We start from the raw sequence: 72089 nt of genomic DNA, 5'->3' as shown, positions 1-72089 counted from the left end.
TTATTTGAAACCTGAGTTTGTGTGGTCAGATAATTTCTAAATTTTCTAAACCACCCACAAAACCACTCACTTCTAACTCTCCTGTGGAAAATAAGTGCTGAAACAAAATGAATTAAGAAAGTGAACTTGACAGTGTCATATTTTATGCCTTTATGTTTTCAAGGGTGCATTTTTCTGTTGACCACAAACTATTCAGTAATAAATCACACATTGTGATCTTAGTTGTCTTTTCCTGTAAGTTAACCTCTTTCAAGAAAGAGGCCCATTGGGCCTGCCTATTTGTTTTATTTTGGTGTTGTTGGGTGGGGTTTTTTTTGTTGTAGTTTTTGTTTGCCAGCTTTTTTATAAATCTGTAGTGTAATTTACAGTGTGATTGTACACTATAACATCACATCTGTCCATGTTAGGAGCCTACCTTTCCCCAAATGGAGGAAATAGAGGCCTGTCGTGAAAGCTTTTAGCTGTCTTTCCATATAAAAATCAAGTGCAGTTAACCACAGCAGAGAATCTAAGGCTGTGTGGATGTTAACGTGCTTAAACAATTTTCTGTCATCCAAAGCTACTTACTATGTCTTTCCTCCTATGGTTGCCCATGAAAACTGGATGCAGCTTACATGTCTTCCCATAATCCCTGCAATTTAGAGATATTTATTATATGTTTTATTATCTCAACTTTTATGGCCAGCAACAATCCAGACAAAATGATTCATTCAAACACCCAATCCTGTGATAAAATGCTGGATTCCACTGAAGATTGTGTCCCTCAAGGCTATAAGGTTTCCCAAGATTGCAAAACAGAGGTGCTGTCTCTGCTCCAGTTCCCTTGTGACTTTGGATGTACTCATAAGAATTCCCAACCCTTTTTTGCTCATTTTCCTATAGAACAAAAAACTAAGATTAATATATTTAAGGCGGTTGCAAGTGGCATTTTGATGGTAGAAAAGCTTTTACCTTTTTATCAGTCTAGCAGGCCTTGCCTCTTCTCTTATCACAACTGTAAATAGAAGCAAAATAATGCCAGTGTTAATAATACCTGTCTTTATTAAACTCAGCTTGAAATGGCATGGTTTCCTATTAATGTTATATAAACACCTGAGTTAATGGAATACCAGCGAGCAGTGCAAAGTGAAACACTTGGAAGCTTGGAGCAGTTTCAGGGAAGTTCTAACATGGACCTGAGATGTGGAAGATGAAAAGCAGATTTTGCATTCTCCTACTCAGCTGCCTGAACTCTGCCTAAACTCTGGATGCCCAAACACCACTGACTGCTGATATTTTTACTGCAAGGTTCCCCAGGGGCTTTCTGTGCAAATGCAAAACATCTTGGCATCTGTCTCAGGACTGAGTAATTAGTAATTATGTATAGAGAAACACTAATGGTATTTCTCTGCTGAGTACTCCCAGGGGCCATCTTTACAGCCAATCCAGGTTATGTGGGATGGGAGAAGGCAGGGTGCATTTTACCTTTCTTCTTTAAACTGTGTTACTGCACAGAGGGGTGGGGGTGAGGAAGCACTAGGGATCTGTGCAACACAGCGTGTGAGAAGCCATAAGGACCAGAAATGAGGTTTTCCCTATTTCCTGCGCTCTGGATGAGTCATCTTGCTGACAGCTCATTTCCCTCTTTCCTCCTTTCTTTTCCCATGCCTGCTGCACTACAGCTCTCCTTCTCACATAATTATTTATTACTGCTCTTTCATTATCAGCTCTCTATCATCAGCTCACTGCTTCTACCCTGCCTTCAGATCCAAGCATTTGAGCAGTGGGATTGTAACACGCACACAGCTTCCACATCCAGACCTATGAGGGCAGATCCTTTTGGCTACACTTGCACTGAGCACCTTGAAAGGGTGAAGAGCCAATGAAGAAACTGCAGAGTAAGTCCCAGTGAAACTCTATGGACTCATGGGAAATGGAATTTGTAACACAGTGTGCTAGTGATTTTCTAAGGGACTTCAAAAAGTACATCCTACCTCTTACCTTTCTGTTAAATTCAAGTTCCTCCTTCCTACTGAGCAAGCAGAAGAATTTCTCAATACAAATACCTTAAAAAATTCTTTGACATAGGGAGAACATGTATTTTCCCTTGACCTTATCCTGGACAACAGCCACAGCTGGGATTTTGAAGATTGCATGTGGAAAATTAAAAAGGAATCAAATTCCCTATTGACTTTAAAGTGCACAGTAACTGCATCTGCTGAAGCTATTGGCAAAACTGGCCTCTCATATCTTCCTCAAAAACATTTCGAAATGATAACACTTTTTAATATAATTCTCAGTATGGTTAATGAAAATGACTTCTTGAATCTCGTTGATTTAAGAAGTGCTTGTCACATAGCACTGACTGTTACGAGTTTTCTGTAATGGTGTGTAGCAACCTAAACAAAGCACTTTAGCACAAAATATGTTCCAGGCTCTCCCTATTGCTCACTTCTGAGTTTCAATCCCTTGAATCATCTCACACGGTATCAGGATGCATTTTTTGCGATCTTCATAACTTTGCCTGCTGCTTTAACAGTACAATACAGTAGAGTTCAAGCTGTATGGAATTCAGGAATAGGTGGTAGGACAAGATAACCCATCAGAGATTTGTGCTGAGATTAGAAAACCTGAGATTGTGCAATGAATTTCTGTACAAAACTGTAAATACACAATTATAATTCAGCTGAAAATGCTGAAGTTTTAAAAAAGTAGTTAAAAGGACAAATGATGAAGTCTTAAAAAAGTAGTTAAAAGGACATCTTAAAATCTCATGTGTATTTTTAATTAGTAACACTTTAAAAAATCAGCAAAGAATAGTTGATTTTGAGAGAGGCTAAGGTGAACAGGGAGTGTATTGCTGTTCTCTCAGGCAGTGTGAAGGTCTTTGATGAATAGGTTTTGTTCCTTGCATGCCTCACTCAGCTGCTTTCCTGGTCTGGCATAAGTTAGCAGAAGTGGAGCTGCGTGCTTTGCTTCCTTTCCAAACATCTGCCCTCGAGGATGTTTTTGTTTGCGCCTGCCCCAGGAACGCGGGAGCTTCCAGCGCCGTCCCGTCCCCGATCCGAGCTGCTGCGGAGCAGCCATCTCCTCCCTGCCTCCCCTCCTGCTCTCAGCGTTGGGGACCTGACAGCCCCAGTGGTGGCCCTGGCTGGGAGCATCTCAGGGCTGTGTTTTCCTGCCCCCTCTGGCCAGGCAGCAGGATCTGGCTTTGACTCAGACGGGAGGAGGCTGAATGGCAGAGCCTGTCCCTGCATGGCATGGAGGTGCTGGCCCTGGCACAGTCAGCACAGCAGAGGTGTGCTGGCACTTGCATGAGATGTTTCTTGCTTCTGGTGAGGGCTTGCACCAGCACGGCCTGTGAAGCAAGGTGTCCCAGCCCTGCAGGGAGTCACAGAATAAATTCATTCCTCCGGGGTACTGGCACAGCCTGGCCCAGTGTGCCAGCCCTGTGCTGTACCAGGGAGCCAACAGACATTTTGCAATATCTGCTCTCAGTCCCAAACATGGCAACACATCTTGGATACTGCAATCCAACAGCACTCAGCAAGCTGTGTCCTTGTCTGGCCAAGCCTTTCCCTAAACAAGCTGGCTTTATGAAAATATTTGGGTAAACTTCTGCTATGGAGTTGGGCTTCAATGGTGTCAGCTTTGTTTAAATGTAATAATGTTATAAAGAGACCATTGAAGAGCAATGCAGGGCAGAGCTCTGGTGGCCAAGGGGTGTGAGGTCCATACCAGGCACACTGATGGGAGGGAAACACAGTGGTGCTGCTGCTCTCTGCCTGTCCCCGCACAACTGCCGATACTTTGCTGTGTTTCCTTTCTGTTTGTTTTTCTGCTTCCCCTCCGAACTTTTTGCATCATCCTGGCTGCTTTCCTGAGCTGAGGCTCAGCACCTCGTTTGCTCTCTGGAGTTTCCCTGTGCCCTGGTGCACAGGCACTGAGCTGTGTTGCCATGGGAAGGGGCTGTTTGTTACCTGTTGCACCAGGCTCCCAAGCTGGGGCGGACAGGTCCCGGTTAAGTCAACACGCTGCTGGAAAAGTGCATGAACTTTTGTGATATACACACTGGGGGGGGAAAAAAAAAGAAGGCGGATTTTGGCAGCTTTGAATGCACTTGAACTGGGCAGTGCCCATACCACAGCTCTGACTAATCCATTTGGCATGGCCAGGATCCCCAGGGCTGGGTTCTCCTTGGAGGTAAGGCACAGCACTCTTGAAACAAAAGTACCTTGGAGGTACTGGAGAGGGTGGTTCCAAATGGCAAAGGGCAAGCACCTGAGCACAGCCTTTGTTCACCCCGTGGTTTTCAGGGTGTTGAGGAAAGCCCAGGTGGAGCCTGGCAATGCTCCCTGCCTCAGCCACTGCAGCTGAGGGGGGAGCGCAGGAGGAGAGAGATGTTGGGTGCAAAAGTTCTGATCATGCTGAAATTTTACCATGGAAATTGACTTTGTGCAACTAATAAGAACAGGAAATACTTCTTGTTTTCTCTCAGGAGGGGAACATTAAGTAATGGCTTTATCTTAATTTGTCAGGCTTTGCCCTAGGGACCAAAATTAAATGGCTGGAAGCCAGCGGAGACTTGAGAACTGAAGCATTAACACTCCGATAAATAAGAAAGAATTCATTTTAATTAGTTTTCCAGCTGAAAAATAATGAAGCTCTACATGCCAAAAAGCTGTAATGGAGTAATGGAAAGGCCTGTGCTTATACAATGGAGCCTGATTGCAATCTCAGGGCTCCATTTGTATTCATTTGTAGCCTGAAACAAAGGAAGGTGTTTGGATTCTCTCTCTTTATATAAAGCCTCTGCTCCGGCACTCTGGGCTGGTCTTCAACCAGGCTTCCCACAGTCCTATTGCCAAATCTACAAAATTTTCCTGGCTGACATTCAGGAAAGTACTGCTCGGGCTGTAGGATGGAAAGTTAAAAGACTTTGCCTGGTTACTCTGAAACACACAAACAGTGCTTGACGTATGGCGCTGATTCATCCTGCACAGGCTGTCCCTGCTCTGTCCCAGGGGATGCAGCATTGTAAAGCTGTATCTCACTCACTGGTATCAGAATCTAGTGAGAGGAATCATCCTAAATACTTGTAGGGGTGCTTTCCCTTGGAGGATTAGCAGCATGTAGCTGGACTGCAGCACTCCTCAGATCCAGGGTGGGATTAGCCTGGGATAAACAGCCCAGATGCATTTATAAAAAGCAGGGCTATGGTCAAAAATAGCATTAGTTACTGTGACTAAGAGGCTGTCCTCCTGACTGTTGGAGGAGTGATAGACACTTCAGTGCTCAGAGCTCCTATTTGCCGTTGCAGAGGGTTAGTAGACCTTGAGTCACAAGCTCATGTTTATTTACTGAACTGCTATCCAATTAGTAACAACAACAACAATCTCTGCTCAGGGGAGCAAATAGAAAAAAGAATAGGAAATGTCTCACTGCCCTGAACAGTCTAACAGATATGCACCTTGTTTGTAAAATCGCAATATCTCTGTGACGACGATGATCAGCTGGGCAAACACATCCCTGCCTTTGCCCAGGGATCCCCTCTCAGGGAGCAGGGCTTGGAGGCTGATTCTGTGCCTGCCCAGCTGTGCTGGTGTCCAGCAGGAGCAGGGACAGCATGCCTACAGCCGCCTGCTTCTGGAGGATTTGTCTGGAAGGATGGCATGGGCTGTTCCATGTCCCCCAGGGTGCAGCCACCTCCACAGAGGAAGCAGAGTGCCCTGTGCTCTTTGCAGCCCTCCTCCCAGCAGGACAGCCTTGGCTCCTGCATATGCCTCAGTGTTTCTGTTTGCTTCTCCATAAATGGCCTGGATTCATAAAGACAAGAATTTATCCTTTGCTCATCATTGCTTCAATCTACCTCCTGCCCACAGAGCTATGTTTTTCACACTCAAAAAGTGCTTGTGTAGTCTATAGTCAAAATGACACTGAGGAGAAGAACCCAGTGCAAAATCAGATAATGTTCTTAACCAGGACTGCATGAGAAATCACAATGTAAGGTATTATCTATACTTGGAGATAGAAAAATGTGAGTTACGCAGCAAAAAGCAGCAGACTGGCTTGGAACTGAAGCAGTGCTGGTTTGTTGTTTTGTTTTGGATTTTTTTTTCAGCTGGCATTTTCAGGCTTTGGGTCAAGTTGTCAGACCTCTCTGGTCCTAAACCTCCTCTTAAAATTTAATTCAGTGTCTTATGGACAAACTATGTAGTTCTGGAAGCTAGGATTCTCCAGATAAATGAAAAAAAAAAAGAAAAAGCTGACATTGAAGCACTGATGTCAGGTGCAATCACCCATTTTGAGTTTGTCAGGAGTCAGTTTGGATTGATTTTCCCAACTGCAAGCTATGAGGGAGAACAAATAGGACTTGTATACTGCCATCCCATGGCAAGGGAATAGAATCCTTTCTATATGAAGCTGCCATGTGCAGAAATGAAGCAGCAAGAGATAATCACCACTTACTACAGCAAGCAAAAGTCAGTCAATAAAGAAGAAACCCCATGAATGTCAGGAAAATAGAAAAAAATATTTATCATAGAATCATGGAACGGTTTGAGTTGGAAGGGACCTTAAGCACCATCTAGTTCCAACCCACCTGCCATGAGCAGGGATGCCACTCACTGGGCAAGATGGTTCAAAGTCCCATCCAGCCTGGCCTTGAACTCTTCCTGGAGTGGGGAATCCACAACTTCTCCTGGAAACCTGTTCCAGTGCCTAACCACCCTCATGGTAAAGAATTTCCTCACAATATGGAATCTAAACCTCCCCTCTTTCAGTCCAAAGCCATTCTCCCTGTCCAATTGCTGCATGCCCTTGTGAAAAGTCCCTCTCCATTGCTCCTGAAGGCTCTCTTTACACACTGGAAAGTGCTCTAAGTTCTCTCTGGAGCTTTCTCTTCCTCAGGCTAAACAGTCCCAACCCTCTTGCCCTCTTTTCATTTTCCAGCCCTCTGATTATCTTTGTGGCCTCCTCTGGACTTGCTCTGACAGGTCCATGTCATTTTTAAGTTGGGGGCCCAGAGGTGGATACAGCACTCCAGGTGGGGTCACACCAGAGGGAGCAGTGGGACAGAATCCCAGAATCCCCAGCCTTGCTTCTGATGCAGACCAGGATATGGTTGGCATTCTGAACTGCTGCACGTTGCTGAGTCCTGCTGAGCTGCTCATCCATCAACCCCCCCCAAGTCCTTCTCCTCAGGGCTGCTCCCACCTCCTTCTCTGCTCAGCCTGTGCTTGTGCTTGGGATTGCACCAACCCAGCTGCAACACCTTACACTTGGCCTTGTTCTTCATGGTCTGCACATGGGAGCACCTCTGAAGCCTATCCAGGTGTCCCTGCACAGCATCCTTTCCCTCCAGCGTGTTCAATAACACCACACAGCTTGGTGTCATCAGCCAATTCACTGAACATCACTGAACAGGACTCAATCCCACTGTCATGTCACCAGCCAGGTGTTGAACAGTGCTGTATTACCAACCCAAGAGACATGAGCACAAGGCAAATAAACAACTGTATTCATAAAGTCAAAAAAGGATGAGACAGTTCATAGCTTTACTTGGTTGCATTTAAGTTGGGTGGTTTATTTATTTATTGTGCAATATTGTTTATGAGTGATGGCTGGTACCCAAAGTTTTGAACAAGAACTTTTCTGTTTAAAATTAGAAAATATGAAAATAAAAGACTGAGAAGGTTTTTAAGGAATAATGAGTATTCAGGGACAGAAGAAAGCCCTGGAAAAACTGTCTTCCTTAATACAGGCTGAAGTGTTTTGTCTCATTGTTTTGCAACTGATCCTACAGCTTGTCTTTGGTTGAAGCATGTACTGAAAGGGGTACAGTCTTGATTACAGATGTGAACAGACAGATAATTTATCACTTGATGTGATGACTTCTTTAAATAATTATGTGTCCTGGTTTTAGACTATTTTTTTCAAAAGCTACATTTTTCTTTTGACATGTCTGACCTTCTTCTGTTGGCTTTTGTTGTGTTTGGCCTCTTAGTACCAGGAATGTCTTTCAGTAGGATGTTTATGCCCATGTGTGGCAAAAACATGCTGTTTCTTAAAGGCTAGTCTTTATCTCAGGGAAAAAAGTAGAAAATAAGTAATTTTTGTAGTGAATTGAACTAACCTGCTGTGAGGAGCCTTCTGTGTCATGTGTATGAATAATCATCTTTCTGCCATTTTCAGCTCTAGAAAATTTAAACCCTAAACCAACACAGAAGATGTGTGTGGTTATTATCCACTCAGTGGCTGTATCATTCAGAACCTGTGTCTTCATGGACTTAAAACCGATTAAATGCCTTCTACAAGATAGAGATCTGTTGACCAAATTGCCTGCTTTTCAGATATCATAGAACCACAGAAGATGCTGAGTTGAGTGGACTCACAAGAATCATCAGAGTTGAACTCCTGGCCCTGCACAGAACAACCCCAAGGGTCACACCATGTGTCTGAGAGCATTGTCCAAATACTTCTTGAGCTCTGTCAGGCTGGGGCTGTGACCACTTCCCTGGGGACCCTGTTCCAGCACTCAACCACCTTCTGTGTGAAAACCTTTTGTGGATATCCAATTTAAGTCTCTCCTGACTCAGCTTCATGCCTTTTCCTTGAGTCCTGTCACTGGTCATGAGAGTGAAGAGATTGGTACCTGCCCCTCCACTTCACCTTGTGAAGGTGCTGAAGACAGTAATGAGGCCTTCTCTTCTTGAGGCTGAACAAACAAACAAAATTGTTGTTCTTAAGTAGACTGGTTTTCTATACTTTTTCTGCTATTCAACCAATGTTCTCAAATCAAATGTTGCATGGAGCCTCATTATTTTATATGTAGGTGTTTAACAACCCAGTGTCCAGCACTCCTACAGATCTAAAAACACATTAAAAGTCAACTGAAAAGAGTGGAACAATTTTGAATAGTATTTCTTTGTACAAGAAATTGCAATGAGTATGTGATGTAGCCTTAAATAGAAACAGTCCATGGCACAGCATAGAGAAGCATCATCAAGCTTTGAGCCAGTGCTGCTATTTAGTGCTCTAAGTTGCAGCAGTAGAAGTAAAAATCTTAAGGATGGTATAAGTCTAGGTATCATAAAAGAAAGACTAAGAAAATGGTGTTTTTATTATAGGCTGTCACTATTGTACTTACAAAAATCAGGACAAGTGTAATACTGATTTGGATATTAGAGAAAAAATGTCAAACAGTTATCTCCTAAATAATTGTGATAAACTGGTAAGATATGTAAGTCAGATGGTTAGTTTTGATTTGTAATTGTCATCTTTGTGACCAAAGCAGTGATTTCTATGGACAACGCATTTCAACAGCACCCTTACCTCCTCCCTTCAAATTCTTGAATTACATTAGAAAGCCAGGTTTGTAGGAAGTGATGTAAAAAGTTCCCAAAATCAAACTGAATAAATGAGAGCAGACTTTGCCGCAATATCCCTAGTCTGTCTGTCACAGCATAAGTTGCAGTCCAGACAGGCACAAAACACAGAGTATCATCATACAATTTCAGAAAGCTTTAAGCATTCACCCACACAGAGTAAGACCAAAACACATCAGAAGACTTCAGATGTCTGCCCATACAGAGCAACATCACACCACTTCAGAAGGCTGCAAGCATCTGCCCTTCTTATTCTTTAGCCCAACGTTTTATACCCCTCATGTTCATGCATTGGCCTGTGTGCCCCCTGTTCCCTTTGGTGGTTGGTCAGTGCCCCTGGGCACTCCATGGCTCATGGCTGTCAGTGCTGCTCACCTGCTCCTCACAGCTGTGCCCACTGGGGATGAGGCTGGGCAGCAGCCCCACTCCCAACTACCACAAACTGTGTGCCTACAGCTGTGCCCAGCAGGCCTGTGCCAGGGCTGCCCTGACATTATTTGTGCAAAACACCATGTGTCAGTAAGGTGAAATATTCAGAGAAGGTTCTGGAATCTTATTGCCATGTGAAGCCCATTATTAGACCTCCTCCAAGACTTGTGCCAAGGCACTGTAATTCAAAGTTGTGTTTCTGGAGTGAAGCAGCCTTCCCTCTGGTACTTTGAGAATCAAAAGGAACATTTTTCTGGTTCTGCCAAACACTGCCTTCTCAATAAACTGATGGCAGCTACATAGGCATTTGCTCTTCCAACAGAATGTTATGGATTCCAGATCCCACAGCACACATACATGAACGACAAGTTTTTAGAATGGGCCATGAAGTCTAAGCATTTACTGTCTTCAAAAAGGATGCTAAAACGTTGAGACAATAAGCACCATAAAAATAACCACAGAACTCATTAACAAAAGGAAAAAACTGAACTGCCAAAAAACAGGAAGTTCTTGAAAATGCTTGTGTTTGTAACTACTATTGAAAATTAACAATGGACTGTGAGAATGTGCCCAGTATAATAGCTCTGAGGAGTATCAGACACAGAAAGAAAAAATCTGCTGCTGAATGGGAGGTCTATCCTAGCAATTTTCAGCATGTCAGAGAAATAATTTCAGTGTTCAGTTTTGCTCACCATTTGGTCACCATTGCTTGACATCTGCAAGGATCACCTCCTATCTTCCAATCTAAGAAACAGTGAACATAGTTTCCTTGCTGTTGACACCTCTGGCATAAAGGAACATTCCCATTTAAAGTCATCTGAGGAGCCAATGTAACTGAAAGGCTAAACAAGTTGTGTGTGTTTGTGGTTATAACCAAAATGTGTTTACTGGCTCATCAGACCTCACTCTTGTGGTCTTGCTGTCATCATGTGTAATCTGCTTTTGCTCTATGGGATTGAGCTGTGAACACTTTTGGCACGGTATTTTTATTTATCATGTTTTCACAGCACTCCACAAAACCTTTGGTATCCCATGTTTTATTACCAGAGAAAGAAGAAAAAGACATATTGCATAAAGTGCCAAAATGAAGCATTGCTTAAAACTGGTATTTTTAAATGTGGATTTTCTAATTTTGTGCCTGTGTTCCTGAACTCACAGGTTCTGTGTCTCATTCTGCTGATGCTTCCTGTGTTACCATGGGCACTTGGACCTGGGCTCATTCTCTCTCTGCTAAGCCAGTGAGCAGAGGTGACAAGATGAGGAGAACATCTTCCCTGAGATCCTTGTACAAGGGGGGGAGGTGGGGAGTGTTCTTGAGTTCTCATGTCTGTCCAAAGGTCTCTGAGCAAGAATTTGAGGCTTCCATTGTCCTCCACCACACTGATATAGTTTGTGAGACTTATGTTGTCTGGATTTCTACTGCCAATACGTAAATATAGTCATAATGAGGTCAGAAATTGTGATTGTAATATTTGGAACTTTGGCATTGCTGCATAAACTAGAAATTTTTAAAAAATTTCAATAAAATAATGTTTTAGTGCAAAGCCGCTTGGTATATTTCTTTGAAAAAGTATTTTGTATTGTTGAATATGTATAAATATTTGTTTATAAATTTTAAAATCTTAAAAATACACAAACAAATTATGCTATTTTAAAAGAGGAAATTATGCTAATTTTATTGAAAATTATTTGATGCAAAATGTATATTTTTATTTGACTCTTCAGCTTATAGAATGTAAATTATCTGTTGGAAAAAAGTTTCCTTTGAGACTTTCAGCTTCTTATATCTAGAAGCTTATGGTTTATATTACAGAGAGGAAACAAATTAGTTAGAAAACCATGTCAGAGTGCTCTTATAAGTTCCTGTTACTGAATTTTAGTCCATGGGAAAGGGAATCTGTTGGGAAAGGATGTAAAGTAATCCAAACCTGTGACAGTACTATCATCACTTCGGTGTCTGTGTGTTCCACTGTTTTGCAGGTCAGACTAATCTGTGTAGCTCAGGCTGTGCATCACCAGAGGCTCTCAGGCTTTGCCATCCATCTGTCAACAGGCTGAGCCCAAACCCTTCTCCAGAAAGTGAATGGATTGCCCTGCGAGCCTGTAACCACATTAATTGACTTTGTGTGGTTTATTTGAAAGCAATGGATGAGTTTCCCGAGGCCAGAGCCACAGGAGGCGCAAGTGGGATTTATGGCTCTTTTAAGTAGGATCACAGGACTGATAGAAATTGTAGGGTTTTGCTGGTGTTTGGGAACAGGCATGTGATGAGGATGGGGTTGGGTTTCCAGCTCAGTGTGTCCAAGAACATCTGGTCTGGCTGAGACATCACAAGAAGCATTACCACTGCCCAGCCCTGCACAGGTAACATGAGTAGCCTGGTTCCCCAGGTGTCCTGATACAATGGAATAAAGAACATCCAGAAAGCAAATCAGAACAAACAGTCCGAAGTGTTGAGGAATATGACACATTCTGTTTATTGTTTTATTTCTTTTGTGGAATTAAAATGGTGAGATAAAGCTCAAGGACTACACTCCTTTGATAGTACCCAAATTTCTCCAGTGTAAAATATTTCATTGAAAAAATCTTAAAAAGCTCTAGAAAAAATTTTCAGGTCAGGCTAAATAAACCATGAAACAAATTTATGGAGCAGGCTTCTCATAATTTGCAGCCTTTAAATCAAGAAAATATTTCTTACTAAAAGATGTATGGTGCTTTATCTCCAATTAATGGGATTTGGTGCAAGAATTACTGGGTAAAATTTGATAGCCTATGCTATGCAGGTCAGACTAAATGTTCACACTGACCCTTGACCTTTGCAGCTATTAATCTTTCATGAGAGCAAAGCCATAAAAGACAGATGAATGCAATAAAAGGGAACTGATGTCTCTGGAGGACTATTTAGAAGGTTCTCTTGAATTAGCTAATGCGAGGAAAAGACGTTTTCTGATAGAAAGGCCTCCAAATCCCCAAAGTTACACAGATTATCTTTCATTTTGACATGAGAGGAAATTGCATTTTGGTTAAAGATATTGTTTACTGATACCTTCTTGTTTCTGATAATTTGGAATGTGATTGGAAAGTGGAGGAGATTTAATGAAAAATAGGAAAATGAAAATGTTGCAGGGTTTGCCCTTTCAGAGCTTTAAAAAAATTTTATCTCTCAAAATACCAAGACTTTTTGGTGATGAAGTAGAAATGTTCTCTCTCCTCTGGTGTGACCAGGATTTATAGATGTGCTTGGGGCACACTGGCTGTCTCTTGTCCTCTCCATCTCCACCCAGTGTCCTTGAGGTGGGGTTTGGGTGGGAGTAGAGCACAAGTGCTTTGCTCACACAAATCCCCAGCCAGGAAGGCACTGCCCTGCGCTCAGGGAAGGCTTGGTCAGTCGGGGCTCAGGTCCTTTGTGCTGACCATGATAAATGGAGGGGCTGAAGGGCACCTGAGGTGTTGCCACAGCCCTGAAAGCCACATCCTGAGGAAGAAGGGGGCCTCAGGGACTGCTAGGATGTTTCTTCCGTTAAAAATTTTTCTGATGCCCATAATGAGGCCTTTATTAATTCATCTGTCTCTGTTACTACTTGTCCCTTTTTTTTTATTTCTCTGCCATGAATTACACTATCATTTGAATATATATGTTGCAATCTAGAGGACAGTCTGGTTTTATGGCACCTGGCAAGAAACAATGCATCTCTCCATAAGAGACATACATCAACACCTGGCTCTTGAGATCATGGAATTTTTATACTTCAATTGAAGCTCCTTCTGGGGTGATTATTAAAATTTCTGAAAGTAGTGGTACTTTGTAAATAAGTGCTTTATCCCAAGCTGGAGCAAGTGGCAGCAATGAAGCTGCAACAGCTGGTTCTCATGGAGGATATGGTCTGACTAAGACACAGTTTACCAAATAACCATGGTCAGAGACGAGTGCAGGGGATGCAGGTTGCCAGCTGAGCTCTCTGTCTGACAGCTGAGATAGAGCTGAAAGAAGTTTTCCTTATGACTGTCCCATCAATAGCTAGAGACCACAGGAGACAGCTCAGGATTTAGTCCCACCACCAGCAGCTTGGGCCCTCCCTGATCCCAAGGCTGGCTTTGCTGGCTGCAGGCTTATAACCCTGTCAGTTAGGAGAACAAAACCATTCTTCTCCACTCATCTTGTGTCCCTAAACACAGAATTTCCACCATCACTCTTATATACATTATTTTCTAATACATTTCAGTTGTTACTTAAATAGGGCTTCTCCAGTGAACTGTGCTTAAGGCATTTTGCTGACTCACAGGTAGAGCATTTCCCACAGGGATGTTTAAATGTGCTGAAAGGAGAAGACCATGTTGGGTGAGCAGCTTTTCTGTTCTGGCTGGTTCCAGCTCAGTTCTGGCGGCGAGTGCCCTTGGTGCGCGCTCAGCTCCTCGCTCGCGCTCCCGCTCTCTGGGTCGCTGACTCACCCGCGCTGGCTGAGCCAACGTGCAGGAACTGTTACTGAAGGTTGACACATGGACTAAGAGGAAAAATACTTTTAGGCCAGAGTTTTACAACAAACACCAAAGCAGTTGAGCCTGTTCTATTTCTTGTCCTAGAATAAAAGTTTTCATTGTTGTCTAAGCTCGTGTACTATCCTTGTGCTTCTTCACCCAGTTTTGAACCTCTCTTATTCTGAAACAGAACAGAAAGCACATGGTGAGACTGGGGGAAAAATTTCCTCCAATAAAAAACAAATAATAACTTGAAGATGAAGGTAAAGAATAAAAACTGTTGCTGGGATTCCCACACTGCAATCCTTTCTTTTCAGAATATTTACTTCCACTCTCCATGTTGCCTTTTTTGATCAGGACCTAATTTTGCTCTTCTCCACACAATATGTGGTTGAATGCATGCCTCAGACTGACTGTCTATGGCTTTATTCACATTTAGAGGTTATTGAAATAAAACACATAAAGAACAAAATTCTTCAAAGAGTGGCAAAAGGCTGGCAGTGTCATTTTTCAGCAGGGTGAGATTTCTGTGAAGTGCTTGTGACAAGGCTCATTCCTCAGAACACTTTTCATAATGGGTTGAAGGCTCTGGCTTTTCATGTTATAATCCATCTCCAGTGATTTGTTGTTCTCCTCTGCAAAGAACACTAGATTTCCGACAGGGCTGATGAATCTTACCTTGGTTAACGTCAGTAAATAAGCCCTTGTCTTTTTCAACTAAAGACAGAAATCTTTATTCCTTATACTGAAGAACTGGTAAATTAATAATTTTTCCAGGCTCTCATCCTCTGTTATTTTGGAGCAGTTACACACACATGTACCAGTGGCTTACACAAATGGAAAAAAAATATTGAAATATGATTCCCATTAATCAGGAACTCCAGATTATTACCCTGATTTTGGTATAGGTCCATGGTTTATAGTGGGCAGAGGCTGAGCACTCACAAGTGAATTTATAAACTGTGCATAAGTCTTCAAAACTGGCATGATACTGTTAAAACTGTAAAACACACATAGCTGAAAGACGTTCCTTGCAGAGAATAAATTCCATCTAGATGGTCTCCTAATGTGTTTACACAATGTTTTGCAGCATTACATGCAGCATTTGGGCCAATAAATTACATTGGTCCAGACTTTATGTATTTAGACACCTCTATAGTTACTGCCTTTGGAAAGTTAGGTACCTATTAATGGAAATCTGGTTTGGTTGCAAAGAATGTATGAAAAATCCTGTTATCCTGAAATCAGTGAGGAACAAGAGGGGACCGTTTTCTCTCTTTAAAGTGCAACTTCTCTAAAAGAAGCCTCTTCTGGCCTTTCCCCCTATGTCACACTCTACTCACTTGCTCACCTCTCTCATCCTGGCTATTTCTGCATGGTTTCTGAACAGATATGGCTCCAGTAACCAATGGCTGTGTTTGCCCTGCAGAAACCTGTCACCTGGTTTCTTTCCTCAGCAGTAGCTTGCCCTTGTTCATAACTTGGTTTCATTCTAAAAAGTGCTTATCAGAGTGAAAAGCAGAAATATGCTCAGGATCTGATCTCCCTTCTGCTCTTTTTCCCCTGCCACTATTATCTGGACTTGAAAATTATATTATGGATCAAATCTGCAAAAATCCAATATCAAATAGGAAAACACACTTGGTAGGAGTCAGCCCAATTAAAAATAACAATAAAAACAGAAATATATAAGCTTATTTTGTTCTATTAGTAATTGGCTTTGTCATCATATTATTCAAATTTGACTTTAATTATTTTAATTTTTTTCTCTTGAGTATTGCTCAAGGAAAATTGTTAGTACTTCAACACTGCCATTACTGCTCCTTCTGTTTGCTTTATAATTTCCTTTTTCTTCCCTTGCCACTGCCCTCTCCTTGTGCCAGGGCCTAATCTGAACCTTATTAATCAGTCCTTTTTCAGTGTTATGTCTCTGGTAGTGTCCATTCAAATAAGCCCTTGCAATGTTTCCAGTTCTCATGTTTTCTCACATGAAGACCGTGATTTGAATACTCCATATTCTTTTCCACTCTCTTTGCCTTCAGCTACAGCTCAATTTTTCCTCCAAATGTTCTTTAACTTTCATCCCACTACTGTTACGCTACAAAAAAAAAAAAAAAGAATCACATGTAATGGTTGCTTATAGAAATAGTTTGATACAGTTTGGTGTCATGCTGATCTCTGTGCTCTTCCCTACATGTGTAGGAACCTTCTTTTCTCATGAAGGAGCTTGCATTTAATTTTTTTAAGAACACATTAAGGACTTATGGGTTTTTCTCCTGCTACTCCCTTCAGTGAAGGTGTGACAATTCTTCATTTTGTTGCCTATCTTTTCATTTCCATGCAGTTTCACAAATTTGTGGTACAGAACAATTCAGAAAGCTAATGTCCCCCTTTCTATTTCATTTGCTTAAGCCAGGAATATGATAGGCCACACTGTGTTTCCCCCTTTTTGTCCCTATTTCATTTTCTAAGCATCCCAAAAGGATCCTCTTGTCTCAACATACTGTTCAAAGGGAAGGGAGAAACAAAGGCAAAAAAAAAAGAGAAAGGAACTTCAAGGCTTTGTCCTGGTTTATCCTTTTCCTAAGTGAGACCAGACTGTAGGGAGAGCTGGTAACTTTGTGGGAGATATTCACAGAATGCTAAGACAGCACTTTTCTCATCAGCTTTGGCTGTTATATGCACAACAACAGTTCTTTTGCTGCCTCTCTGCACCTTGCCCTCTGTCTTGGAGGCAGCTCTCAAACTCTCTATTCCACACCTGCATAAAACTGGAAGAACATAAAAGCTTGTCACCTTTACAATCTCTCTTGGCCTGGACAAAACCAGTGCTGGCTGTACATTTTATACTGTTACCACTGTGAATGCTACTCCAAGCTCTCCTTTCTGATTATTGGCTTTATTAAGGTTTCTGGGACCTTGCTGCGTCACACATACAGAGGTTCAATTTACAGTTCTGCAGACAGAAGGCTAATCTAGCTAAATTTTGTTTGGCAGAGTTTCAGTGAGGACTTCATGTTCTTCTTTTTTTTTTTTTTTTCCGTTTTGTTTGTGTGTGTCCCCATTTGTTTCTTTTTTCTTTATATATTCTGCAGTAACCATCATTCTGCTTATATTTCCCTTTAGGCTGCTTCTGTGGTCATTGAATGCAGACATCACTCCTCAGCTTCCCTTGATCCACACTGCTCTCCTGCTCTTCTCATTTAGACATTGGTTGCATGTTCTACTGTCCGGTTTTCGGCTGTTTGGATGGCCTGGAAAGGCCCGGGGTGGCCTTGGGGCAGCCCGCGTTTCAAAGGACGAGAAGAGGCTTCAGTTCTTTTCTCGGTCTCGGTGTTTATTAATTGTTTATCTAAAAGATTTTCTCTTGGCCCGACAGAGGTCTGCTCAGCAGCCAGCCATGAGCACACTCCCCTCCCCTCCGGGCGGTCACCTATCTTTATACCCAAAGTTACGTGTACAATATTTATCATTTTTCCCCAATACCTTTCACCCTTATTGCCCAGTGCACTTTTAGTAATGACCAATCCCAAAGTGCCACCATCACCACAGAAGATGGAGGAGAAGAAGAAGAAGAAGAAGAAGAAGAAGAAGAAGAAGAAGAAGAAGAAGAAGGACAGGACACGCCCCAATTCCTCCATCTTACTTCTCTAAACCCCCCTGTACAGAAATCCTAAACCCTGTGTTTCACTCTCTAATTAACTTATCCCTTCACCATTCACTCCGGTGAAATCCTCCTATCCTCATACAAGTGTCGTCTCCTGTGTAGGATCAAAGTCCAGCCACCAGACACTTCTGGCAACATTCCAGGACTCCCGAGCCCCCCAAGGGTGGTCTCGGTGACTCGGCACCTCAGTCCTGAGGTGCTGAGATCCCACATTCTACCTTCTGTTTGCTTCTTCTTGGTGGAAGCTGGGGGCTTCTGAGCCTCAGAAATTCAGTGTTATTCAGCTGCCAAGTTCAGCATAGACCTTGAAGGCCTCCAGCTTTGTGCATTATCTGGATTTACAGTGCAGCTGTTTTGAGGCTTCTGATATCTGAAACAAGTAGTAGCCAAAAAAGTTCTAAGCCCTATAATTTATTCCTCACTGCAAATAACATAGAAGTGTAGGCACACAGTTTGTGGTGATTGGGAGTGGGGCTGCTGCCCAGCCTCATCCCCAGTGGGCACAGCTGTGAGGAGCAGGTGAGCAGCACTGACAGCCATGAGCCATGGAGTGCCCAGGGGCACTGACCAACCACCAAAGGGAACAGGGGGCACACAGGGCCAATGTATGAACATGAGGGTATAAAAGGTTGGGCTAAAGAACAAGAAGGGCAGATGCTTGCAGCCTTCTGAAGTGGTGTGGTGTTGCTCTGTATGGGTGAGTGCTTAAAGCTTTCTGAAATTATGTGGTGACACTCTCTGTATTGTGCCTGTCTCAGCTGTGACATAGAATCGTGTCACCATTCATATGAAGCTGTAAGACTGGGCACATCTTTCTCTGTTACTGGCATTTTGGGCTTTATTTCTCCCCATTCCCAGGCCTCTTCTGAGTTCAACTCAGGTTCCTCTCAGCATCTGTGATCTTGCCTCTGCAAACACTCTGAGCCCTGCTCCTTTCAAGACTCACAGCCTTGTCATGCTCCATCCTGCTCTGTCACCCAGCTCTCTGAGCAGTGTGTGCCCACACATCTGTCCAGATACTTAGTTTGGGAGGAGAGGATGGGGAGGAAACAACCTTGAAATTTCCAAAGAGATGTGGAAAAATTAAATCAAGTGATTGAGATCAGGAAAGATGAACACAATAATGGAAACCAGAAAAAGATTGCTTTTCAGGTTAACTCCTCAGCAGTAAACCCATGGTTTATTTCCCATGCCATAGGTCTCTATACACAGACAAGAAAATGAAATTTTAAATTAATTTAACAAGCATCATTTTATTTCAGCCAGTGAATCACTTTTATCAGTCTACTTATTTTTATGGCTGCCTTCATCATTGTGTATATAAACCTCTCAGATAAACATGGCTTTCCATCACAACACTTCTCCAAGGCAGACAATGATTATGAGCTTATTGTGTCAGGAAAACTGAGATACAGCAAAATTAGCCAACTTGCACAAGGTTAGGGAAGGATTTTCAGACTCTCTCCCACTTCCATTTAACTGGCTTTCTTTCCTTCCCCATTTTTATATATATATATAAAATAACATTTTGTTCATTTATAAAAAAAATAGAACTCTTAGTACTGCTGATAGATGCATTGAATTGGGATTCTTGGCATATGAGTCACAAATTACATGTATTATTCAGAAGTTTCATAGACAGGAATATGACTGCAGCTTATAACCCTCCTCTCCCAAGGGATTTATGCTAATTTGTTCTGATGGAACAACCAGGAAAAAAAGTAGATATTTATATCTAAACTGATGCTGGCAAGACAGGTGGATTTGGTATCTGAACTTCACCTACCTTTTTGTGGCTGCATAGGCCAAATATGTTTCTGTGCTTTTTTGCATATTTCTTTATATTTAATTACATATCTAATTGTCACTGTTACAATAACTCTGAAAGATTGAAATTGTAGAAGAAACATGGAATGATCTTTTTAACTCCATCCCCCTCAGTCTAAAGATCAAAGTACTAAAAAAAAAAATGTAGCTTTACTATTAAGTTTCTGGATTCCCAAGAAAAGTGTCTCAAGACAAATCTACCAAATGTATGGAGCTGTGCATGTAGTTTTTTTAAGGGCTGAATTACAAAATTTAATCATAATCCCACTATCTTCCAAAAGCTCATGCTTTAAGTGGCAATAAAAATAAAATTATTTTAAAATATTTAAATAAAAGTAAAAATTTTGTTGGATTAGAAAAATTAATGATATATGGAATTTTAAATAAAACTAAAAAAAAAAAAAATTCAATTAAAATAGGGTACTGTTTTCCAGTTCAGCGCTTGTAACCTTGCTCTCCAAAGCTTACTCCAGTCAATTATGGTTCAGTAGAGAACATAAAAATACCTGCTCTAACCAGCTTTGAATACCAATTGCAGCTCTTCCACTCTGGTACAGGTTGAAACTATTCTGCTGTTTAGATTCATGTAAGGCCTAAAAAAAGTATACAGGTATTTGCATTCTTCCCTGTTAATGATTCAGTGATCAAATACAGTGTTATTATTTCTATTTTTCTCATTGGAACATCCTCACCAAAATGATTTCTATGATTTTCCATGACATGCCTTGCTGCAAAGGGTCTCAAATGCCAGGCTGACAAAACAGATGTTTACCTGAGAACTGACTATTACTTTCATCCCTGGGCAAGAGTTGTTTTTCCCTCATTTAATTTTAGTTTACTTTAGTTGACTCTTCTTATGTGTAATTTCTAAGGATTATCTGTGGACCCTGAGGGTGCAGGAGTTAATTTTTGAAGTAAAACACAGGTGAATTAAGGAATGACAAAGATTTACCTTATGTCTTTGAAGACTCTTTCTGTTGAGTTGTGATGTGTCCTGGTGGAAAGATCTGTACTTAAAAACAAAAGTCTTACAGCATTAGTTTTGATAAATTACTAAAACATGCATTTAGGGGATAAGTGCAGGTGGTGAAATTCTGGCACAATTACCATCAACAGGAATTTTGTCAGTGATTAAAATAGACTTGCAAATCATCCATTTAAAGAAATTAAATGAATGAACAAATCCTTTTTGTTCTTGTTGCCGTTATTTTAACATTTTTTGTTTCATAATGTGGAAAATACAAAGTGACCAGTTAATTTCATCCCATTTTCTCCAGCCTCTTGCAGAGTGCTCTTTGCAAAAAGATCCAAAAAATTCCCCCCAGTCTTTACCTCTGTCTTTCTCTGGATGAGTTTTCCAGGGTTTCCCTACTGAGAGCCCTCCTGTCAGCATCGGAGCGAGCGTCACTGCGCACCGTGGCATGCTCTGAAGGCAGCTGGCCAGGGAGGGAGGAGGGAGCAGAGGTGGGTGTTTATTTCCATGGTGGCTGATTTCCCAAATGAAGAACCTAATTATCCATCTCCCTTGGCGAGTTTATGCCTGTGAATAAAGCAGGGTATGTCAGTAGCTGTGACAGGGAGGGCCCCTGGTTCTGGAGAGCAAATGCTGGGGTGGTCCCTGCTCTGGAGCTGCTGAGGTGCCCTCGTGCAGCACAAAGGGAGGTTATATTTTTGGGTACATTTTAATTCTTGCTGGTAGTAGTCATAGCCTCGGTGACTCATCAATCTGGCTCACAAAGTAAAAACAGATTTACCCTTTATAGGGTTTGGCAGTTGGCAGATGATTGTTTCCCCTCTATGAATCAGACTTTTATTTATTTAGTGTAATCAAGAAGGAACTGTCTGTTTTGTGACCTTCTAGGTTAGTGAAAGGGAACAAAGGATTTCTCTTTATTATTATTATTTTTTGGCATCATGCAGTTAGCAGAACAATGCAAAGCTATGATAAAGAATCATGCTCTGGTTGGCTGGCTGCTCGGACTGTAGCTGCATGCCACATTATTATTGCAGTTGGTCTGAAGAACTCTTTTACATGAGCAGAAATAAGCTATTTATGACAATAAACTAGAATCCATACACTTTAGAATCAGTCAGGAAACATTGTTCCCTTTTACTAGATACCTAGATAACCATTTAACATTAAGGCACTGAAAGTTCTTCGAATAACTTTGCTAAGCAGGACAAAAATAACAAGAGGCTTTTGCAACATGCCTGGCTATTGGATAGAGTACATCCTGCCAGATTACAGCCATATCTCATGCAAATTACAGGAAAAAAATTCAGATGGCAGTCAGGGACTCTGGTAAGCAACTCAAGGGCAGCAATTTGGGTAACAGACCTAAAATACATTTAGAAATTGCTCAATGATATTAGAGTTTAAAGAAATTAGAATAAGCTAAGCATGACTAGCAGAAATTATAAATTGGTTACTGCTCCTTATCCAGATAAGGAGAAAGCCCAGTTTGGAAAGTTCCTGCCGTTCCTAAACTTCGTATTTTGTTTAAAGAAAATGGCTGCACCAGCATGAAGTGCACATTCACTTCTGGACCTGGCAATCTGTAGGAATTTTGCTGAGACCTGTAAATGATCTGCAATATGTTCAGGGAATGCCAACAAACATTATTCCTCACTAGAGCTGCACTTGTTACATACTTTTCTAAGCTGGCTATTTCTAAGCGTTTTTCCCTTCTTCGTTTAGCCAGCAGAAAGTTTCAAATCCTGTGAAAAGCCTTGGTGCTGAGGGAAGCTGCAATGGGGCCCTGCAGGGTGGGCTGGCCGTGCCCAAACCATGAGGGGACACTGGCCTCCCTGCTGCTGGTGGGGCTCTGAGCATTGCACCCATGAGGAGACAGCTTCTTGTCCTCACTGCATTTCTGTGCTGCCACGCTGGGAAGGTTAGAAATGTGAAGGTTTATTAAGAGCCTCGGCTAAGGAAGGGTATGCTAGGGAGAAAAGTTAGGAAAACACTAGTTCCTCAAGCTAAGTACTTGAAAAGGTACATTGCAAAGTAACCCATGCTTCTTTCAAATCAGCACTTTCTAGGGTATTAAAAGTCTTCAAGTATGAGAAGGGAAAAGATGTGCATTAGTTTTAAATAAAGCATGACAATCGGTTTAGCTGGGTTGGAGGCATTACAATAAGAGCTTCCATGAACAATTTCTTTCTTAAGAGAGATCTTCCTTAATTAGCAGATCTCCAAATTACCAAACTGAGAGTGTTTGCCAGCAAGCAGTGTGCTTTGCTTAGCAGTGCATGGTCAATGAGTGGTATGAGAGGACCAAGGGATGCTGCAGGTTCTTCCTCACTGGGATCTGCAGACAGGATAAACAATCACCTGTGGGGAGTGGTTTCAGTGGAAGGTGAGCCAGGGGTATCTTGACAGCTCTTTCATCACTCTGTTTTTATCTATCAAGGGAAAGATAAAATGATGGAAACCGTGTTTGTTGGTCTGAATTCAGAGATGCATTTTTTGACCTGAAAGAAGATTGATTTCATTTCTGTTGGAAATCAATGCATCTTTGAATAGACCCCAATTCATTGTCAAAGCTATAGTGTTATTGACTTAAGAGAAGACATAAAGAAGTGCTTATCTTGAAGAATGTACTTATGGCACATTCCAAGATTCTTTACTCTAACCCTGATAGTACCTTGACACACAATTTTAGTGTGACTTCACCTGAAATACTCCCAAAGCAAATGCTCTTGAATTTCAGTGTGAGCTATCTTGCAATAAAATGAGCATGAATACAACTAGACCAAGAAGGAAATTACTTGCAGACACAGAAGTGTACTTTATTCTTCCAGTTTCTTTTCCTCAGAAGCATAATCCTTCTGAGACCAGCAACTGTCAAAAATAAAACAGAAAAATAACATGCCATTTTTCTGTAAAGATAAAGTGATTGTAGTTAGTGATATTCATTATTTGATTATAGGTTTCAAGATTTTTAGTGTTCTTCAAGCCTTCTTTTCCCTGATTTTTCTTGTGCCATGTGAGCAGCTCTACTATTGCTTCATAAAAAAAGATTCTAATCCACATAAGGTGAAGAAAGACCTTTAGAGTTCATAACCAGATGCAGAATAGAAATTGTTTTACTTTTTCATTTAAGTATTTCAATTTCAAAGTCAACCTAAACGTTTATTTGTCCTTCCTCTGGATTTGGGGTCTCTGTATACTAAGAAAAAAGTAGACTCCCTCCCAGTGAACCATTCTGTGTATATATACAAGATAAGCAAAGGGTGGGGGAAGCAAACTATTGTTGAAAATGTGGAAATTAACTTTAAGGGATTAAGCTGCCAGAACTTTCAACACTTGGCTATACAGATAAGGTCACAGACCCAAGAGGGCAGAGGCAGCCTGCAGGAGAGCTGGGAACTCACCCCAGCTGCTCCTCGGGAGTGGCATCAGTAAAAAAAAACCCCAGGACCCAAGGGTGATAAAACAGCTGCAGAGCTTAATACTTTCTTAATGAGTGTCACTGTGAAAAATCTCAGTGGACTGCCACAGTTGTCCGTGTTTTTGTCTCTAGGTTGAGGGACATAGATGAGAAGCAATGAGCACAATTGTTGTTCTTCATGCAATAGTTCAGCTTGGGAACTGCTTGCCACAGGGTTCTGTGAATGGTAAAAGTTTGCAGAGCATTAAAAGGAAGCTGGACAAGCCCATGGGTAAGAAATCAGTAAATAGCACCAAATTAAAAAACACCCAACAAAACCAATCTGAAGCCTACAACATACCCGTATTGCTCTTAGGATTTACTTTTATTTGAAAATTACCCAAGGGTGAGAATGCATTTCAGTGATATGTCTTCTTTTTCCTTGTTCCTACATCCTTCCTTAGACACTGACTTGTGGTCACTGATGGAGACAGGATGTTGGTGTAAATGGGATTTTTTGTGACCTACTACCCCTGTCCCAAGGCCATAATGTTATGGGGAACATGTTCTGACAGCAGCTGAAGTCTCACCCACGAGCTGTTGGATGTTTGCTTAGATGCTGTGTGGGCTTTGTCGCTATTAAGTATTTTCCAGAGATGCCTTTTCCCAGAATCTCTTGGCCCTGCAAATAAAGCAGCTCTGCATGGTTCTATCTGCTTCAGACTCTCTGTGAGTCACTTGCTGGGACTGTAGCTCATGGAAGGGATCAAATGCCTTGCTACCAAGGGCAGGCTGCACCACACTGGAAACTTTTTCCTCAGTATACCCCTGACATTTCTAAAATCTAAGAAATGGGTTTCTACAAATAAACAACATCTGTGTGTTATCAGCATTATCCATCTTCAAGATGGAACACATTCATCTGGGCAGTTCCTGAAAGCCCTCCCAGGAATATTTCAAATCCATTTTCTAGGTAAAGCAAACAGATATTTCTGCCCCAGCCCTGCATCCCACACTGACTCCTGCCTTCACAAGAACCCCAGTGACCTCTCTGGGTCCATACAGGCTAACCACACTGCAGGGCAGCGCATCACCTTTGAGAATTAGCGCAGAATGGTTTACAATGAGTATACTTCAATTTTGTCACTTCTCCCAACATGAAAATTACATTTAAATTGGCATCAATTAATAAATTGAAAGGTACAAAGGTCATTTAAATTAATTAATGTCAAGTATCCACGTAAGCTCAAATCAGATACATAACCTGTCAGATGAGAAACACAGGCCTTGAAAACAAAGGCACAGCAGTAGCTTTATTTCAAAAAAAGGGCATTTTTGTGTGATTAAATGAAAAACCTGGAAGTGATGTAAATAGTTTGGAATAGTTTGTAAATCAGCCCCACTGTAATAATTTATTTAGAAGAAATATGTGTGAATTTCAATGATTAGTACAAATATAGGCCAGATTTGCGGGGAAAACAAATCACGAAAATTTAATCAAACTGTGGCTCAGACTTACACTGTAACACAATTATTTGCCAGCTGAAAAAAGATAAATGTAGTAAAAGGTAAAAACTTACCATGTCCTCCCCCTCTCCCCAAAAATCCAGTGCTGAAAGAATCAGTAGCTCTTCAGACTCCCATTTCTAATTCAATTTGCCTTCTTGATTGCAAGATATGACTGGCTTTCAGTGATCTGGTAGAGACTGACTGCTGCAAGTGTGCTCCTGGCCTGTTGCAAATGCAAAGGAAATTGGATTTATAAGCTGTCACCCACAAAGATTGGTAAGCTGCCTGTTTGCAATGGGCTGGGAGCACGTGCACATCCAGACACTGACAGAAAAATGAGATGTGTTAACTTGAGCTTGCAAGAACATATCATTAAAATGCCTTCACTGCACTCAAAAATATGTTGTGTCAAGCTTGTGATGAAGTTTTATTTATTGATACTGCGTGGAAATTAAAATGAAGCCAGGTACTGTGCAAAAGTTTATATCTTCCATCCACATTTTACTCATTCTAGATGTTTCTGATCAAGCCTTCCATTTGTTCCTTTCAGTACTAAGTGCACTGAGATATTATCACAGTTTTTTATGGTTTTTTATCAGAATTCAGAGGATCTCAAGACCACACAAGGAGGTCTTTGGCAAACCTCAACTACAGAGTTTTCCACAGTGCTGTGTGGCTGCCTTTTGATGATCTTTAGTTTCAGTTGTGATCCACTTGTTGAAAAAACTTTCTAATAGGTAAGAACGGAAGTGCTGTGCTTTTTTTTTTTTTTTCTCAACAAGTTATTAATTCATTTTTAGCAAAGACTCCACATCTAGATAAGAGCTGCACTCCTAACAGGCAGTTACTTCTCACTGCCTGAATTCTTTTCCATCAGAGAACTAGGTATAAATTTATCACTGTGGGTGTGACAGCAATCTGCAGATACAGTAAGAGATAAGAAGAGAATAAATTATCTCTCTCTGACAATTTCGTGGCCAAGGGATTTCATTCTTGTGTAATATTATTTAAAAAAAGAGTTCAAGAGGCTGGTAGCATTTATTTTCTCATCCTACTTACATGTAATAACAGAGGGACACAGACCTTATCTTTGCATTCAAATTATATCAATATTTTAAGCTGATACATAGACTAAATGAAATAATCACAAATTCTGCAGCAATGGATAGGTAATTAGACTGAATTACTTTGACTCTCAGAAAGTCACTTGTGTAGTCTAAAGCAAAGGGCTACCATCAAGAGAGAGAAAGAGAGGGATGAGCGGGAAAAATTCAGTCATTCATAAATAAATGTCTGAAATAGAATCACCCTCTGGAGATGCTTTTACCTCCTCTCTTTAGAATCAGGCTGAGTTTTGATGGTTAGCTTCACGTTGACATCTTACAGTTAAATGGCTAAAATAAGTGACATGAACTTCATCTTGCCATTATCTATTTTCACCCAATGCAGCAAAGCATTTTATAGCAGTCTTATGTACAAAAAGTGCCATACATCTTTTTAAGTGTAGTGCTGGGTCAGGTCAAGGGTGCTCATCAGTTTGCAGGATTAAACACTGTAGCTCTAAGGGTGTTTAGCACTTGAAATTCCTATCAATAACATTGCTCTAGTTAGCAGTTACAGCTTTAAAATGTAAGGACCAGATTTGAAAGGATTTGTTTACCACTGGTCTAATCTGCCTTTAGCAGAGGGAAGTGAAGGTGTAGGAAAAAGAGCTTGCATACCTCACATCTGGCTGAATAGTAAGCATCTGAAAGTTATTTTCTTTTGTTATCTTAAAAAAAGCAGGAAAATGGAAAAGTAGAGACACTGGAGTGGGAATAGATTTAACACACAATTATTACTTAGTGATAATACTATGCTTGCTTTAGGCATCTACTTTAGGTGCAATTAAGGAAATGCAAGTTTGTGAATCCAGATTCAATTACAGTCAGTGGGAAGACACTCAAAGGGACATGGGAACATCAGCATCAGCTGCCCATAGCCTCCAATGTTACCTATTTTGCTATTTAATTGCAACATTATTGCTGGGTTGTTTCCTGGCAAGTTATAAAGTACGCATGGAAAAATTAGATACTGCAGGAACAGAGCACCTTTTTGGGCCCATTTGACTCCCCTGCAAGCTGGCAAGCAACACTTGCTCTCACTGAAGTCTTGTGTCTAAGCAACGCAAAAATGTTTTTCATGAAGTATTTACCATATTTTACAGCACCATTTCACAGCAATCCAGATAAGTGTCTTGCATAAACGGTGTTGCAGTTTGACTGTGAGAAGCTGACTCATAAAGACTATTCGTGTTCATATCACAAAGATAAAATAGAAACTACTAAACAGTGTTATGCCTTGACTTTGAACATGGTGAATATAGCACATTATCATCCGGTGAAAACAAGCGTTGAATTTTGGACAAATATTCAGGAAATTAAACTTTGACTCAATTAGCCATTCAATTTAGTTTCCAAAATGACTGAGACAGTAAAATACTTCTCTTGCCTGCATTACTGTTGTTTTAGGCCAAAGAAAGGATTGGCTTTAGCAGCTCTGCTCTGACTTTTATTATATTGTTTGACATATTACAAATCTAGTCAAAACAAAGGAAAGAAAACATTTCATAGTTTGAAGACTATTACACACTTATTTGCAGCTAATACAAAACAGAACTTTGCATTTTCTTCTCCGGCTCTAGTTGCCACAATATGTGTTTACCATTGCTGCTCATTCAAGATGGACTCACAAATTTTGTGAGTCTGATGCAAATAACTGTGAAAAGTCCTGTCTGAGGTGGTGGCCCAAATCTCCACTCTTCCACCCATGGTGGGAAGTGAAATGTCTGCTTAAGTTGGCAGATGTTGACTGGTCAGTGTGCTAGTGATGTGCTCCAGAAAAATGGAAATTTTGTGAAGGGTGAACCAAATTTTTACATAAAGGGGAAGAGAAATTACTCCCTTGAGCTATTTGCTAATGTGAAGCATCATTTATTTGCCTAAAGAAGTTACCTTATTCTTACGTGCTTACTAAAGTTAAATGTTGATCTTCTAATAGCTCCTTCTAAGACAACACCTCACACCATTTGGTGGATTGAGAGATAATTTGGAGACCAAGAGCAACACTTCCAAAGGAAAAAACTTTTGTCTTTCCAATTCTGTTTTCTATTAATATTCTCCAGACTTTACCTCATTGCTTAACTATAAATTGTCCCATGCTACTTTTATAGGCATAGAGTGCATGCAGCCTCAATGTTATGCTCAAAGTAAGCTGCTGCACACTCCTGATAATATGCACATCTATGAAGGTTGTTTTTTTTAACTGGAGGAAGTGTCAGCTGCATGCAGATACTCTGGACAATGGGCTTTCTGCCTTTTGTCCTTGTTAAAGCAAATTCTTCCCTCACAGCATTTTCTGACTTCAGCCTGTGTGCAGGTTTGAGCTGAGGTACAGTGGGCTGAGGGGCTGTGGCTTAGATTTCTGCTGAAAACAGCCCTGATAATATCAAGATGTTTTTGTTGTTGCTGAGCAGTGCTGGTGAGAAGACTGGGGATGCATGGCAAGTTGGGAGAGGCACAGCCAGGGCAAATGATTCAAACTGACCAAAGCAATATTCCATATATTACCATACAACATAATGCTCAGTATGTAAGGTGGGAGGATGAAGGGGAAAGGGGGGATGTTCAGAGTGATGGCATTTGACATCCCCAGTCACCATTAGGTGTGCTGGGGCTCTACTCTCCTGGAGATGGTGGAATACCTGCCTGCCCATAGGAAGCAGTGACTTAATTCCTTGTTTTGCTTTGCTTGTGTGCATGGCTTTTGCTTTCCCTACTAAACATCTCTGTCTCAATTAATGAATTTTCCAGCTTTTATCGTTTTGATTTTACCCCCAGTCCTGGTGGTGAGGCAGTGAGTGAGCAGCTGTGCAGGGCTTGGTTGTTGGCTGGAGTAAGAACACAATGCCCCAAAAGAAAAGAGCCCCCCCAAAACCTGAGACCTTCCCTCCTGTACTCAGCACTGGTGATGCCACATCTTGAGTACAGTTCAGTTTTGGGCCCCTCACTTTAAAAAGGTCATGGAGATGCTGAATCCTGTCCAGTGAAGGGCAAACATGTTTTATGAGGAGTGGCTGAGGGAACTGGGTTTGTTTAGTCTTGAGGACACTCAGGGAGCAGCTCATCACTCCCCTCAGCTGCCTGAAGGGAGGCTGCAGTGAGGTGGGGGCTGGTCTCTTCTACTGTGCCTGCAGTGAGAGGAAATTTCCTTAAGCTGAGATGGGAGATTCAGATTAGATGCTAGGGAAAAAAAAAAAAAAAAAACAACACTGTTGGGGTGATTGGAATAAGTTGCCCAGAGAGGTTCTTGACTAACCATACCTGGAGATGTTTAAGAGGCATCTGCATCTGGCATGGGTGATGTGTTTTAGTGGGACAGTGGCAGTACTGGGTGGATGGTTAGACTGGAAATCTTTAAGATCTCTTCCAACTGTGATCATCCTATGATTGCCTCAGTCAGCGGAATTGGCTGCAGATTGGTATGAGCAGGCAGCTGGCCAGGTCTCACTTCTGTGCCTTCCCCCAGAGAGGTTTCCTGTAGGGGTCACTGTTAACAATAGAAGAGGCAAAGTCACTGGCCTGGGGTGAAAGGACCGTGCTTGACCAAAAAATAACACCTCCACATTTCTTGTCTGCTTTATAGATGTGGGGAATCCTGTGAAAGTAATTTGCTGGATTGGATGACTGATGACTCAGAGTTGCCTCACTTGTGGATGTCAGCCCTATCGCTAGGAATGGAAAGTGAAGGATATGGGGTAGCTGATGGGGTGGGACTCTGACATTCCTCGGAGGCTTCTAATTCCTGTCCTGTTACTGGAGTCCCTAGAGAACCCCTCCCAAAGAGCTCTGTCTTCCTATTACCTCTGCTAATGGGGCTGAGACCTGTGTACCACCACGTATGAGGACTGCTGGCAGGCTCCTCCGAAATGGGAGCCTAAAATTCCACATCCTATTCCCTTTCCACAGACTTCTGTTAGCAGGGACCTGTTCTTATCAGTTTGAAAGATAGAGCACTTGCTGATACAACCTTTTCCTGCACTAATGAGATTGCCCACCCATAGATGTTCTCTGAATGATTAGGAGTGCAGACCAGTGTAGTGCTGCTATAGCAAATAACACTTTTAATCACGCAATCCTAATGAGACCATTTGGGATTATGTTGGATTAAAGGATTTTAATTTGGGTTTTTAAAACTTTTATTTGATTTGGTTCTTTATTTAAATGTCTTCTGGTAAGTAAATAAATAGCCGCAGTTAACTCAGTATACAAGTTCAATTGGCTGAATTGAGAACTAAAATTTACCTGCAGTAACAGTATCAGGGTATTTCTGAAATAAAAGATACCACACCTTGAGCCAAGATTCAGAGCAGGGGAGCTGAGTGGCAACATGCAACTAGAGCCTCAAGGCCTAGATGTAATAGCCAGATATTGTCAGCCAGGCAAATTTCCATATTGAGTTCTGTGAAACTGGAATGTTGAAAACACAGTCACCTGGAGTAAACATTTACTACCTTTCATCTTCAAGTTATTTTAAAACTATTAATTGACTTCAGAAGGTTCCAGAAACATTGGTGCTGCCATTCTAATTAAAGAAAATTAAATCACAGAACTAGAAAAGTTTTCCCTTTCTCTAAGTGATTAGCAGTGAGAAAAAGAAAACCCAGCCTCAAGATGATGCCTCAGGATTTCTGGTTTCCAGAACTAGTTTTCAGTAAAAAATAAGTTTCATCTCTTCCAAGCCACCCACAATACACTCAATACTGCACCTTTTCTTGCCAAGTAGAAAGAAATCCTCAGTTTTGGGTATCACATTTGGGTCAGGCTGGTGCAGCACAGCCCTCTCTGGAACAGTGTGTGCTTTCCAAGTCTGGTCAGACACACGTTGTACAACTGTGCCTGAAGGCAAGTGGCAGTGGTTTACATTAGGATCAGAACTGGGCTTGGGACAGTGAGTTCAGCAAGCATGAGAATAATGCTTCTTTCTTTAGCCATCTGCAGGCTCCACCCCGTTTCTCAAAATTGCTGAACTATTTACAAATGTTTAAGAGAATCTCTGGGTGATGTTTACACTGCCATGCATATCAGAGCTATACAACCAAGGCCCAGCCCAAAGACAAGAGCTGGGCTGTATTATCATAATATGTACTGGTTCTACTCTCCATTACCATACAAGGCACTTCTGCATTCCTCTGGTAACCTTCCATTACCTCCTAAGTTTTCCAGATCACTGCCAGATTTCTTAAACTCCATGGAATGATTACAGGCTTCCTAAATATAAAGCCCAGATTCTCTTTGGCAGTTTATATGGGAATTTCAAAATGAAAAGAAAAGGTATTTCAGAAAAGACTGGTAAAACCATTTATAGAACTGCACTGCAGTTATACAGTTTACAGATTCAATAAACTTTACTGGTTAGAGTGAACCAGGCCTCAAAATATCCCCGTGAAGTTGCTGTTACAGCCATCCCACATAGGATGGGAATGGAGGAGCAGAATGCCCAAGGAATTTAGACAATGTCTGTTGCATTCAGCCAGTGACTGGAATTAGATGTTGGATGTTTCTGCTTTGCAGTCATACTCTGCAGTCTGCTAAACTGTGCTGATTCCTTGTGCTTTTAGAAAGAGGTAAAAGGATAAAAAGGATTCCAAGCAGTCTATATTGATACTTTCCATGCATTGCAGTTAAATTAGGATGGGCTAAGAACCTGTTTGCTGTAATTAGATATCTGTTGAGGAATATTCAGTTTTAGAGATAATTTCCCTAACACATTAAAAAAACCTAACCAAAATAAAACAAAAAAGAAATGGAATAGATGCAAGTCCACAAAAGTGGCTTGAAAAACTTCTGAATGCCTATCATATTGAGCGTTTTTGAAGCGAAAAAAGTGCATTGAATTCCTGGAATGAGAGAGATGCTGTTTGCATTCTGCCCACAATGTTCTGGCTCCCTATTCTGAAAGGTCATTAAAATGTTTTCTAAGAACTGATGAACTGTTTGCTGATTTTATTCTTACTGATTATTCTTGACTTGTCTCCTGAATACACCACCAAACTTAGTAATTAAAAATACCTCCCAGCTTGTTTCAGCTGGAACTTTAAGCTATGTTGTTGACTTTTTTCCATAATTTCTTTGATGAATATGTGTCCAACTGAGACAAGATAAGCCTCAGTAGCTTCCATTGAGTCAAATTTCTACATGAAATAACTAAAAGGTGTCAGTACCTGAATCTTGCCTGTCAGAATGCGACATTTTTGGGTCCAGAAGTTGAAAGATTAGAGCCATAAGGCTGAACAGAGGGTCACCCCACCAAAACACACCCATAGGAAATGCTGCAAATGCTGAATGTGGATTTTTCTGCCTGTCTGAAGCTTGCTAGTGTCAGCTAGAAATGGGTGCAGACCACACTGAAGTGTTAATTCAGGTACTTTTGGAAAGACTCTCTGGACTGAGTCATGTGTGGATGTGTTTGCCATGTAGGCGGTCTGTGTGTGAGACAGAGGAGCCTCTTCTCCTGCAACCTCTGCCAAACTTGGCAGGGGGATAGACATCTAATGTTAAGTTCCTAAAAGTTTCAAAATACTTGCAAAACAAGTTTTGTGTGTTGATGCTGAACCTCTGCTGAGCCTCAGCCTCTTAATAGACAACATAAATTTCACATGGGCAAATAAGATCTAATGAATTCCCAAATCATGGGAAATGCATTAGTCAGAGAATGTATTAAGCCACAGAAACCCTCAGAGTTCTTGCCTGTGTGGAGTCTCTGCTACACAGTAAATGAAGATGATGATAAAAGTCATAAATACATTTATAAGTATGGTTTCCCAATTAGATTCTTTGAAGTCTCTAAAGGAGAAACTCTTGCTGCAAATTAATATAGTACAATTAGATTGTCAATCACAAAGCCTCTGGGAGCTAAGCTGCTTTGGTTCAGGTACTTGGAAATGCTTTGACTGTTGTAAGAAAGATGCTGTGGAGCAATGATCTTAGCTGGAGGGAGAAATGGCAGCTGGTAGTTACCTTTTCAGTGATGTGTGACAGTGAAAACCAGAGCAGGCCAGGAGATAAATACAACTAAATTGCAATTGCCATTGGAATAAGCAGGTTGTGACTGTGACTTGGCTGGACAAGGCCCAGAGTAACGATGTGCCCACAAATTTTATCCTGCCTTCAGCAGAGGATTGAAGTGGGTGACTCCTAGAGGCCTCTTCAGTTTAAATCTTTGTGTGATGTAATGAGCCCTCAAACACTGATTCCACAGTTAAAAGATGGACACTTGGTTTTGCTTTTATGTTGCTTAGCTGTTTCCAGTGCTCTAATTCCTCTGAATGAGATGTGAAATTCCTCAGAACCAGATGTTGCTAGGAAGAGTCATAAAGCTGACCTCGGGCAGCACACTGCAGCAGACCATTAGCACACAAGGCCACTTTTGCTTTACTGAAAAGAGGCACACCTGTTAATCACCATACAGGTGTAACACATAACTTTTTATATGTAAGTGTGCAACATTAGGAGCATGGATTACTGCTGAATCACAGAATCACTGAATGGGTAAGACTGGAAAGGAGCACAGGGGTCATCTGGTCCAACTTCCCTTCTCAAGCAGGGTCATCCAGACCACATGGCACAGGATTGTGTACAGGTGGTTCTTGAATATCTCCAGTGAGGCAGACTCTACAACCTCGCTGAGCAGACTGTTCCAGTGCAGTCACCTGCACAGTAAAGTCCTTTCTTATGCACAGGTGAATATGGGATGCACCTCCTGAGCAGCAGTTTCTGCCTGTTGCTTTTTGTGCTCAGCACCACTGAGCAGAGCCTGGTTCCCATGCCCTTGACACCCTCCCCTCAATGCTGATAGACATTGATGATGTCTCCACTCAGCTGTCTCTTCTCAAGGCTGAAAAGGCCCAGTTCCTTCAGACTTTCATCATATGAGACACTTCAACTCCTCAATCAGTTTTGTTGTCCTCAGCTGAACCCACTCCAGAAGCTCCAGGTCTGTCTTGTACTGAGGAGACCAAAACTGGACACAGCACTCCAGATATGCCTCATCAGGGCTGAAGAACCACCTCTCCTCACCACCTGTCATCTTGAAGTCCTTATTGCACAGCCTTGATTATTGCAGCCTGTTTCTTACTCCCATGGCCTGGTTTCTACCCATAGCAATTAAACAGCATAATCAATTTTCCTTTTCTAGAGCAATTGAACTTCAGCACTCCATGTTTCCTACCTTTTAATATTAAGTCAAAACTATTTCACAGTGCTTCCATGATTCAGGATTATGCCCTGGCTTATTACATGTTTTCCCTCTATTTTCCCACTCTGCTTATGTTAATTCTAGAATATCTTCGTTGAGCCTATTTCTCCCATCCAAATTCCTGGTCATGCTGTTTTCCAGTTCTACACTGCCTTCTAGACTTATAGCCCTGTCCTCAGCTTACTCCTTAAAGCCTTCAGAGCACGTCCTTCAGTTCAAAACTGATTTTCCTGCTGTTTCCCAGAGCCCTGCCCTGCAGATGAGCGCAGCACAGACGGCATCTGCTGGGGAACCGAGGAACATCAGGTGGCTGCTTCCAAGAGTTCACTTACTGCCAACAGAAAATCATGTCTTGACTCATGTAAACAACTCTGTCAGGGCAACCAATAAATGCTCGATGCTTTATTGTGGCACCAATTTATTTTATTTTTTTTTAACAAATGAAAAGTTAACAAATTTATGAAGCTCGACTAGTTTCTCATAAACTGGGTGCAAAAGTTTTCTATGACAATGCTGGGCATGAATCCAAATCTGAACAATGCTGGGCTTAATTTGTAGCAGAAACATCCTCTTATTTTTTTTCACTTGTTTTTAGTGGGAGAGGCAAAGGGGGAAACTGATCTGTAACACTTTGTCATGGCTGTTCATAGCAGTCACATTGCAGGCATGGTGGTGGCACTCTGAAGCAGGTATTGGGGCTTGCCAGAGGTAAAACCCATCTGGCTCAGTTTGTGTGAGTGAGGCACTGAACACAGGGTGGCAGTCTACAGTCTGAGAGCCTAGTCCTGGCTCAGATGGTTTTGGACTTTAGGTTCCTAAAGCTCCTTTATCCACCATTTTATGTTAATAAGAACATGGAAAAAATGAACTTGTTATTTTCAGTACTTGATGATAATTAGACAATATGTTTTCCATTTAGCACTTCTAGGGCCTCTTTGGCAGTACACTTAACTCTCCTAAGTATAATTTTTTGGCCTTATGCTTAATTAACAAACTCAATTTACTTTTTGGCTGGAGGATGGAGTAAAGGCAGAGGTAGAAGGTCCCGGCCCATAGACCTTTTCAGCCTCAGCACTTTAAGCAATAAGGTAGTAGATGCAATGAGTGCAGAGAGGCTCCAAGTGTACCATTAACAAGCAGCTCTTTGCAAGACAAAAATCACCAAATCTACTTGTGTGTGATCCTACTCACTGCTGAGTGCTAACAGCATAGTAATACAACTTCAATGGTGTTTTCCAGTTAACATTAAAAATCATTAGCTTTTGTACTGTGTGTAGTACTAGCTACACATAGTATCATGGGTAGTTCAGGTTGAATATGAAATTCTTAATTGCTTAGGTCTACCTATAATGGATGACATGAAGGGTGCCTACTTGGAGGTGACCCCACAGCTTGATGGCTGGAACATTCTCCCAGAAGGTGAGATGGAGAATTTGGAGATAAAATGCTTGAGTCTGAATCAAGACTTCTCACTTCTGGAAGCAAATACTTCTCTCACTGAGAGACACAGAAAAAGGTGAACAAACCTTCCCCGTGTTTCACAGTGGAAACAATAGGGAAAATAACATTTGCACTCAATGGAAACTGATGGATATGCGACAAGCAGTTGGAGTGTGCTCCAGTCAGGTCTAGGGCACTCCACAGTCCTGACACATGGAGAGGTGTCGAGGCCTAGCAAAAGATTTTCTACTGGCCTCTCCTATCCTTTTCCACCGCACAAAAACATTCATATATATTGATGTGAATCAGACTGGAATCTTCTCTGTCAGTGTTTTGCTTGGGCTGAGAAAGAAGGACTACTTGGAACCCAGAGGACTGCTCTTGTGGAGGTGATTTTAAGATGACTTTCCACTGAGACTCAACAAGGCATGGGACACTGCTGTGGTGGGAGAGCATGCCCAGGACCTGAGGACACTCTACCTGAACCCTGAATTTCTGCCCTTGAACTGTTACACACACTAGCTCCCTTCCTCCTGCTCTCAGTACATTGTGTCCCTGGTCCCTTGGAGAGCTTGCTGCTGGGTGAATTGCTGCTCCTTTCATGGACTGCCAGCCTCCTTCCTGCCACCCATTCCTCGCTCTAGATCCCAAACCCATGCCAGATTTATCAGAGCTATTGAGCAAAGTGTTACCATGCTGCCACCCCCACCTCACCAGCGCTGGGAACAGAGGGTCTGGAGTGTCCAAGTACTTCTAGCTCTGCAAGCAAACTCTTCTGTGCCAATGGTCATCACCACTACAAAGTCAGATAATTTTGCTTCACACCATTAACTATGTTCAGATTCAAAACCCATGATTCTGGAAGCAAATGGGAAGTCGCTGTGTAGATTGCTCTTCAGCATGTCTTTAAATACATAAACTTTAGATTTCCAGAGGTAAAAATACATATAAGACCTGATAAAAAGATGTTTTTCTTTTGTTTCTAGCATATGTATAACCATACTAAGTTTGAAATGTAATCCAAATCTCAGTAAAAGATTATTCCTACCATGTACAAATACATTCCTAATTCAAAGATGTGTTTCCTTAGCTTTGTTTTTTCAAATTTTTTGCAAAGCTTTTACCAGCCTCAATTTTACAGATGCACAGGATAGCTCTTCCTTAAATAAAAAGATTTAGCTGTTAAAATGACTGCTTATAACTCTTTCTTACCAACAAAGTTCTACTCTTCAGCAAAGAACTTCAACATTCAAGAGAGGTCAAAATTTCATCTGGAAAGTATATATTTTTATTACTGAAGTATGCAAAAGCTTCCAGCTTCTATTCTTAGCTTATTAAGATAAATAGGCCCAAAGGGACTTCTAATAAAATAGCCAAAAAATGCAAGAGAAAAAACCCCAACACTTTACTGCCAATATTTTTATTATGACAGTGACAGAATGAAATCTCTTTAATGCTTTTTTTCAAGCTCCAGTATGTTGATATATCATTTAGCTAACACAAAAAAGCATTATCTGCAGGAACATAAATTCTTTCCTAGCTGATTACAAGGACAGCTCAGCACTCCTAACAATCTCTGACCTATTGTGAAGTAACTAGCAGTACCTTTGTCTACTCTCTGTACAACCTGTACGTTACACCTGATGTTCTCAAGATATGATCCCTTCCAACTACTGCATGAAGAGAAAATAAACTTAGGATACCCCATAGGAGAAACATCTAGATGCATCAGGTTCCAGGGAGCACAGCCAGAGGGATCAAGATGAGTGCCAGCCAAAGCCAGCAAGCCAACATGCTTCAGAAGAGGCCTGGAAAAAGTTACTCCTAGTTGATGGACTATTGAAATTGTTCGGTTTGACATAAATTTCCTTAGCAATTGTGTCTTGATGGAATAAGTAACTCCTGAGGTATCTCCAGCTCAGCTTTGTAAATGAAGGTTATACAATAATAAATTTTAATAAACAAAACTGTTCAAAGCAAGATTTAAAGTGAAAAGTATGACTGCTATCAGTCCACGTAATCACATTAATAAGAAAGTAGTTACACAGCGTGGCAAAGGAAGGGCAAGGAAAGGTGCAAAAGATCTTTTCACAGTTATTTATAAAAGTCAGCTGCATCTTTTAGAAGAGATGTTAGTGAGTGGGTGAGGACAGATGTACTCAAGACACAAAACCCAGTCACTATTAAGCTACCTTATGGATAATCATTAAATAAGACCTTATCCCTCCCCCAGACACAGCATTTCCTGTACAGGTTAAAGTACAAAACCTGGTGCAGGTTAAGTAGCACTTACATGGAAAAACCTTCTCTTACTGAGATATTCTGGTGTTCCTTGGTTTAAACCTGCAAATCTGGCAAGGATACAGGTTATTGGTATGAGCTGAAATACATATATTTTTGTACTTCCTGAGGACCTCTGAGAAAAGCTGTACAGGCTTCAAGAACAAGGATGCAAAGTTTACAATTTAAGACAGCATATAAAAATCCCAGTGTATCTCAGTGAGTCTTATTTTCACAGGACTCAAAGGATCACAATGCACTTTATTTTCTCAACACATTACCTCACTTGTATGAATTCAAAACTTCCCATCCAATGTCTCAAAATAGTTTATGTGAACAAAAAATAACACTACGTTCTGAAGTTGTGCATTTGTTGGAACAAGACCCAGTGTTTCGCACCTATAAGCACATGAACAATGTTACAGAGGACAGTAATCACTGCACAGTGATTGATACAGGTGTTCAGTTTTTAGGAAATAATGTCCAAGGTAAGTAAGGGAACATTTCCCTTCCTCCTCGCCTCCCCTGAAGAACAGAATTAGTAGACAATTTAAAGTGAAAACCACTAGTTTTATTTATAGGTGTTACAATACAATCACCATAAAACTTACAGGAATCAAACGTAAGAATTGCATAGACTTTTCTTTAAAAATTAATTATTTTATTATTTTTTTAGGCCAAAGACTTCCCATTTAGTGTTTGGCACAAAGATATCTAAGAAGCTTCACTGTAGGTCTATAATTATTAAATAAAAGAAAGAGCCACACATTTGGTTTATCTAGTAAGCAAAGCTAATACACAGCTGTGAATTTTTTCACTCAGATACAGGAAGTTTTCTGGGAAAGACTTCTTCATGCTTTGGTTCAGAACTTGGAAATCAAAAGCAGGATCCATTTGCAGAAATACATTCTTGGAAATGCATACAGTACTATGTGCCACATCCCTCTTGATAGAAGGCACAACTTAGGAAAGGAACATTCATGATATAAAACAGAAGCCAGTTCTGAAAGGCTTAAAGTGACACCCACTACTACTGGCAATTTTTTTTTAAATCTAAGCAAGACCTGCTCTTATTTTCTAACACCAACACCCCCCCACCCAATCTATAACATAACTTTAGTATTTGTAAAATTAAAGCTTTTCCAGGCATGAACATGAACCAACATTTTTCTACTGGTGGAGTTACTTTCAATACTAGACATGAGAAGTCACTATTCCCCCAAGAACCCATGTGTCAAACCCAAAGAAATTATTAAAGGCAAATTTTTTAAGTGTCATTCAGTCTGCATACTTGAAGTCAGAAAAACAAAGCTGTACATGGCAATAAAACTGATCATTTTGTCTAAAGTGCTTGATGAAAACAGATAAACTATAAAAATGATAAATTAGTGAAACCAAAGGTGGAAGAGTTACATTTATCGTACAAAACAAGATAAATTGGAGCATTTTCACATTTTCTTGTTCCATTAGACAAGATACAGCAGAAAGATTCTTCAGAGTGAAGAGCTCCCTTAGAATGTACAGAGTATGTAACACATTTTTTCTTACAGTTCTGTGATATGAAGTAATTTGAAGTGAGATTCAGAAACAGTATTCCAAAAGAGAAAATATTAGTATAGCTAAGAAATGAGGATTACATAGGAAGCTTTAGACATTAAAAAAAATCTTTGGGAAATGCTATTTAATACTTTCAATAATTTTAAATGCCCTGACACTATATATTTTACAGTAGAAATGCAAGAGCCTTTGGAACACAGCAATCCTTGATTAGTTCTGTGCATGTCTTCTTTCAGGACATCATCTTTTCCTTACATGCCACTGAGCAGAAAAGCATCCCTTCCATAGATATGAACTTCTGGCCAATGAGACACTTGCTGCAGCAGGAGCACAGGAAGCATTCCCTCTTAGCATGCCAGTTGAAGTTGTTGTAGCTTACACGCTGAACCTCTGGATCTATGGCATTGTGACAGCCCTGGCAGATCTGGTGAGAAATCAAACAACACTGAAATGAAACACACACATGCTCTCTTCAAGTGCAATAAAACCTGGAACTCTTAAATGTTCTTGGAGGAGAGAGACAAGTGCTAAAAGAAGCCTTTAAAAAAAAGTCTCCAGCTATTGATTTTTTCTTTGTTTTTGAAGTGTTTTGATTAGAATTCAGCTCAGGGCACAGAATAATAAAATGAACACACAAGTTATTTGCTGCTGGGACTAAGCTTAGACAGTTATGATGGTTAGGATTTCCCACTACCCAAATAATCCTAAAAACCTTTTATGTCAAACAGAACAGATCTTCATATATCAACCTAAATATGTGAAGAGATTAGCTACAAATCTTCCTGTGCATTGACAGCTCTTTGGTTATGCCAAATAATTAAGGGATATTAAGAAAAGTCTTGAATGCAATTTATCTTAAAATCCAGTTGTTCACAAATTATAATTTAGATTGAGAAAGTTAAGAGGAAAAAAAAAAGCCTCTCCAAAAAAAAACAATTCCTCACACCAACCTCATAATATTATTAACTGCCAACTAGAGATGACCATTTTTTTCTCCATTCACTTTGTAAATCACCTAGGTGCACATTAGACTGAGCCCCCAGCTAGTAGCTAGCTAACTTACAGATATGAATGACCATCATCTCAGATTAGTTGCCAGCATAACCACAAATCAAGAACTACCATTCTTTTCCAAACTTCTAGCTTTATCCTGTCAATCACTCTTCTTTTTAACATGTGTGGGTAGAAATAAATGAAACAAAAGTACCTAGATTGCAGTATTTAACTACAGGCCTTTAACAGCAGCTGAAGTTCATTCCCACCAGGCTTAATGAACTACAACTGAGAAAAATTTAGCAGCATCACTCATCTTCATCTACTTTACTCCTGTTACCAAACCACTGGCTAAGTTCAAGGTGTTTTTCCAACAGGTTCCTCCCCTCCACCCCAGTAGTGGCTTTTGTTCAAGTTTATGAAGTCACAAAACACTAGCCTGCCTAAAGTTGTGGGTTTTGGTTTATTTTTTTCTGAAGGGCAAGAAGATGACTGACTCTAGCCTAAATATCCAATTTATACTCTTCAGATACTCCCAGACTGAGAAAAAGTAAGAGTTTGAAACTCCACAGACTTATGTTCCCTTCCTTCACAACACCAAGACATCTGCAGGGACCTTACCGCAGCATGGTTCTTCATGTAGCAGGATTTGCAGACTGGCTTGTCATTCACTGTTATATAGGTTATCCCAGCCAGGACACAATCACAGTCAAAACAGCAGAAGTGTTTCAGATGCCAGTTCTGCCCCTCTGCGAGAGTATATTCATTGCTGAATATTAGCTAGGAGGAAGACACAAACAAGTGGACAAGTGAACAAGCACATTCATTTGAACAGTGTACCTTGTAATAAAGTTAGCCTCTGGATGTTTTGTGATTTGCAGGGAATTCCCAGTGGTTCCACCACTGTTTGTTTCCCCAAAAGCCTCCATGCTGCTCCCAAGAGCTCAGAGATGCCACAGGCCCCAGGAGGGCTGTTCCCTGGTGCTGCCCAGGGTCAGTTTGGCCCCTGGTGTCCCTGATAAGGAAACAACTGCGTAAGTGTGACTTGTTGGAGAATTTGCTCTCACTTATTACATCCTATGTCCCTATAGAATTGTGCAAAATCACCACCAAATCCAAAGCAAACTATGGGTTTTCCTGAATGTGCAGTGTCCATATTGGTTTCAGTTCTTTGTAACTAAAATATCAACTATACTGGTGAAGCCATATCATCTTCCTGCACTGAAATGTTTTACTAAAACTCCTAAACACTTATCAGAACAAACTTTTGAGCTAGAAGAAAGGACTAGGATATTTCCTACCTCATCACATCCAGCACAGCGGGGTCTTTCACTATCACAGTAATGTCTTCCACAATAGAGGTTACCATTCTTCCAGAAGTAGATCATGTCTACTAGCAGTTCACCGCAGGTGCCACAGACAAAACATCCTGGATGCCACAATTTGTCATATCCAGCACGTTCTGCATAGACAGCTGGGTCACCTTCCTTCATGCTTAGTTTGCAGTGATAGCAGGACTGGAAAGAGATTATCACCAAGTTAATAAAGTCTTTGAGAGATATATTTATAAAAATTACATACTATTGATATATTTAATGCATTTTATCTTTCCAGACTGAAATTAAAGCATTAGTTTAATCCCATGAGTAGACAGCAGTGGTTCAGGATATATCTGTACCATAGGTTAGGTTCAACTAAGCCATTCAAGATGATGCACATTCCACTGTCATAGCATTAGTGCTCCTTAAAGGGATTGTTGTACTTTGCTGTATTCACATTCTGCAATTGCAGTCCAGTGTTTAAAGAAAACAACATGCAATTAAAATTCATGTTATGCTCTGTAAACTTTACATGCTTAGGAACAAGGACAGAATAATGATCCTCCATCCAAGCTAACCAACTATGACTAGAATGCATGACAAGGAAATGGCTGCACTTATAGGTCTTGAGAAGACCAAGCCATATCTGCATCACTGGTGGGGAGAATAAAAAAATAGTGAATATTTCAAACTGATTCTGTTTAAAGCCATGTTCTAGGGATGCTAGTCACTCATGGCTGCTGTCCAACAGTCTGTGATTAATGATTTTAGGACAAGAGAGTGACTACGGATAAACTACAAAGTGTACATACACAGCTACACTACAAATAGTTCCAGAGACTTCACAGTCTGCCCTATACCTGCCTACAGAGAGGGTTGTGCCATCAAGTAAAAACATCAGATGATTTATGTTACTGAAGCAAATTTTTTTTATCTACAGTTTAATCACCAGTTTGGCATTTCCTGCACTCCAGCTGGTCCGTGGACTGGGCTGAACATCCTGGGAAGGTTTTCCTCTATGACTCACATCAGCCACAAATGGCTTTGTGTGTGCATATAAAAATAAAATACATATAAAGTGCCTTGGCTACAAGGCATATTGATCAGATCCCAGATACCTGACAATTTCAAAAGATAGATAGAAAGCCACCAAAAGAAGAAAAACTTGGAACTGAAACAGAATGCAGAATGTAGGAAAATTAATGAAAGGGAAAGTTCAAATATACATGTATATAAAGATTTCTGACCTTTTTACTTTAGACCTCATACTCCAAAAGAAGCCCACTGGAAGAAGGTTAAATAGCTGCCTAGACCTAAGTTTAGGCAATGTGATTCACCTGCCTACCACTTACAACATCTCCAGCTTTGGTGGTTAAAAGGTACCTAAAAATTTCCTTCTTTACAAGATGAAAATATGCTAAGTACATATTTTTCTTTAATTCAGCTTTCAGTCATGGTGAAAAAAATTTGTATTTGCAAACACAGAGACAATTACTATAGGTATATTTACATTAATAGTGGAGACCTGGTTGTTAGTGTTGTTTGTTTTACTTTTTTATTTTTTATCAGGTTTCAAATAAGTGCAGTCTATTCCTATAATGTAAATTAATTTTTCAAGAGATTCTTTTTTACCACAGCTACAGGAGTACAGCTTTCAAACTTAGTCTGAAAAACAGCGTACAAGAAAATCTGATGAGGAAAAATGCAGAACCAATAAAAAAGTGTGGACATGGATGGCATTCTTCTGCTAAGTATTTAAGAGCTCTTCTGTATCAATTTATGCTGAACTGTTAAAAAGCAGTGGAGATAAGGCTAAATCATAAAGCTGAAACAAAGTCGCATTGCAAAAGTAAGACATCCCCACCAAAATACTTAAAAATAACATATCTAAATCCTGATTATTTAACCCAGTGTAAAGTCAGTACCTAACAACAGATCAGAAACCCAAATGTTCACTTATGCTATTAAGCACCTACAAGCCTCTTTCTAAATCACAGCCCACAGTGATAAGATATGCTTGGCTTAAACTGCAGGAAGAATACTCAGGTACTGGAGTAAGAAAAGTCTGGAAGTGATAAACAGGTGTAATGTAAAAAACAAAGCACCTTCTGATACAATTACTCATGAGGACAGAGTGCCTCCTGCTATTGACTTATTATAGTCCAAGGCAGTTGGTCAGCAGGGTACAATGCAAGATGTGCATTTCTGTAGGTCCTCCTTGAGGAGGTAAGTTAAGAATTGCTGCTGTGAAACTAAAGTAAACCAGCAGGAAAGGCTGATATAAGACAAAATGACAGTAACCTAATCAAGCCATGGTAAAATAACTGTTTCTTAGATTCTCCATAACAAGACAGGTACCAAAAAAAAAAAAAAAAGGCAAATAGCTACAGGTAACCAAATGGCTTGAAAATTTTTAGGGTAAGTGGCCATGTTCAAAGCTAAAACCTAATTCTGATTTTATATTTCACACCAGGAGTCATATATATGAAAATCATATATGTATTTCTGTCAGTTCAGAGACAAACAACAAAAAACACATCACACACCCTAATAATACCAAAAGTCAAATTCTACAACCAATGTTAACCAAACCTTTTTCTCCATCTAGAACTTGTATATTAATTTTCTCTAAGCAACCTGCAGACAAATATTTTTAAGGATTCATACACATAATAACAACTTTTCTAGAAATCAACTTATAGTAGAGCTTTTGACACTCCTAAGTAATGTCTACCTCCACTAAACTGATTTAATGTTCCTTCAGTAATCCTACCCCTATTTTGAATTTGTAATTGGTAGCTGAGATATGCACAGCAGTAGTTATGTCAGAAACACTTGATTAAGGACAGAATTTTTGAAATATCAATGAAAACTGGGTAGTTTTATATACTTTGTTTTTTGCTGGGCTATTACAAGGAGAAATCAGATGCTGCCTAAGGAAAAAAAAATCAGTAAGAAAATGGAGCTGAATATGAAGAGAAGGCTAGCCATTGTATGGTTCAACTTGTTGGACACAAGATGGAGAGATGTTACTTTATTATTCCTTAATTTAATTTCACTTTAAACACCATTTGTCAAGTGGGTAATTTCAGTGCTCTTCCAAAAAAGAGGAGAAAACAAGCTTCTAAAATTAAATTAACTCTTCAAGAGGAGAAGAATGTAACAACTAGTCCATAAGATGACACAAACTTTTTGCTTATTATTCTGTAAAAGCCACCCTAATATACTATCTCCAAGCTAACATGTTTTTGCACTGAGGATGAAAGTGTCACCTAGGAAGTTATTTGCTGCAATGAATTAAATACTTTCAGAAACCATGTCTCTATGCAGACATTCACAACATTTTCCAGTTCCTTCTTTCCCTCCCCAGATTTTTGCTATTCCAAACTGACAAACAATTTAATTGGGCTAAAATGACCAAATAGAACACTCAGATGATAATATACCTTCTTGCTTTATCTTTCCATTCTTATACTTACATATTGAGATGCTTTCCGATCTGGGGACTTCTCCATTGTTCCAACAGTAGATGAGGTACCTCTGCCACCACCATTTTTCAAGTTATTCTCATCAGGAGCTCTCACTTCCACATCCCCAGGGAGCTTGACATCTCCTACACCCAGTGCCTCTTTTTTGTACTTCTTCACGAACTGCTCCATATGCCTGACTTCACTGGGGGAAAGCTCGTGGCACTTGGACGGGTCCTGGTCGTGGGCAGGCAGCTGCTTCGCCAGCTGCTTCTTCCTGTACTGCGCGCCCTCCGAGCCGGCCACGGGCTGCTTCTCCTTGGGCAGCATCTGCATGTACTGCTTAGCCTGAATAGCAGGAATCACACATCAGATGGCACTTCAGCTACACACCCCTTCTCATAAGCAAACACAACTAAACTGACCTCTACTGTTTTTAGCGACAGTCAAATTTGTCAAAAACAAGGTTTTTTTCCATAAACATTAAGCTCCTGAAAAAGTAATGGAGATAAAATACAGCAGATGCATTAACTGGCTTCTTCCCAGAGTAAGAGAAAGACTCCTTTTTAAGCCTTTTACAACATACAGAAAAGAGTTATTACTACTCTGAATAAATAACATTTACACAGCACCTTGTCTCTATCTGTGAATACTGATCATGAGTATAGTCTTAGAAAAGTAAAAACTGAAATAATCTGCTTGGGGCATACAGCCCATTGAAGAAATAACTCCAGCTAAATTAGGGGAAAAAAAATCTCTAGTCTAAATAAAGCAATGACAAGGCTAAAAACCAAATTGGTAACTTAATGTTAAGTAAGTCTTAGATGCACAAGATTTGATTAATTCACTGAAAAGGAATAATTTGAGATAATGTCACTCTGGCATGGCTTGCACAACATTTTGGTACAATAAATTAGTAATCAAAGTTTGAAAAGTGAAGCAAGATCCTCAGAAGGCTATCTACCATCTCATCTACTTCAGCTGAAAATATACTGGAAGAGAGCTGCTCTTTTAGATGTCAACACCAACCTTGCTCTTGCCATATACAGTAAAAGCTATAAGCAAGACCAAGTGCTCCCCTTAACTTGAAACAATTATATAAATTGATGTGGTGTTGGGTATTGTTTTTTTTTTTTCCTTTAAGCCTACACTCCACGCAAATGTTTCAACTTTATTAAAAAAAGAAAAAAAAAAAAACAGAAAAAAAATAGAAAGAGAGCAGGTTACAGAAACTGGACTCCAGGGAGTTAGCAGATAACTCTTAATCCTGTGTATTAAAAACAACCTCATCTCCCCAGGTTTTTAAGAATTTCTACAGACAAACTTCCATAAAGCAAGATGAGAGATGCAAGACTCATTAAACAGACACCATATTTTCAGTTTTGAGGAGGAAGAAAGGAAGACTACAAGAGGCATACTCATCCTTCCAGTAAGCTCTACTAGTTTATCTCCCACCAACTCTTGACTTGAACATGAAAAAATGTGAGTTGGACTTACAAGTGTCTGATTCTGAACAGGAGGAGCCCACTCATAAGTCACAGTATCGATGGTTACGCTCTTCTTGTAGGGCACTGGGCTGGTCAGTATCATCACATTGCGTTTATACAAGGGAATGCCATCATTCTTCAGCTTTGCAATGAGGGTTGTGTATTTTGTATCCTCAAAGAGTTTCCCCACTTTCCGATCTTCCTCACTGCTTGAAGGGATATCATGCTCCTCCTGGCCACATTTGCAGTTGCGGCATATTTTCCTGAAATTCATGGAAACAGCAACAAAATTACAATCTCACACCATCTGGGTGTGTAGTAACATCACCAGGAGCCCAAACCTTTGTTTTCAGTGTTTTGTTTAGGAAATATACACTTTTTCTGTAATATGTGAAACACCTCCTTTATGTGTCCTATTGTATTATTTACATTGTTTATTTACAGATACTGTTATCAGATAGATATCAGTCAACTACACGAATGCATTTTTAATATGAAGCTATGTCATTTCTTCAGTTGCATCTCAGTACCGATTAAACACATACATATCCATTATCAGTCACCTACCAGATTTATTATAAGATAACTCAATGCATCAACATGATTCCCCCAGCTATCACTTGCTTGAGATTTTAGTTTTTCAGCTGCTCTTCATACATTCAAAGTTACATACAATATACTATTTTCTTCATATGTATTTCACTGTATGCATGATATTTGGTTATCACCAGGTTGCTATTGCCTGGAAACAAATACTTCCAAGAAAGGAAGAAAATGCATACAGACATATGAAAAGTATAATTGCACCAAGTTCTGTTCAAAGCACAGAATTTAAAGAGAAGATGAAAGAAAAGCTAAAGGCTTATATGGATAAAGCCTTTCAAAACAGAGGTACTGAACCAAGTCAGAGGTAGTCTGGCACAAGCTATAGAGAGACTTTTCACAGAAAACAGCCTTAAAAGGTAGAAGTATATCTACTTCCTTGGATATAAATTATATTCTTTCATATACAACATATTTCAACTGCTTTGGCTAACGAATATTAGAAAGTAATTTGTTGCCTTGAGCATAATTAAACAATTCACATATAATGAACAGAACCTTGGATTAGACAAGCTAGTTCATTATTTATTAACAGTGTCTCCAGAACTTCAGTTCAAAGCAGTCAGCCACAAATCAGAGAAACTAGATGTTAACTAGGGGTTCTTATTACAGACTAAGAAAACATACCAACCTTCTGGATTTCTGGAGTTTGAAGAGGAATGAGCAGTGGTTTACCCCATTATTTATCCTTCATACAACAAATAGCATAAACTTTAGCTATAAAATGCTTCTGAACCCTGCCTGCCAAAACTCATCAGACTAACACTGTTCTGCATCTTGCTTTATACAGTCTTGAAGGCAAGTTAGGTGTCACAAGATATGTCACACGAACACAACAAGAACATGCCATGACTACAGCAAGCCCCGGAGGTGATGGGAAAGGAAGGAGGACCTTTAATTGGCAACCTGAAGTGATACACAGCCAGCCACAAACATATGCTCTCTGTATGGACACCAGTTTAGGATGCGGTGTAATAATATTTCAGTGTGTGGTGAATGCTACACTGGTCATTTGGTTACACAGAAAACATACATTGTGGTAACTTAAGTTTTAAAGCCCACTCCAAATAAAAATATGTAAATTCTAAAAATTAGCCACTCATTCAAAATAAGAATGTTAAGCAGAAGGGACTTCACTTTGCAACACAAATACCTAAAGAGATCACTAATTGAGATGTAGATTGTCTGACAGCTTCCAACTCATTTCCACAACAGGAAAGATGTGCAGAATTTCAAAGCTGATACTTACCTGAATAGCTACTATACACTATTCACTTTGCAATCTCCCAGTTTACCACAACATTCAAGCATGAACTAGCATTTCCCACTAAGCGTAAAAGCTTTACTATGCATCTCAAGCACTCAAAACATAAAATTTTGCAAGATCTTCAACATCTGTCTACGCAAGTCCTTTACACAGCTAGTACTTAGAGACTATTTAATATACTAATAAAGCAATTCATATTCATTTGCTCATCTTTTATGGCATGCATGTGATTATACCTTATTACCAATTCCCAGTCATATATTTTTTGAGATCTAATACCAGGTGACAGAATCAGACCTTGCTTTTTGCAGATTTAGTGATTTACATCATGATCACCATGCAGCTTTATACCTCAAAGCACACATGCCACTGGAATTTAAGCAGTTTGTCCATCCAAACAATGACACTAAACACTGTATTTACTCTTAGAACTTAAATCTTTAGCAACAGTAACCCCCAGTTTTACACTCGTATCTTGATAGGATGTGATTTAATAACACCAGTGAAGACCAGACATTCTTGGGCTCCCTGCGCAGACTTACACAACTGAAGTACAATTGTGCTGTCCAGAACTGCTCTGCTTGCAAGGCAGAGCTCAGTAAGAACAGCTCATTCTGCTATACTGCCTGTGTGACACAGGCTGGGCACTCTACCCTCTCTACAGCGTCCAGCCACAGTAAAGCAGCACTGACAGCAGTGAGAGACCAGACCACCCTCCACAAGCTATGGTGGAATTCATCCTAAGGCTTTCATGTGTGCTGGAAAAGCCACAAGAGCACCCTATTTTTGCTCATGTTATGTCATGAAATTGCATATCTTTCTCCTAATAGTATTCCTTCAGAATTCAGAATAGCTTAGAGATTCTATTTCTACTTTTCATTAGATGAACACCCTGACTCAGTTGCTGTTATTATTCTTGGTCCTACCTTGAAGGCTTAACGTTTCACTGACTGCAGTATCTGTGAGAGATTTTTTTTTGCTTTCCTCATAAAGAAGTAGTGGTGAAGAAGTGAAAGCACACCATTTGTCCTTAGGTCCTTCCTGGGACTCACTGTGAAAACTGGCATAGAACTACAGTGCTTTATACTTGCCTTGAAAATAATGAGATGATGAAATGAAAATAATCTTCCTCACCAGCAACCCACTGAAAATAAGAATTTGACTGTGTACATCTTAGTTTAACCTCCTTGCTTTTTCCAAGTTAAGTGAATAATTCTTTGCCAACAGTTTGCAAGAAGCTGTTACCAGGGCTATGTTACAAGTGTAATACGGGCCTTAGAAATTGGTTACCATTATGCCTCTGAATGCAGGACAAAACAATACACAAAGAATGTGCAGAATGCTGAGTCACAACTGATGTCAGCATATCTCAGTAAATCGAAGGAAAATCCTTTAGGCTGTTGCCATTTCCCATGCTCCCCAACGCTCCCCCTGGATCTCAGCCACATGAAGATGTTCATACAGCTGCTAACAGTAAAAAAGTATCCTGTCCTGATTTATAATCTCTCCTCTTTAATAATTTCCAGCACTAAAAGATATCCAGTTGATACTTACATACATAACTGTTCCTGAATAGTACTGTTCACAATTTAGTCCTAATTTCTTTCAGTAGTTGCCACATTAGTCACTCACTGTCCCCTCTGAAGAAGGTATATTGCCAATTAATTCTCTTTAGAATAGACTGGTAGGTAATTTTTTGACTGTATATTTTGGAGTATCTAGTATATAGTAAGGTGGTGTTAGGTACTCCTGCTTATGTCTTCACAGCTCTCAGGACTTCATCAAAGCAGAGCAATGTCGTCGACACCCCCTCCCTACCCCCCAATAGCAGCAATTTGAAAAGCTTTTCCCACTCAAAACATGGAAGATAGGGAGGAAATTTCAAAATCTATGGAATGAAAAGTTGCATATCATTGTAAAGACAGGTCTATTAGATAATGCCTTGCTAGCAGGTCTTCAGTAGTTAGAAAAAACAAGGGAGAAAGGTATGGAGATTCAACTCTCTCTAGTGGTGAATTCCTGTGTGCTGAATGTCTACTGACACGAAGGATCAAAGACTTCCAGTTCCTTCTCCAAAATGAAATGTACACCATCCTCCTGATTGCCTACATGTTGGTGTATGAAGAGGAAAAATAAGATGGCTCATGATCCTTCCTATGCTGGCTCCTAGTGACAGGAGGCAGTAGCTGCAGGCACAGAGAAATCCTCAAAAGACCTGGCAAGTCCCGAGGCTTGTGCCCTCCATGCACAACAACTAACCTCCTCCTATAACAGAATCAGAAATCCAGATGGTCTGAATATCTCCAATGAGGGAAACTCCACAGCCTCTCTCTGGGCAACCTGCTCCAGTGCTTGGTCACCTGCACAGTACAGAAGCTCTTTCCCATATTCAGGTGGAACTTCCTGTGCAGCAGTTTCTGCTCATTGCCCTAAGTCTTATTGCTTGGCACCACCGAGCTGAGCATGGCTCCATCCTTTTGACACACTCCCTTGAGATACTGATAGACATTGATGATGTCCCCTCACTTCTCGAGACTGAACAGGCTCAGCTCCCTCAGCCTTTCCTCCAGAGAGAGATGCTCCAAGATGCTTCAGCCCCTTAATCATCTTGGCTGCCCTCCACCAAACCCATTCCAGGAGCTCTGCATCTCTCTTGCACTGAGGAGCACAGAATAACACATAGCACTCCACCTACAGAACGCACCCCAGGACACCATTGGCCTTCTTGGCCCCAGGGCATCCTGCTGGCTCAGGGAGAGACTGTATTCCACAGGTCCTTCTCCACAGAGCTGCTTTCCAGCAGGTCAGCCTTCAGCCTGTGCTAGTGCACGGCATCATTCTTCCCCAGGTGCAGGACCCTGCATTTGCCTTTGCTGCATTTCAGATGGTTCTCCTCCACCCATCTTTCCAACCTGTCAAAATCCTCCTGAAGGGCTGCACAGGACTCTGGTGTATCAGCCACTCCTCCCAGCTTTGCATCATCAATGAAATTACTGAGAAGGCACTTTGCTTCATCATCTATGATTTTGTGCTTCCTTCTGTCATGTTTTCTTGCTATTAATGCAGCTATAAGTAATTGCCACTGCTTTGAACTGCATCTCAATGCTTCCCTGCCAGCTGTAGTATCAAAATTCTTACAGCCAACTTAGGGCTCTCCCTGCCTTCCACATACTGTATCTGTGCAGAGAAGCCACATGACGGAAAAGATCGCTCCCAAGCTTAAGAGTCTTGTTTTCAGAGGTTTATTTTAACAACTTGGGAAGTCACATAGGGGACAGTTACCACTTTCTGATATACATGCAACCAAGATAAATCAGACCCTTCTCTCCTGTTTTTAGCAACTTCTCACTCCAGTGCCATAGTTCCCTCTAGTGGGAAATACATTCCCAAAGAGCAATATCTAACTAACTGAGTAGCAATCTCTTACATCCAGCCTAACCCACTGGACAGCTGTGGGGGCTGTTTTGCAGCCTGAAATAAATCTAATATCTAAATTAAAAAGACCTTCTCCACCTTCTGCAGCTGTTACACTTGGACAGAAACATGATTCTGATGACAATTTTAAAAGCAAAAGCTATTAACTCACTAAGATAAAATCAGGCAATTGTAACCATTCAACTACCATTGTATACCACATCTCTTATTTTATATTCAGCTTGCAACACTGAGGCTATCAGAACTTCAAAATTTAGCAATAAATTTTACTAAAGTCTTGGTTTACTACCATTTCTATACTAGCCTCAATTTACAGTTCTGCCTCTACAAAACCTGCCCACACAGTGTGTCAAGATTTATAGCACAAATGTCTTTAAAAAGTATGTTCCATCCCAGGAGAGATATATTCCAAACACCCCCAGTATAGAGAAAAAGGGTGTAGTAATTTCTTGTAAAGCCCTGCTACTTCATTGGATTTTCTGTGCACTTTACAATCTGACTCCCCAGAGAAAAAAAATTGAGGGTCTTTTGTATGGAAGTACCAAAAGAAATCACATGTTGGCTCTCTGAGGAACAGCATTTTCATGTATCAGACCAAGAGCTGTGCGATGTGCTGGAGCTCCTCGGCTGTCCCCAGGAGAGGGCAGTGTCAGCCTTGCACAGCCCGCAGCAGAACCACGCCCGGCACACGCTGCAGCCACTGCCCGGCTTGCTGGGCTGCATCTGGATCCTGTGGAAGTCATTGTGTTCATAATGCCCTTTTGGAGCCGTGCTTTGGGGCTCTAACTAAAACAGCCTTGACAGCACTTGCAGTACTGGGCACTTCTGGCACAAAGTCAAGGCTTCGCTGTTTTTGAACTCTACTTGCTGAGGTGGGGGCAGAGAAGCTGGGAAGGGGTACATCTGACTCAAGTTGGTCAGTGGGGTTTAAATGCTATATAACATCACAAAAAGTGACAAATCAGAAATACAGGATGAAGTCAGGGTTTCTGACTTCTTAAGTAGTTACAGCTTGGAGACTGGCTGGGCATCAGTGTGATGGTGGGGATGGCCAGTGATTCCCTTTGCAGCACTTGCTCACCCACCACTTCACCTATTAAACTCACTATTTCAACCCATGAGTCACCTCACTTTTGTTTCTCCTTTTTTGTCTCCCACTCTGATGTCTGGGACAGTGAAAGAGCAGCTGTATGGATGTTTGGCTGCTGACTAGGGTCAATCCCTACCCCCCATTATTCTCCCAATGTGAAACTGTTTCTCTAATTACAATTCTTACTTCACCACTTGTCTTTTACAGACAAGTAGCAATTAAGTACATGGGTAAACTTGAACTGATTTTGATGTTATAAAGACAATATTCTGTCCACTTGTGCTACAGTTTGTTCCTACTTAAAACAGAGCTTCAGATTTAAAGGCTAACAACTGAGTAAACAGCTATTTGGGATGCAATGTGTTCCTTTTAAGTGGTAGACTACAAAAATACATGCATAATCCAGAGCATATTAATATATTTTCCCTTTGAAAGCTATTTACACAGAACTGAATTAAGACTTCAGATTCACACTCTTACTGTCCCCAGTAGCAGCTCTGCTGTAGAAACAGCTACTTGCCAACCCATTCTTGAATTCTCTCAATTGCTAACTTTCTGTTTCAGAGGTATGCGCCACATTTGTCTGACACTTAGATGAAGCTTCTCAGACTACTTCCAGCCACCTTATTTATCTGATCTATCCTATTTGGACTCAATTTCCAAACTAAATCTTAGCTAGAAAGTCACTGTTTTTACATCTTTTTCATTACTTACTCTTTAATCCACTGCTGTCTACAAATTCCTACTTTTTTAGGAAAGACAATGTTCTGATGAGGTATGTTCTCAGGACCTGGCACAATGAGCCCTAACCACAGAAAGACAGTGCAATATGGATAAAGAGAAACACAGGCAAAATCCTCTAAATACCCACACAGAAGCAGACACCTTTTAACTTTGCAATCATACTACAATGTAAATAAACCACTTTAGCCATGTTATTTCTTTTTATTCCAAATTATTTCATGTAATAGAATAACCTAGCAATTACAAAGTGCAATATTGGCAACTAATTAAAAAAAAAGAGAGAAAGTTCACTGGGCTTTTTCCTCCCTCACTTGTAATTTCCCCATCTGCCACAGTGACTATAAACAAAAGAGCTCTCAGTAGAAAGTAATACAATTTCTCATCTAACAATGGACAAACACTATTAACTGCTGCACTTTTAAAAATTCTCTTTTATTGCATTACTTACAGTAATTCTGTTTTATTATTACTTCTACACACGACCCCTCAGTGATGCAGTGGATATTGAAAAAGTCCTACCATAAGTTATTTCTTTTATCTTTAGATGACCACGTTTACCTACTAGTACATAAACACTTCTTGATCCTTGTCATTATTTGTAACTTGTTTCTATAGCTACATATTACAGATAAGAATATAGCTTCTTGATTATGTATCAACTTACAACAAGTTTTTTGCTGTTTTTTGTTTTCATTTGCCTGATTGTTTTCTAAACAGTCTCACCTGCAGTCAAAAATTTGGGTGAAGATGTAAAATCTCCTAGGCCTTATCAGCACCTGATGTCACTACAGCTGGCGTACAAAGGCTACCTTATAAGACAAAACTAAATTCTACTGCAAATGCAACTTTCATGTGGAGGGAGAGAATGGAAGAAAATAAAAATACAGCAGAAGGCAGTCTCACACCTGAGGAGTTGCAGCTGTACCAATCACCAAAGATCAGGAACAGGCCTGCCCTTAACAGGCCACAGCTGTGTCCAGTGAGAAGACGAGTGCTACAAAAGAGTGGGTTAGCTGGGTGAGGAGAGAGATGGAGTTGGCTGTGCTGTGAAGAGAGCTGGAGTTTGTTGGCTGAGCTGTGAAGGAGCCAGTGCTGCGAGGAGCTGCCCATGAGAAATCACTGAGAAGGTAAGAGAGCTTTGCAATAAGAGGTCAACACTTTCACTTCAGCTAGTTAGCATTGGTTAAATGCAGTAATTTTCATTGATAGCATGTGCTAGTGCTATTAGCAGCTATTTTTCTGTTCTTTTCAGGCTTTTCCCTTTGAGAGGGGCCTTTCTTCTAAAAAATCAGAATTACTAAGCTACATCTTAGCGCATGCCCAGTATTTTGAGTGAACTGGCCCAGTGATACATAAATGCATTAATATACATATATACATCCTCTGTCAGTAAAGCAAGAAAGGTCTTAATGAAATAGAAAGTTTCTACAAAAGTAATGACAGGCTATTTACTGCTATCATCAACTCACTGATTTAGGAACAGTACATCATCCAAGGCTCAGTATTATCTAACCTATTTAAATTTATGTGACAAACACAAGTGACACCTTCTCCCCATCTAGTAAGTTGTAGGTGTGTACTAAGTTTCAAATCTTTTCAAAACAATTTTACATAGCATCTCAGATCAAAGCTTCCATGTTTGGTCAGGAGTTGAAAAAGCATTTTATTACAGAGATAAAACACACTTCTTTCCTGTCATGTCTCTTACAGCCAGGCTAGACATTTTTACAAATCTACTTCAATTGTTTAGTCAGCTAAAGCAAATGCTGCAGTAGAAGTACTACCATTCACTTCAGGACAGATAAAATGCATGTTCACAAGTGATTAAATACTCTGTTGTAATGCATTTGAGAATTTCTGACCGTGTCAGCTTTTTAAAAACATCTTAAGAGTTTAATTGAGAGAGAACAAAAATGGTTACTTAGATATTTGCATACATATGCCGAGGTCTGCAGTGCTGAGTCACAGCTCAGGATACATTTGGTGTCACTTACCTCCAGTAATGAAGCTCAAATCCTTCACACTTTTCCTTGCATTTTAAACAGGGGGCGCCAAATCCTTCCTCATGGCCCAAGCCCATCTGTGTACAGAGGAAGATGAGTACAGTCAGCTTCAAGTATTATGGTGCAGGAATGATCTTACTGATGCTTTTATAATCTGCAATCAACAGCTAAAGCAAAAGATTAAACATTTGACTAAGTTGACATAAGGACAGCATTTGGGGTGCACACCTTCTTAGTGTATCTACGTAAGCAGCAGTGGTGACACAAGGCTCTACACAGGACTGAGCTCAGCAGGCAGAGATAGCCTCAGTACTTTTCTGGTGACTTCTCCCCAGCCCAGCTTGCTCTACCAACTTCACACAAGAGAATAAATAAGCAGATTCTTGGCAGCATTTCCTTAGGCCTAAGGCTGTGAAATCAGAGCAAGTGAGGCCAGAAGACCTCAAGTCAAAGGACATTTAATCCAGCTATCTGGACAAAGTGATTTACAGTATATGACTTGGCAAAATACAGGAGACCAAGAAATAAACAGACTCCAGATTTATTTGCACTAATCTCAAATAAAGGAAACAACTAAGTGGTTTGTCTAATATTTCCAAGTATATTTGAGGCTACTCTGATAGTGACTAAGAGTAGCATATCCCTTTTACAATCACATTTCAGCTGGACTCATACCAGCTGATTTTCTGAAAGAGAAACAGCACAGTTAGCAAAACCAGTGATCAGAAGCAATATGTAAAGGGTTTCAAAAGGATGGATGACCAATTCATAATGCAGAGGAACTATCAGAGAATATAGACAATAGTGCAGAGTCAATGTATTCACACAATACAGCAACACATCAGCAAATTTAACCAAGTAACAGCCACTTTTAAGTTTGAGGTGATTAACAAATATGAAGCACAATAACTTATGCACTCATATAACACAGTAAAATAAAGTGTCTCATGGCAGCACTTTCAACCTTTGAGGAATATGGTTCTCAAATCAGACAGATGAAGGACCATGGAAGTGTGGCCACAGCTGGGTATGCAGGCTCATGCCCAACATGAGACAGGAACCCATCCCCACAGCCCATGCAGCAGGAGGAGTGCTCCCAACTAGCTGTAGGTGGAAACAGCTCACCTGCAGTTTAGCTCTTACCATGAACAGAAACTGAACTAGAACTGACAAGTTCCAGTACTAACTTTAGTTCTGGCAACAACACAATGCCAGAGTTAATTACAGGTGGTGATAGTGTTTTATTATTAATTTTGCCATTTACTGAGAGAAATTATACTACTATTATTGTATATACAAGGATATAAACCAGGTCAACTTTTCAACTTGGTCTCTGTCCAAAATAAAGAACAGATTATTCACAAACCACTTGTTTAATACAGAACACATGGTAAAATGCAGGGAATACCATGTTTTCAGATACTTTATAATTGAAAGGATCACTGCCTCAACAATCATCAGACATCCCTGAGGAAAACTACCCTGAAGATTGTGAACTATTTAGAAGAAGGAGGTATGTTGGCAGCTATTAAGCTACTGCAGGGATGGACAGAAAGACATGACATTATTTCTTCTGTATCTGGAAGACGAATACAAGCTGGCTGTGATCATGGTGACATCTTCAGCAACCTAAGGGCTCATGAAGTTCACATGAGGTGCTAACCCAAAACCTACCAGTAGATATGTAAAATAAGCATAACTTTGAAGATTAGGTTCTTCATCAGCTACACTTTTGATAAGCTAATTGGTTAATAAAATGAAGATGGGCATTTATAGGACTCTTCTCATCTGGAATCCAGAGATCCCATATACAGACAGACACACACCACAAATCACAAAAAACCTGAGCACCATTCCCAATTCACACTCAAAGAGAATAAGATGTTGGCTAGGATCTTTTCTAAAGGGAAAAAGGAAGCTAAAGCAACACAAAGCAACTTTTTTTGGGGGGGAGGAGGGAGAGACAGGTTGTTTTTCATTTGGTGTTGTTTTTCCTGTTTTTAAAGTCATCCTTTGTAAAATGTTGTTAAACTTAAAATATGGTTGCACCGCCCTAATAAACAAACAAAACTCCCCTCTCCCCCCGAAAAAAGACAACATTAACCCATTCTATCTTGCTGCTACTTCAGTTACAAACTGGCATTTTTTATGCTCAGGCTCTCCCTTCCTTCAAAAAGAGTGGAATGAGAAGAAAGGGAAATAATCATAAACTCATCAGTACTGCAATTAGAAGATTTAAAAACATAGGATCACTTTTAACAGTGACAACAGTTATACTGTTTTATACTACTGAGAAATAAGCTTGGCATTTCAAGAATTTCCAAAACAGTATCTGAAATTCAAGTAGGAAATATAAAAAAATTGCAAATACCATTTTAACTATCATTTCCAAGCCTCCTAACATTTAAGAGGTTGTGTTTTTTTTTAAGCAAAAAAAAAACCAAAAAAACCTCTTCAGAAACAAATTAAGGAGAGGAAATATGTGCTATCTAAATGCTCCACCCAGAACATGCTCTCTCCAGACTACAGAGACAACCAGCCAGCCTACTTGCACTTTCGCAATCAGCAGTCTTAGGGCAGATTTCTTTAGAAATACAGCATTCTATATTCCCTCCCCAGAAATAAAGAGCACACCACCATGTAAATGCTTGTGCAGCTCAAGACAAATAAATTGAATTAGCAAATGAGAGAGACTTGTTTGAAACAGGTTTTTCACTTTGCTGTGGAACAGAAAGAAGGGAATTACCTTTCGAAACACAATGTCTGGGCATCTTAAGGAAAAGGTTTAGCTCAAGACTGAAAGGCACACTAAAAACCAAACTAGATGGGATTCTAGATGCACACACAGCCTCAGCCTCTGTTCTGACAGAGAGACTATATGGCTGCTTGCCAAAAATTAAGATATAAAATAGCCAAACTCCAAATCACTGCAGGCTATTGTTATCCACAAGTCAGTGCATTACACATTTCTCCTGAGTCCTGTAACAGGACATCCTTCAGCTCTAAGAAAGCATCAGCCTCAGAAATGATTTTGTTCTTCAGCAGCCAATTCAGCTGTAGTTTAGGAAATTCAGAAAGCCTAAAACTTCAGTGTGGTGCTTCTTTAGAGCTATCCATATCTAGCTCCATGTGTTTTGCAGAACATGGCCAGCTGCAGGCAGAAACACCCAGAGATACAGAGCAGGCTGAGCACTGGAGAGGTAATGCATGTCTGGAACAGCAGGGAACCCATTTTCCCCATAAATGGAGTTATGGAAGAAATGGCACAGACAGCTGAATCCTGCCAGAAGAAGGTTCCTGTCTGTCTACCACCATCAATTTTCATTTTACAACAAAAGCTAACCAAACCCATCTGGTTCTACCAAAACACCCAGTACTGATTTAAACAGCCTGAGTACAGAAGATGGTATAACTATGACTGAGATCATCCACTGCATGCTGCTTTCAAGAATACATAGCACCCAAGGGCAAAAAGCTTTAAGTGGTTACAGCCAAGTGACAATTAGTGAAGGACTGCCCATTTCAGTTCACTCTGGAATCTAGTGACAAAAGCTGGCTGCCTTACAGCAAGGAGAGAGTCATGCACAGAAGCTTACTATCATCTTAAAAACTCTAATGATCATATTCAAGTGTCTAAGAGTTTGTTCAGAAGTGTAAAAGAAACAGCAGTTCTGAAGAAATAGTTTAAATGGCTTATCAGAAGGATTTATTCTTGTTTATTTAACACTTCTTATCTCCTCAGTCTCACCCCGAGACCAGAATTAACTCAGGCTCCAGCTGCTTTCCCTTCCTCACCCCAAGAGGACTCCTGTACCACCAGACAGGTGAGCTTCACCCTGCCACAGACAATAAGCCACAATACTTGTACTCAGCCTCTGCAAAAGATCAAAGATTCCAGTGCTACAGATCCCTCCAGAATTGAAAGGATGTGGCTATACAGTGAGAATGCTGTCATGAATGGATTGCAACAATGAATAGTGAGCACCAGATCAGAACTAAATCCTCTTCACTATCCTTTCTGCAGAGCTTTCTCCTGTGCTTGAAGATGCTCCAAGCACAGAACTGAAGTGATCCATGCTAAAGCTATTCTTAGATTTACCCTAAAATCCTAGGAATGTTCTGGTTTGAAGATCAGTTAACTATTAATCTATTTGGGTGTTTGAGTGGGAAAGCACCTGCAAAGAACAAGAAATTTCTAGTACATCTTAATGTGCTTTAGGCACTTTCAGAGAAGGTAAAGCAGGAAGGACAGACAAAAAAACCCTGAAAAACCTAAGAAATCTCACTGCTGTGCATGCTCTGTTGCTGAGATCTGATCCTATATCACTGTATTCTGTACTATCAGAAGTCATCTCCAGCAGGGAAACACAACAAACAGAAAATTAAAATAGGTTAGAGCATTTAAACTTTCAAAACAGAGCAATGATACTTCTTATGATTCTAAAATAATAGAAGAACCAACCACTACAAAAGACACATGAATATCTGGACAATGCTCTTAAAAAACTTTGACAGACACTGTATGAGAAGGAAAAAAAAAATTCAGATCTGTAACAAAGAGCAGTATCCCACAAATCACTTTATATTTGTTTTTAACACATCTATTAAAATTGATGGCAACTGTGACCCTGGGGTTTTTTAAAATGTGGTTTGGTTTGGGGAAAGTGGACTGGAATTAAGAACCCTGCGTACAGAAGTCCATTTTGCACACAAAGAAGGATGCCAAAAAGTGGTTGCATCCAAGAAAAATACTTGGATGATGATTTGGACAGGCAGAGGAATAAATCAAGGAGCTGCAGTAGCCTGATAGTACAAAAGCCACAGGAATTTATTTTATTGTGTTATCTTCTACTAAATACCAAACATCTCAATTTAAATATTTAAGACACTGTTACATAGTGTACCTTCAAAAGGCTAACAGCTATCAAAGATAGCTCAGCTGGATAGAAAACAAGTGGTGTTTATTCACAAAGTCCAGCATTACACTAGCTAAGTTTGAATGCAGCTGACACACACAGTAACACAATCTGTAAACCTCCAATACAACACTATCCATCATCCAGAACTGCACAGGCATTTTCACGATACTCCATGTATTTTGTTCTGACATCGGCACTCTTACCCAGTTGTGCCCTCTAACATTAGGTTTTGAGAAGCAGACCTGAAAACCTACACATTCATTTTTATGGAGCTTTAGTCATGCAGTGCATGCACTTTTCTGCTTTTAAAAGCTGTAGCTAGACAACCTCAGACTGAAAACAAGGCACAAATAAAGAGTAAGGCAGACTGTAAAAACAACAAAAAATTCCCCAACAAAACCAGAAACACATACACAGCAGTACTGAAGTACAGTTAGATCTGGTGTATTCTGGAAATATCATGAATGACAGAAGCCTCCTTACTCCTTTAACCTGTTCATCTGAGCAAGTTTGAGATGGTAGGTAACAGGTGTGACATGCTTTCATCTTAGCTCTGCTCTTCCTGAAGGTCTCCAGGACCTAAAAGAACCCCAACAACTTTGGTCATCAGCAAAAACTATTTATATGGGGGGTTTGTACATGTACATCCCTATAAAAAACCATGCATACATATAAATATATACAACCACTACACATAAGTATTAGTTAGTATTAGTATTATTTTCTTTCTATAAATAAATGCATATCTATTTAGATTGTAAAATACAATTTTAAAGTATACTACATTATAGATATTTACATCTACACCCTCATAACTGTCAACTTTGTATCTGCTAGGAAGAAGACAGTCATTTGCATAACATGTTCAGTATACTTTCTTGGAGTAAAAAAAGTATTTTTAAGCAACTTTTACCAATAAAATTTCATTCAAAATTGCTAGTCACCATTACTATTACTTACTTAGAGAAAAACAGACATTTCTTTCTTTTTTTCCAGGAACAACTTCAGAATCAGATCGTTGTTACTTTTATGACAAAATCCTGTAACTCAAAGTTAGTTAATTTTCCCCCTTGCTGCAAAATACTTGGTTTATAATTATACCCTATGGAAGAAATGTCCATCTGATCTTAAAAGTCACGCAGTCCTGCATTCAAGGAGTTTCTTGACTTCATATTCACAGATTTAAGTCAGACACCTGGGGAGTACTTTTGTCTTGGGAAAAAAAGAGTAAGAGTCAAAAAGTTTAGTTCAGCTGTGCCATATTTGCCAAGCTGCTATCCAGGGATGATGGACAAAAAAAAAGCTAGAGGTGTAGATTCAGACAGGTGTTCCAAAAAATTGTTCACATAATTTTTTAACTTTGCTGGGGCAAAAAACCCTCAAATCCCACAGCATGTGTAGGAAGCAGTTACTTAGCTTGTGAACAAAACTGAAGTAGTTCCTGTCATATCTATATAAAGTTTTTGATTCTTCCACTTTCAGTCAAAACTTATCCCTGAGTAAAAGATCAATTTCTTTGATCTTACCATACATATGAAGCAGCAAAAAAGATCTACTATAATGGGTTTCCATAGCAGCAACAGCAAAACAAACAGTGACCTCAACAGGAAGTGCAGCCCAGCAGACATTACTAAATCATGCTTTGCAAAACACAGAAAAGTTGACTTTGCTCCTATACATACTTTATTCACCGTTCATTTATCAAAGATCATTACAGTTGTTGACTTAGCAATGTCTAAAACACTCAGTGTTTGGTTTTCCAACTGTAACAGAACAAATTAGGTCTCACGCCATCGAAAAATAACCACACACAAATTCCCCACTAGAGAAGTTGCACCTCTTCCCCTAAACTGCCCTGCCCCTTCTCCACTGCAAGCAAAGTTCCCTTTATAAAGCAAGCATTATACTGTGAAAGTTTATACAGAACAGACTCAGTGCCAGATTCTTATTTTCTCTAGTGGAGCATGAGACCGTGCTGCCAGCACGGCTGAGAAGCAGGACCGTGACCTACTGATTCATTTTCCCGAGTTCACAGAGGTGGCAGACAGGGCAGCAATCCAGGCTCTTAGAACAAAGTTCTGCTAGAGTATTCAACACAAAGCATTAAATCTTTCTGCTCCCTATAGCCTCAAAGCAAGGTTTGAGAACACAGAATATATTGTATTTGGGAGAAACAGTGGTCTGTTTTTTTGCACAAGTACTTTTCAAGCTGGAGCTCCTGTTCTTACCCTTCAGCTCTGTTGTGCAATAGTTTTATGCAAACACTATCTTCATGATCCTCAAATGCAAGAGCAAATCTAATACCCCCTGAGAAAAAGAAGAAAACTGTGCAATTTCCCCTGAATTCAAAAGGAAAATTGCAACAGACCAGGAAAGTCTTAGACTTAGTATTCACAAGGCAGCCAAAAAGACACTATTCACTGCCTAGATGTTTGCCTGTTACTTAATAGCTCTAAAATGCATGGGGAACTGACTACAAAATTTACATGACCACACATCTGCATGTATATTGCTCAGTGCAGAAAGTTCATGCTGAAATTTCTGTTTCTGGCAGGTTGTGGCTGTCCAGAGCCCAGGATTCAGACCAAGGGAGACATCTGGCTACACGCAGTACTGGTTCCTTTGGCCACTTATTAAGACAGCAAGATGAGTTTTACAACACATGAAAGAAACCAAACAGAAGCTAAATTAAGTCTGAGCCAAAGGAACTGTGCCCTTAAGATTCCTTCAGAAGGGTATGTTAAACAGGACTGCTGCTTTTCTGTCACAAGAGGAAAAAGTATATAAGGCATCCACTGCTGAAAGCATGGCTTAGAAATCGTGCAGGTGGGGCAGTAGCTCTCCTGCTGAAGAACAGGTACATGGTTGGAGTCCTAGTGGTCTTGTCCTGGAGGGAAGCAGTTCCAATCAGACAGACTGTGACAGAACTCCTACATTTGGAGAAAAACTCCCACAAACCTAGTATCAGCAATGAAAACAGACTTTTTTTTCTTCACACAAACCCAGACATGTAGATACAAATCTATATAGCAGCTTTCCAAAGAGACAATACAGAAGCTCAAAACTGAAGAATGGACTCATGGATTACTGACACTTAGAGAAATCTTAGGAATGTGACCTTGGAAACTTGATCTATCAGGTTTCCCAGAAACAGAAAACATTTCATTATATTAACCTGTACAGTCATAAATTAGCAGTTGTGGGTAGGGGAAGCTTTTCTACAGCATCAACCGAGTGTCTGAGCCTCCACACCACATGCTGCTCCAACAGGCATTCATTTCCTTCTGCTCTGCTGAACACCAGGGCTACAGAATAGCCAACATCTAAATTCTGAGTTCAAAAATGCAATGGAATTACTCATCTGGGGACAACATGACAATTCCTGCTTTCTTCTGCCCAGTGCTTTAGGAAATTCCTGCCCAACAGGCAGATTAGCCATTCACCACTCCATAATATTTATCAGGTTATTTGCCAGGCAACAAATACCTACAAGTCACTACAAAATAAAAGGTTACATAATGTACATTTTGTAAGAGAACTGAAGCTATTTTGCTCCAGGGTGCTAGACAAAGGCGAGAACTACAGCATGTGGTAAAGCAACCCACTACTGCTGATTGACTAAAAATCTGACTGCTGCTTTTGACTGATGCTGACAGGCATCTCCATCTCAGGACAAGTTTCTTCTGAAAACCAAGTAGCTCACTGGTTTTGATAATCTTGACTGGACATTTCTCAGAATGTTCTTCCACCTTTCAAGAAAGAAGGAAGTTGCCAAATAAAGACAGAAGCAAAAAGATAATAAAACAAACAGGTTGAGAATTAGAATTAAAGGACAGAAAAGGAAGACACACAATTATTCCAGAGTTGACATGAAGCTGTTATTCTATTCAGTGTACAAAATTTACAAAATTTAAGAAGTTTTGATTGAATAAGTTTTGGTAGTCAAAAAAGAAGAATTTTGTACTGAACTTGCTGGCACCTAGTAAAGCTTCCCAGTTCTCCCTGTAGGGATTTTCAGAGAGCCTCTTCTGTTTTCTTGGAAAATGAGCTTCATCCAAGTTACAAAGAGAAAACATGAGAAGACCCGAGCAAGGGAGGAGAGACAGCACAATAACAGACACAGGTTTCTGAATGTACATGTAGTAGAAACAGAGAAAATGTGATGGTTTTCAAATCATAGACATCTCTGTGTATTAACACTAAAGCAGAGTAGAACAGAAATACTATCATAAAACAGAGCTTTGCTGGTTTCGTTTGTGGCACTAGCTTTTGTGTCTATTTGAGCAGGTTCAGAAAAGTCTTCAGGAACCTTCAAAGTTGATGGAGAAGAGAACTAAAAGATAACCAGGAAAAATACAGCAAAACAGTCAATACATTTAAAACACACACAACTACCCAATAATTAATTTCAAGCAGAGGTTTGGCAGCTACAAGTTCACTCAAACCATGACTCCATTATCAGCAGAATTTTTATCAGTGATTTCACACCCCAAATTTATTTTCTCTTGAGATAAATTCTGAATTAGAATGCTCTATCTTCCACAAATATGCGTCTTTCACCTCCTGGAGCTCAAAGAGCTTCCAGCAAACAAACTCTGTGATGCCATCAAGTTTAAGTTTTAAATTGTGCTAAGAAAATACAAGCAAATCTACTCAAGAAGCTTATTTTCATTGCATTCAAGGAGTCACAGAAAGGGAACAATGCTGTGCACACAACCAGCTTCTAAACACAGCAACAGTACTTAGCTACACCCATCTATAAACTGATGGCCTGATGACTGGGGGTTGAGATAGGCAGCTCCTCCAAAGCAGGAGCCTCACCCAAGTGACACTATCACACGGTGACATCACCTGAAGCAAGCTGTAACTCAGGGCCACCCACTGCCAGGATTCAGCCTTAACCGGTGTCCTTTCACACTACACAACTATTTCCTCCCCCAGGTCAGCCTCTAGCCTGCAAGCTGGAAAAGCACACAGGTATACAAAGGACATAGGTGTGTTTTAAAACAAGTTGCTACCTTTAAATAAAACAATTCAGGAATAAATCCCCCCCAAAAATTCATACAACATGCATTTCAAAGGACTTCTTTTCACATATCCATGAAGGTTGTGTACAGATTTCACCCATGTTCACATATAAAGCTCCTTTTCTACTTATCAAATAGTATCAAAAAAGATACTACAAATAAGTTTTAAATTAAAAATAAGTCAGTGCTTTAGCAGTACATTTAATTTGTGAAAGAATTAGAAGCAAAGAGTATCCCACGTGAAGTCAGTTTTACATAGGAAGTTTTAAATGGTTAATTTTGGAAAGAGATTCAATACAATTGGATTACCTATCGCTTTATTTTACTTACCTTTTGTTTCTTGCCAGTTTAATGTAACTAACTAGTCAATATACCTTTAAAAACGAAGAAAAATCAAGGCCAAGCTTCTGGCTCAAGGAGGTAATCCATAGGACCGCTGATAACACACTTGCAAGGACTCCGTCACATCACAGGTCTGCAATCAATCACTAACATAACCACAAACAGCGACTCGGCTGCTTGCAATTTCAGTTTCATACTACACACACAGCACACGTACGTGAAAACAACTATCACATCTCGGGGTTTATTGGGGGGACCGAACACATGTTTTACTGCATGACAGAACACCGGTATGTCCCCACCTGGGGCACCAGCGGCGGCGATGACCGAGGGCCGGCAGCAGGGAGGCAGCCCGGCCGTGCGCGCACCGGGATACCCGGCAGGGGCTCTGCTGCCACGGGGCCCGGGCGGGAACGCGGGGAGCGGCAAGGGCTGACCCCGGCATCCGAGGGGCGAGCCCAGGGCAGTCCCCGCGGGGGCTGCAGCGCCGAGGCGGGTCCGCCGCTCCCCGGAGAGCGGACAGCGGCGTGCGCGGCAGAGAGCTCGGCGGGCAGCCCCCCCCTTACCTTCTTCACTTTATTCTCCAGGTCCATGGCGGGGCGGTTCGGGCTCTGAGGCAGCTCCCACGGACGAGTCTCCGCTCGCGCGCTCCGCCACGCTCAAACTTCCGCTGCCCTGCGGCAGTGGCTGCAGCCGAACAAAGGCCGCGCGGCAGCCAATCCCCGCCGGCCGCCGCCAGCCCGGCAGCCAATCCGCGCCGCCCGGCCCCGCCCGGCCCGGCCCGGCCCGGCCCTGAGTCAGCCCCGGTGCGGCGGGAGGTGAGGGAGGGGCGCTGCCGGTCCGGTGCGGGCTCTCGTCTTCAGGTCACACCCGTGCAAATGCTGAGCCTCCCGAAGCATGAGAAAAGAGGAAATCTTGGGCTGTAAATGCGAGTGTGCCCTTGAGGCAGGAGTGCCAGTGGTAACCTGGGGTGCATCGGGAGCAGTATGGGCAGCAGGAGGTCCTGCCCCTCTGCTCGGCCCTAGCGAGGCACATCTGGAGCGCTGGGTTGGGTTCTGGGCTCCTCAGCACAGGAGAGACAAAGAGTACTGGAGAGGGCCCAGTGAGGGCCACAAAGATCATCTGGGGTCTGGAGCATCTCTTTTATGAGGAGAGACTGCAGCAGCTGGGCCTGTTTAGTCTAGAGACCACTGAGAGGGGATCACATTAATGCATAAATATCTCAAAGGCGGCTGTCAGCTGGATCCTGTCAGGCTCCTCTCAGTGGTGCCCAGTGACAGAACCAGAAGCAATGGCTATAAACTAAAACACAAATGTTTCACCTCAACATAAGGAAGAACTTTCTCACTTTGAGGATGACGGAGTACTAGAACAGGCTGCCCAGAGAGGTCATGGAGTCTCCCTCACTGGAGACATTCCACCTCGCCACATTCCTGTGCCACTTTCTCTACGCGACCCAGCCTTGTCAGGGCGATCGGACTAGATCATCTCCAGAGGTCCCCACCAACCCTGACAATTCTGTGGTTTATGGACTTGAGGAGGAGCAGGAGCCGGCCAAGGTTCTACCGTGCCCCGCCAGGCCGAGACTGCTCCCGGATTCCCAGCGACTTCCCGGGAAGCAGGGCCGTGCCCGCAAGGGCTGGGCCAGGCTCCACCTCCCTGCCCGCCGGAAAAGAAATCCGGCCCTGATCTCAGTCTTCCAACACGTATGCACACGTGTTCAGTCCTCGGATGCCGCTGATAAAATAAATTGTGTTTTACCTATAATGTATACGTAATGCAAGATGACAAAAAATTTAAGCATTTGCAAGACTGAATACTTCCATAAATATTTTAATGTTTCATTTTTTTTCTTTATCTTTGGAAAAAGTAGCAAACATTCATACAGACTTTATAGCTACCCTAGGAAGTGATGGTGAAAAATTTGATAGATTTTTTTTTTCATTCATTTGCAGAATCTAGTGTTTTCTCTCCACAATTACCAGTTTTTCTCAAGTAGATCTTAGATAATTTTGTTTCTTCCCCAGAGGCCAGAGATACTTATATTTCAGCATTTAATCTTTTTTGTCTGACACCACTTGTTGAAAGAAGGCAAAAATGTTTTTGTTTGTTTTATTGTTTGTGTGTTGTCTGTTAGCACACGAAAGCAAAACTGACTTTTCGGCTAGGAGTGGTGTATGCCATGGGCCAACAGCTCCTACAGGTAAATCTATGCAGCAGATCTTCACCAAGAAGTTCAGTAAAAAACTAAGAGAGGGTGGGGTCAAACTGTATCATTAGAAAAAATGAGAGGACATAGTCCACCAAGTAATGCTGCTGTATTTAGTGTGTGTCTCCCTTACAGAGGTGAACAATAGGAACTGTTGCATGTATTTTGTTTGGTTGGGTTTGACACTTTGGTTTTCATTTCTGGTTCTCACTCTGTTTTGTTTGGTTTAGTGATTAATTCCTGGTGGTTTGGGGGGTGAAAGACAAGGGGAAGTTAAGAGTGCCTGATGTTGGTGTACCTGGGACCCTATAGTTTGAATACCATCAAGCCTCTTAACTTCCTCAGACTACAGTCAAAGGAGCAAGCAGGAGATTATTCCTGTTCAGTAAATATGCTGATGAATGCCAGCAATTAAAAGGACTAGATAGGTATTTTTGACCTACTAAGCAGAGAAATGAAACCATCATAGTTGTCATTATATGCTTTTCATTTGGGAATGGATGTAGCAGCATATTTTCATTCTAGGAAACAAAGAAGAAGTGAAAGAAAATCTTGTATGATTTAAGTCTATTTTGCTTATCCTTATCTCTCTGGGTATAATTGCATAATAATGGTTTTGATAATGTAATTTTTCTTTTTTTTCCCCTATTAAGCTATAACTGCTCAGTTAATAATAATTTCACTTGCTTATATTTTTCCTAAACTTCTTGGCTTGGAGATGCTCTGGTTGTGATTTGTGCATGTTGCAATTGTGTCATCTAGTGCCAGAATATAGTAATTTTTTAAAAACTCTCCTATCTGCAAATTCATATATGAAGCCTACAAATTTGTGTATCTAATAAAAAATGCAGACAACAATATAAAACTTCTGGTTTGCAAACCAGCAGGCTGCTGTTGGAACACACTTTCTCTGGGACCAATAAAGAATGAATTTTAAGATTGTAACTGTTTTTTGTGTTTTCTATGGCTTTAATTTGCCTGGCAGAAATAATTCCCTATTCCGTAATATGACCCTGTATGACTCTTCTACTTAAAGATTCTGAAGTTGCCAGGGGAGCAATATTGACATGCCAGGGCACAGAGCTGGGCTTTATTATAACTGGGAAATATCCAATACCTGTTTTAAATATTAGTATTTTCTGAGGAAAGAGCACAATGTAACCCAGCACTAACTTTCCCACAGCAAGGTTCATGAAGCCAACAGGCAGAAGATGGAAAAGACAATACTTCTACCGTATACATTTCTGGGAACAAGGACAGCAGGGAGTGGATGGTCTGTCAGATAATTTTCCTGGTTTTACGGTTTTCTTTGCACTCAGATACCATAATGATAAATGTAACTACATTTCTCCAAACATTAGATATGTAGATTATATAGCTGATTTATATGTCCATCCTCAGATGGAAGATATCATAACTGAGCAATGCTGAAAATTTGTTTCCAGTAAAGCTGTTATTTAATAAACAATTCTTCTGTTTAAACTTTTCAAGCAAATACTTGAGATTAGCTTCCAGTTAAATTCTTCTAGTTTTTCTGTTTTCTCAGTGCTTTATATGTTAGAAGAAATGACACTGTGCTTTTAAGATCTTTTTTCTGTAAATACAATCTGAAGTGTGATATAAATATAAGGAGTCTGTCTTGCTTCAAAGTGGCTTAACACACTAATTTAGTTTTAAAAAAGCATACCAGTTTGAGAAGGGAATAATATTTGCATTTTTGAATCTATTTGAATAAAACAAAGGAATGTTAAATAAAATGTCTTGTGGCACGTCCAATAAAAACCCAGAAGGGAATTTGGGTGCAGAGATCAAAAGTTGTAAGTCTGGAGGCATTACTGATTATCTGCTTACTAGGTAAGCATATACATGGTTTTCCATTGTACTTTAATTGTTTTGCTATTTACTGTCTCAGATTTCAGAGGCTGCAAGTGTTAATATTGACACAGTAATTTTGATAATTATTTCATGCTTCATCCATTGTAACTCTAGAAACTAAACTTCACTGTATTTCACTCTACAGAGAGGCTTATTACGTTAGGAAGTTTCCAACCATGCATGAAATAGAGTTGGATTTAAGAACCTTGTAAAGCTTTTGGTAACAGCTGTTGCCTTTTAAAAGAATACAGAAAGAAGAGGCTCTGCCCCACTTTTTCTATAAAGCCTGGGTAGATATTGAACCTTCCCCCAAGTCAGAATGCAAAGTCTTAAGATTTCATCAGCATGATGGGGAATCAAACTACAGCTTCCATCTGTTAGGACTGTGGACTAGCTCCCAGAGTTTGGCTACATTGTGTTAGCTATGCTTTTAAAGTAGTTCCACTGTACAGAAAAGAAAAAGAGCTCACTGAAGCAGTGACACAGTGGATCTGTCCATGTGGCCATGCAGTCCCAAGGCCTACATTGGCCAGATGTTGGGTAGACTTATAGTTTGACAAATGAGGGTTTGTTATCCAAAGAGCCCTTAACACAGGCTACAGTCATGCTCTTTCTTGTTCTTCCTGACCGTCCCTGTGACTTTTGAAACACTGACAAAGCAAAATGTGGTGTAGCTTGATGATTATGACTTGCTGGGAAAATCAAAGCTTCCTTCAACCAGAAGAGAAACTTGAACTTGTCAACTTTGTAGACAGTTTTAGGAGCATAAAGAGAAGGGGAGAAAACAGTAAAAGAAAAAACTTCTATAAGGAAAGAGTAAGCTGTTCTCTTTCCTTTGAAAGAAATGGGATAGAAGGAGTCTCTGTTTCCTAAAAAGCAGAGATATTTTCTGTCAAGTATGGGTGATTTGGCTGAGTTGGGAGACAGCTGTTTGCTGACTATCATTTCTTTTCTTCTCAGTATGCTTCATGGCTTGGAGCCTGTTCTGAGTTATGGGATTGCTCCATGACCTCTATGTGCCTTAGGTCACCTAGCATGGAAACTAAACATGTCACTTTTAGGTTTCTAAGTCAATTATTGGATATAAATCAG

The 72089-nt window shown here is 40.5% G+C and overlaps 1 protein-coding gene and 2 long non-coding RNA genes across 3 annotated transcripts; 1 reads left to right on the top strand and 2 right to left on the bottom strand.

Moving 5' to 3' along the window:
• Positions 1 to 565: 565 nt before the first annotated feature.
• LOC135457767 (uncharacterized) lies at positions 566 to 1221 on the bottom strand. The gene is made up of 3 exons (XR_010442769.1): positions 1093 to 1221; positions 952 to 994; positions 566 to 631 (listed from the first exon to the last, which is right to left on the bottom strand). It is a non-coding gene; the product is annotated as an uncharacterized LOC135457767 (long non-coding RNA).
• Positions 1222 to 39211: 37990 nt separating this feature from the next.
• Positions 39212 to 67607, bottom strand: TES (testin LIM domain protein). The gene is made up of 7 exons (XM_064702680.1): positions 67480 to 67607; positions 56617 to 56702; positions 47494 to 47746; positions 46009 to 46344; positions 42512 to 42727; positions 41832 to 41990; positions 39212 to 40641 (listed from the first exon to the last, which is right to left on the bottom strand). Exons 1-7 carry the CDS (start codon positions 67504 to 67506, stop codon positions 40450 to 40452), a joined length of 1269 nt encoding a protein of 422 aa, XP_064558750.1. The 5' UTR covers positions 67507 to 67607; the 3' UTR covers positions 39212 to 40449.
• Positions 55639 to 56964, top strand: LOC135442642 (uncharacterized). Its single transcript, XR_010438699.1, has 2 exons — positions 55639 to 55749; positions 56668 to 56964. It is a non-coding gene; the product is annotated as an uncharacterized LOC135442642 (long non-coding RNA).
• Positions 67608 to 72089: the final 4482 nt, after the last annotated feature.

This window comes from Zonotrichia leucophrys, chromosome 1A (assembly GCF_028769735.1).
Source record: "Zonotrichia leucophrys gambelii isolate GWCS_2022_RI chromosome 1A, RI_Zleu_2.0, whole genome shotgun sequence".
Lineage (NCBI taxonomy): Eukaryota > Metazoa > Chordata > Aves > Passeriformes > Passerellidae > Zonotrichia > Zonotrichia leucophrys.
The sequence above is the reverse complement of the archived record's forward strand: the minus strand, read 5'-3'. Positions and strand labels throughout refer to the sequence as shown.

Coding starts and splice junctions, on each gene's coding strand:
- TES (XM_064702680.1), bottom strand. CDS start 67,506: ATGGACCTGGAGAATAAAGTGAAGAAG. Junction 47,747..56,616: donor TTTGAGCTTCATTACTGGAG/GTAAGTGACACC, acceptor CATGAATTTCAG/GAAAATATGCCGCAACTGCA. Junction 42,728..46,008: donor ATCGGAAAGCATCTCAATAT/GTAAGTATAAGA, acceptor ATCTCTTTCCAG/TCCTGCTATCACTGCAAACT.